This window comes from Bacillus rossius, chromosome 1, assembly GCF_032445375.1.
Source record: "Bacillus rossius redtenbacheri isolate Brsri chromosome 1, Brsri_v3, whole genome shotgun sequence".
Taxonomy (NCBI): Eukaryota; Metazoa; Arthropoda; class Insecta; order Phasmatodea; family Bacillidae; genus Bacillus; species Bacillus rossius.
In genome coordinates, this window is record NC_086330.1 from 88,830,727 (window position 1) to 88,902,815 (window position 72,089).

The 72,089-nt window shown below is 37.8% G+C and overlaps 2 protein-coding genes across 2 annotated transcripts; one reads left to right on the top strand and one right to left on the bottom strand.

The window, feature by feature from the left end:
• The first annotated feature begins 6,702 nt into the window (after positions 1-6,702).
• On the top strand, positions 6,703-15,006 carry LOC134531797 (eukaryotic translation initiation factor 3 subunit A-like). The gene is made up of 2 exons (XM_063367777.1): positions 6,703-6,774; positions 14,608-15,006. The coding sequence occupies exons 1-2, from the start codon at positions 6,703-6,705 to the stop codon at positions 15,004-15,006; spliced, it is 471 nt and encodes a 156-aa protein (XP_063223847.1).
• Positions 15,007-15,302: 296 nt separating this feature from the next.
• LOC134539452 (protein artichoke-like) lies at positions 15,303-36,654 on the bottom strand. Its single transcript, XM_063381505.1, has 2 exons — positions 36,434-36,654; positions 15,303-24,124 (listed from the first exon to the last, which is right to left on the bottom strand). The coding sequence occupies exon 2, from the start codon at positions 24,114-24,116 to the stop codon at positions 20,466-20,468; it is 3,651 nt and encodes a 1,216-aa protein (XP_063237575.1). The 5' UTR covers positions 24,117-24,124; positions 36,434-36,654; the 3' UTR covers positions 15,303-20,465.
• Between the last annotated feature and the right edge of the window lie 35,435 nt (positions 36,655-72,089).

Sequence of the window (72,089 nt, forward strand, 5' to 3'; positions counted from 1 at the left end):
TAGCCATTGAGCAGGTGTGATTTTCCCGAATCCATAGAGGTTCATGGAGTCCATCCTAGAGCTCATTGAAACCGCGAATTTTTCCAGTTCAAATTTATTACGCTTTTCCAGTGCGCTCTGATGACGTCATTGCCTTGACTTGCTGTAAGGAAGTGAGTTGTGCACTCGAGGGAAGGGAAGAGCCGCTATGTGGGGCACTGGGGCGGAGCCCCGGGAGGGTGTCGGGCGCTCGGCGCCGCGCCTGATTGGATGGGGAGTGACGCGCGCCGAGGTTTAGAGCGGACAGTTAAACCAGCGCGTGGCCCCTACAACCCTCCTCACCCCCCTCGGAGCTCGGCGCTAACCGTGAAGTGATTGCCCGAGGAGGCTGAGCATGCGGCCTCGTCCTGCGGGCAATCCCCCAGCCCTTGTCCGCCGCGAGGCGTCCCTTAATCCCCGACGAGGTCATCTCGGCGCGCCGTGCTCCAGACGAGGTCTGATCGGCCGAGTGGGCGGGCCCTCTGATTGGTTCTGCGCTCGCGACCACCAACCATATACACAGAGTGAGTCTGATTTCGACTTGTTAACCTTGGCCGCAGGTTCATCACGACAAAATAAACTGAAAACATCCTTACGCCTTAAGAGTGCTTCCCAAGTCTTACGTTGGAGCCTTGGGAACCACTTAGACCATATGTCGTACCGAGGTTTTCAACTTATTTTGTCGTAATAAACTTGCAACGGAAGCTGGTCGGTCGGATTCTGACTCAAGCTGTATACACTGCGTGGAAGATTTAAAGCTTGCGAGTTGATGTTTTGACAGGCTAGAATGCGAGATCCTTTATCTCCTGTCAAAAGTCTAACATTTTCTAACTGGAGGGTCTTGGGACAATATGTAACTCTCATGTATTAAAGTGTCACAAACACTACCGAAGATAAGCAGTCAACAAACACATGCATTTTACCCGAATATGGAATGTAACAGGGAATTTTCTGACAGAAATAAATACTACAATATACCCATTAGTGCTACAAATGGGTAGGTACAACTTGTTAACTTTATCAAGACTTCAATATCGTCTTGAATTTGCCTGTCCTCTACTTGATGAGCCATTGCAAATGGAAAATAAACAAAAATAATTACAGGCACTTAAAATTCATCTACATTTTGTTAACTTTTTTTTATGGTTCGTAAAATCGATGGAAAATCTTGACAGAATGTTCAGGTGAAAATTAAGTTTTGAAGTGTCTCTCTGAAATCAATCGTCTGCACGCGCTGATGCTCTTAATGGTTTACTAAATGTTTATAGTAATATTTCTGAAGCTTTGACATTTATTGCCAGAAAAACCGATCAACCAGGAGAAACAAGAAATGAGAATCAAAGCCTTGCCAAAAATGTGGAAAATTTGGAGACCATTCTCCTAACGGAGATATGGATGGACCTTTTGGGAATCAACAATAAAACAAGCATAATTTTACAGAATAATACCAATATAAGGGACGTTTAAAAAACAAGTTTTGCATCTCTTGCCAATTACATCAGTTACACATGCAGTAATTTCGTTCGAATCGGCTGCGAAAGAAAAAAAAACCAAATGCAGACTATAAAAATTATTCTCAAAGAAAAGAACTCACAGCACACGCATCGCATTTTTGGAAAGACCATCAGAGACAGTGCCGTTGAAATGCAAAGAAAATTTACCATAGAAACCTTTATTCCTATAATCGACACATTGGATGCTCATCTGAATCATACAAGGATGTTCACAAACGTTTTAGTTTTCTTTCTCAGTTAAAAACAATCGATTCTGGCCATGTGACAAATAAATGCAAATAATTTGCAGGGTTCTATCACGAAGACATTAACGCTAATGAGCTCAAATCAGAATGTTTTCATTTAAGACAGTTCGTGAAAAGAACCCTGCTAGGGTGACTCACAAATAAATAATTTCCCAATTTAATATAGCTTTTCTCACCATTGTGTGAATATATTTTTCAAATATCTGATCAACCCGTAAAAATTTTGGAAAAGGAAGAACTTGATTAATTGGAAGCTCCCGAATGACTTGAATTCTGAAACAATTTTTAAAAATAAAATACTTAATCCATAAAATATTACGCGAGTTTAAGTGTGTTGTGTAGTTATAAAGCCGCCACATACGAGAAGATCAGAAAACAGACTATTTTTATTATCTGTAATTTTAATTTCTCAAGCAATAATAACTGTAGCCTACTTAATTTAGATAAATCTTAGTTTTCTTTAAAGTAATTTGTTTGAATCTTTTTCAGACCCAAACAATCATTGATTACCAGGTCTTCAAACCTATAAATAGTGATAAGAAAATTATATTGCCCAAACTGCCTCGGCCATGAAAGACGGCTTTCAAATTTTAATATAGTGAGTTATTTTATTCCTCTTAAAACAGGGATTTTGTAAAGTCAATCATAATTGAGCCCCTTTCCTTACTATGCCATTGCATTTTCCAATAATGAATTAAAGTCTATATAATAGTTATAATATGTTATAGGCCTATATAGCCTACTGGATATGTTTATACAATTTTCCACAATTCTAATTCAATTAAAATTAATTTTAAAAAGGTGTTTTTCGTTTCCAGTGTAAAGAAAAAAGCAGCCCTGCAGCGTCGCTTCATCAACGCTTGCCCGAGAGTGAGGAGTGGGGCGCTCAATATTACCCCTCCATCTCACCCTTATCGAGTGACCCAATATCAATCCCTCTTTCCTTCTCCACCATCGAATTACCCATTCCTATGATGCGTCATTGCCTACACTTACTTTACCGGCTATATAGTTTCTGTATATCAGAACCGTCTCACCTACTTTCGTGTGTACTAAAGAGCAAGGAAATTTTAATCATGAAATACTGTTCTCCTTGCCGTATAAATGCATTCTTTACACATTTTATTTCGACTTGCTTGTTGCCTAGACAGAGAGAGAGAGAGAGAGAGAGAGAGAGAGAGAGAGAGAGAGAGAGAGAGAGAGAGATTATAGTAATTTCGCTGCTCACTGCAGAACAAGCAGTTGGATACGGTTTACGAAATATGGCTTTCAAATTTTTTCATTGAATAAATGTTTTTCAGATAGCCTCTGATATGTTTGAAAACCTGTCAAAAATCTTTAACTTATGTTTGCAAAAAAATCTACATTTAAACATATTTTAATTTGTAATGCATCACATTGAATTAGGTATTATATTACAATATGAAGTTATGTTCACATTATGTTAGTGTGCAGGTGGCACGTCGTGACTCGATCCCAACACCTCGGCCTGTCTCCAGCCTATCAGCACTGAGTTACAACCGACTACGTTACAAGAACTACAAGAACAATTACTAATTAGTCAAATACGTGCATAAAAGCAATATCCTTCTTAAATTATACTGTAAGGACATAGCAGAAGGTTTTGCACAACAAAAATACTGGAAGAAACCTTTATAAACAATGTAAGTCCAATTCTCTAAACAGTAATCAATTAACTTATATTTGATTTGTATAAAGTTAACCAAAATAACCAATAAAACTAATATAGTAAAAGTGCATATTGATGTTTTCGTTCATATTTTTTAACATTCTAAAAGGGCCCCAAATTCAGTCTGCCCAAGGGTATTAGACAACCCTGCTCTTAATTACCACCGATAATTTTTTTAAACAAAACCTGACATACATAGTTAGGCCTCAGATGAAAATAAACGATTTGGCATTCCAAAACCAATTAAGAAGCTAACAAAAAAATGTGAGCCAGTCTTTTACTACTCGCCAGTGATGTGTAAACATCTGACCTAGGTAACAAGTATACTCATCTGTTTTCATGACGTTCATGTTAGCAATAATACGAAAATCGGACACGAAATAGTAACGTAGAATTATTTAAAATAATGCTGAGAGTGATAAATAAACTGGTAAATAAAATAGTCGCTTTCAAATACTAACATTTCTGTATGCGAACCACACACATACTAGCTATCTGAGCCCGTGACTAGAATTCGCTGCCTGAAACTTAAACGTTGCTTGCCACCATCAAATGTAGATAACAAATAGCAGCACGAAACAACTGGAAATTTAAAACTATAAGAAACGGCTCCGATGAAACCCCGCCTTTGGACCTGATTTTCGACCAAGAATTTTGTTAAAATATTGCCCATCTTTCTAAAATTCAATAAACAGTTAATAAAAAAATTACGCACACGTTAGAAGTTATACTACTAAAATATTAACCTACAACCTTTTTAAAACACATATAATAACAATAAGTATATGTTTGTATATTTATTATGCTTAATCGTCTGAAATCAGTCTGTAAATACTTCCTACAAACAAACCTTAAACTTACGGAGCTGATTCAACATTATTATGATGTTGAAAAAAATTTCCAGTGACGAGATTAGAACCACTTCCACCAAGCACGTGCTCTATAGCTGTGCTACTGAGCCTATTGGGAGTTTAGAAGGAGAATATGTATTATAATATTTGTAATGCTACTTTTAAAATGTTATTTTAAAAAAATTGATTACTTTTTCTATGACTATTTTAGTTCACCAAATGTATTCCAAGGTAGTTTTATTTGGCACACCAATATTTTTGGTATGTCTCCTAATGTACGGGTTTATGTTGCTAGACGTGGGTTTGCTATCTTTGTATCATATAATTGTGTCTTAGTGTCAAGTCGATGGACTTTCTTTCCATTTTCACGAAATTACTCTCACCAAATACCTTATACCGAGAGCTAAGATGTTTACACATTAAAATTACAATTGCCTTTCACAAGGTTTCTAAAGAATTTTACCATTATCTGTACGGCTGAAATGTGAAATATTATTACTGCTTAAAAAATTGATTGTGAGTAATATTACTACTTACCTCGAACACTTAATAATAGTAACAAGATCATTAAGTCAGTTTCATCGTGCTCTAATTCTGATAGGTATATTGATGTTCTACTATGAGCAATAAAGACATACTCGAATACATCACTAATATAAAAAGCACATATTTTTCTACAGTGTTTGCATTGACGGCTGCATAATATCGCACGGAGTGCAAAGGAATGTAAAATATCGTATGCAGTGATAAGGATATCGCATGCAGTGACGAGGAATTTATAATATAGCAACGAGTGGCAAATATAATATAAATAAATAAATAAATAAATATAGCATGCAGCGGCAAGGACTGTATAATATCACATTTAGTGACAAGGACGGAGCGATTTCGCATACAGCGACAATAGCTCTATAATGTCGCATGCAGTGACGACTGTACAGTAGCGCATACACATTTAATGAGTAGAGACAACACACATCAGTCCAGAGAAGGGTGCAGTTATTCCCTCTGTTCCTACAGGTAAGACAAGGGTCAGGTGGACCTAACAGCCCGCCAGCTTGGACAAACTTGTTATCAGCTTAACCGCCCGAGGTTTGTTCGGGGAGAGGGGTTGGGGGAGCGGAGAGGCAAGATAACACAGGTGTTGTTTGGTAACGAGGCTCGGGTGCGCGCTTTTAAATACCCCATCCCTCCCCACCCCCAGTGCTCGAACTTCCACCCTCCAATCCTGTAACTTAATTATCTGATCGCTGAGTGTACGAGGGTCGAGCAGCCCTTCCACGCCAGCGGCCCCCCCTCCTACCCACCAGCTCCACTTGCTAAGTGTAGAGGGCAGCCACAACGAGGCCGTGCTGGTGTGACCACGACATTCCCGCACCTCGTAGAGCAGTAGAGGTAGAGCAGCATTCATTAGTCTTGTAGAGGTAGACGTCTACAATTAGTCAATGCAAGCTAAATACTTGCATACATTTTGTCAAGTAGAAGTAGACGTCTACAATTATTCAGTGCAAATAAAAATACCTAAATACCCCCATCCATTTAGTCTAGTATAGTAGACTTCTAGAATTAGTCAGTGTAAGCAAAATTACCTGTATACCTTTAGCCTAGTTGAGATAAACTTCTATAATTAGTCCGCGCAAGCGATAACACCTGCAGCCCTTTAGTCTAGTAGCGTTAATTAAAAAACTACAATTATTCAGTGCAAGAAAAAATACCGTCATGCCTTTAGTCTAGTAGTGGTAGATATTTGCAATAAGGCAGTTAAGCAAAAGTGAAAAGTACCTGGTATGTATCTCGATGGCCGTGAAGTCAAAGACGTAAGATGTTCGTACCTGACATGGTTAGAATTTTTTCGCTTACAACGTGTGTAAGTAAAAATACTGCATTCCTATTAGTAGTCTAGTAGAGATTATTTTCACACTGATGCAATAAATAAAACTTTTTTCCTTGGAAATAACTGTTTTACATCTAGGGTGACAATCTTTGCAGAGTTAATTTAGATGTGTGAAACTTAAATTTAATTGCCGTTGTTGAGGCAAAAAATAGCACGTAAGTTTTTAAAGTGATAAGGAAAAAAATATTAAATAATTAAAAAGTTGTGACGTTCAAACATTATAATGATTAAAAGGGAAAAAGACATGAAAAAAACACAAAACCCCGACTTTGTACCTGAATTTCAAAAATGAATTTTATTAAAATACTACAAATCTTGTTAAAATTCAGTAAACAGTTAATACTATAAAGTTGCCGTTGGGTGTTGTGAACTTTGGTTCGCGTCATCCGCCACAGATGGCAGCACGGTGGTTGTTACACATATCCGTTCCTTGACTTCCGTCGCATTCACGAAGTTACTCCCCAACAATTGCCGTACACGGAGAGCTAAGATGTTGCACATGAATAAACAACACGAGGAGAGCGCGGAGGGAGACCAGGTCTCCGGTGGCAAGCCGCTGCTCGTAGGGCGTCTCACATCAGACATGGCGGCTATCAGCTCGCAACAAGCTCGGCCCACAGATCTCTCACTCCGCCGCTTACACTCCGTTGTATTGCCAATTAAATAATTACAATTTCGCAACTGCAAATTGAGATTACTGTTCCTTTCGTGGCTAAGAGTAGAATAGACAAATAGCAATTCACAAAATGTAATGTTAATAGACATTTAAATTATTGTGCAAAATTATAGACAGAAATTTAACTATAAAAATATTACAAATTGAAAAGGGGCCCTCAGGTTACAAGTGCAAGATAACACTGTAATGTTAATTTTTGTAAATGTAACATAAATTATCACGTAAAGTTACAGATATTTGTAAATTATTTACATTTACTTGAAAACAACTGTATCACTACAAAATAGCGTTCGCAGTTATACTGGGTTTGGATTCTTACCCGGGCATTTATGCTTTATGTTGTCCCAGTAAGTCCAATAGTTAAAGATATGCTTAAAACGTCCCCTGAATAGCTTTCCAGTATTAACTCTGCACTTAATAAGCATGACACAAAAAATAAAGTTAAAATGTTGTATATTCGGTTATCTTTTCCATGGTTTAAAAAATGATGCCCGAATGAAACATCAATTAAAGTATAAAATTAAGCGCCAATTTTTCTACAAAAATACTTAGAATTATCTTGAAAAACGTATTGTATATATGAAAATGTACAATATCTTTCTTGGCAACTGATTTTTAAAGGAACTCTTTGTAAAAGTCCAGAATTTTTTTTCTGTGTGCCGTTTCTTTTCCGAAAGGGGGCATGCAAGATTGTGACTTCAAGTACGAACAACCCCACTCGAATGCTTCTGCGACTGGATGACAGTGTTTCGGTCCTAAGTTAGTTGGAGGACGCGATGGTAGGAAGCATACACTACAGACCCACGGGTTGACCCGGCGCCGAGCTGTACCTCCATTTAGACCACACGTCGCGTGACTTCAGCTGGAGAAACCTGGGAAGGGGGGGGGGGGGGGGAGACGGACTCGTGGCCACGGAAGAAGTGTGATTCACTCAATAACACTCACACCCTCAGCAACCAACGCACTGTTGCCACCAGCCAAGCTCACACAGACTACAATTATCGAACGAGTGAAGTTTTGCGATCTCTTCAATCAACGATGGACAAACCAAAATCAATGTCGCCAATGCACACTGCGGTATGTTACAATGCAAACGTGTTGCAGTTTTAATGAGCTCTAGGAGAAACATCGTCCTCTATAGGATTAAGCCGAAGTCATATTGTTCTTCGGTGATATACGAGTGGAGTCCACGCGCGACAGAAGTTAAACTTCTTGCTTATTATATTATTAGGTAAAATGTAAAGATACAACTCTATATGCCTACACGTTGTTCGATAAATCTATTTTGTTATTATTTATGATGTTTGACATGTTTATTCAAATCATAATAATGTACCTAAGCCATGTGTTCCTAAGAAAATTATAAAATGTATTTTCACAATTATCTATGAGGACTGTCACACTAAGTTTCAATGCACTCGGAATAGGATCCTTATTTTAAAGTAATATGAAAATTTTCCTCAAATAATTCAGATGCGAAATTAATAATTACGTATTATTAGTAGGTAATATTTCGTGAATCAAGTATTTTCCATTCAAAGGTTCAAAAGGGATTTCCAACAGAAAATACAACGTTTTAATTTGTAAATTAGTTACAGCTTATGTCAGAAATACTAATTATCCCAAGCGTTGCACGATTATGTCAGTACCAAAAATACAATCGCATATAGATCATTAAACACAGTATCAGGAAACTCTGTCGAGAAGAAAAAGACTATGTAGGCAAAGGATCTGGCTTGTCTTTGTCTTCAGTAAACCGATTGGAGATAAGAATTAATCAGTTAGAGCCAATGCAGAAATAAATGTTTAACTTTAACTTTAAAAAGTGTTTCTGCAGAAGTGTAGGATTTATGTAATAAATTGTACCATTTAACAATTTACCAATTAATTTTTTGCATCGATCAAGCATTGAACAAAGGACAGATATCGATCGAAGCAATCAGTACTTATATTAATCGTAGATTTTTTGATGAATTATGAAATTTTTCCTGAATTTTTAGCTAAATAATTACAGATTTATAAGATGGCGTCCAAATGTCAAAATGGCGAGCACCACAATAATAATAAATGATTACTGCACTCTAGTGGGTCAAAATTGAACTAATTTGGCGGTAGCGCACTCTAGCAGACGAAAACAAGATAGTGTATTCCAGCAGACGAAACCAGATGGCAGAGGTCAGTGTCAGCGGCTTCAGTGAAGGAAGGATCCGTCGTCGTTTTTTTATTTGCCCTCACCAGGTTCTAAACGAGGACATCAGTTCGTTTTTTAAATAATAATTTATTAAAATTGGATTAATTAAATTTTTTTTATAAATTTTCAAAGTTTTCCCGATTTTCTAGTTAAATAATAATTACAGATATTCAATCTGGCAGTAGTGACATCATAATCCAAGATGGCGGAGTGTTTTGATATAAATATTTATTATTTTTATGACTTTTAGATTTTTTCCGAATTTTTCTTATGATAATTACGAATATTCTAGATGGCAGTCGTAACGATAATTGCAGCGGTTAGGTCAAAATTGAAGATGGCGGGTGTGACGTAAAACATTTTTATCAAGAAATTTTCTAGTTTTCTCACCGGGAATCGAACTCAGGACCGAAATCGATTTTATAATTATACAATTGAAGTAAGGGTTTTTTTTTTTTTTTTAATTTTCGGAATTTTTTTGTTTCAAATTTAAAGAATTTGAATTTTAGGTCAAGGTTCTGTTTCTGATATCAGCGGCTTATGGCGGCTTGCTTTTAGGAGTCTTAAGTCTTTTGAGGTTTTTTGAATTCCGAATGTTCGAATTTTTGAAGAATAAAACGGGAAATGTTTCCTCAAAATGACAATTTTTCACTCGAAATAGGGATTTTTTTTTTTAGAAATTTTGGCAAATTTTGAGTCCAAGATGGCTGACGTGACTTCACAATCAACGATGGTGGTCGGCACCACAGGCATCACAGCCAGAAGCCAGTCCCAGCGGGAACATTCGTATACTACAATCGTCGAAATATACTTCTGAACTACAGGATTGGTTCTTATATACTGATTTAGTTCTGAAACCTTTCACGTTTATTTAACATTAAACAGCTACCAAAAAATTAGTTCCTTGCACAAACTGTTTCTTAACATTAAAAGATAAATATTTTTTTGCACCACTTCCTATTCAATCATAGATTTAGTAAAACATATATATTTAACTATCCAAAAACAAAACTTACAGCTTGAAAGTAAACAAACTTTTAACACAATTTTTCATACATCATAGAGAACACATGAATATATAGTAATTATTACGAGTACAATTGTCTTGGAAATACAACTGTTAAAATATTTAACAATAGGAAACATAATTCTCTTTGGCTGAAGTCGCAGATGAAAAAAATTTATATGCAAGTATGCGTGCGCTAATTTTGCTATAGCGCAAGTATTAATGAGTGCAAGTATGCAAGTATGTAAATTGTGCAAGTATGGAAGTGTACAAGTATGCAAGTAAGTATGTAATTGTGCAATTATGCAAGTATTCAAGTATGTAATTGTGCAAGTATGCAAGTGTACAAGTATTCAAGTATGTAATTGTGCAAGTATGCAAGTGTACAAGTATGCAAGTATGTAATAGTGCAATTATGCAATTGTGCAAGTATGGAAGTATTTAAGTGTCAAGTATGCAGGTGTGCATGCATGCAAATATGCAAGTGTGCAAGCATTCAGGTATGCAATTATGCTGTGTCATTTCTACCTCTCCCCTGCCGTCTTCTCCTCTACCTGTTCCCCCACCACGCACCTAACTATTACCATTGAATATATATATATATATATATATATATATATATATATATAATGTACATTATTATATATATTCAATGCTATTACACTCCTCTCCCGAATTCCCTACCAAGTACTATTCCCTTCGTGCGATCGGAATTTCCGTAACGCTCAAAAATTTTAGCCCTAACAACAAATAAATTTCGCTTCAATTATTTAATATGGGTTTCTTCTAAGTTCGCGTGTTTCAATGAAGCATATGTTCTTGCAAGATCATTCCGAATACTCTACGATCTAAGTGAATATAGAGTGACTGGAACGTGCTTGCCACAATGGGTTTGCGACTTTTCCACGCCAAAATAGGAGCAAACTCCTCGGAGTCGGCGACTCCCGGAGGCAGCGTGATGGCGACAAGAGGATCGTTGTTCGCCAACGTAATGAAGGCGGCGGCGACTCGAGTCTAACAAAGTTAATTTCATCGCGAGTGCTGCCTCGCGGCAGCGCACCCGCCGGAGTTCCAGCGCGAGCCAACTCCGCAACTCCAGGAGCACAGGCGCACTCATTTACAACCTGGCGCGATGCTTCTCGTCGCCTCCTTGCTGTGCACATAGTCCAATCAGCTCAGCTTGGGTAGCTGCAATTCGTGATGACAGCCATGCAGCGCTGATAAGAACGTCGAAGGATGTAGTAGATGCGTAACGGATCTATGATCTGAAATGTAGATCACCAGAGAGAAATTCTCTACAGCTCTCGTGTCACTTCGCCAGGAAGCAGAGGACAAAAAAAAAGCGAAGTTCTACTCTATTTACGGAATAACGCTAATTTTTCATGACCCTCATTCAAGTTCCATGAGTGGTTATCGGAAAACAAATTATTCAGAAAATATAGTCTGTGTCACGTAACTTTTCTCAAAAATGACAGTTCTGAAAAGTGGACTACTTATAATACTGCATTAGTGGTTCTGTCAACAGCATTTGTAATCAGCATCATGTGGTTGTCGGTCTTTGTAAAAAAAAACATAGTATGATGCCCTGCAAAAAAAAAAAAAAAAAAAAAAAAACTAAATTATTGGTGATACTAGTCCTTAAAATACATGAAAAATTTGATCACTCATGGCTAGAGAATTCCATTCCGGGATTTGGGATGGCAAATAAAAACACTCAAAAAGTATGTAAAAATCTGTTTTTTCATCGTACTAACAAAATAATTATTTGTCCTTACACAATATCCATTTATGAGTAATCAAACTTGAATTCACACAATCACAATAGCTTTCCACAAAAATCAACGAGATCCTCTTAAAATTAAAGAAACTAACAATATTATATATAATTAATAAATTAAACAAATTAAATACGAACAAAAATCAACAACTCTATACCACATAACAGCAACATAAAACATTTCATATATCAAAATAAGAATCAGTCAAACTAACATTTAGTATGGTCAAAAACTCAATATTTTAAATCTAGTATTTTTGGGAATTGTAAAAATACGATCGAAGAAATAACAAGCTGTCCAATATTTGGTTACCCAGTCTGCTTCTTAATCTATTGCACATATATGCTGCTGCTTAACCCTTTTTCACCCCTCAGGGGTGGATTTGCGCAATATATAAAATTTGTAGGTTGATTTTTTGAATGTTAAATATTGTACCAAAAATCTTTTCTTTAGTTTAATTAGTTTCAGAGATATAGTTAATTATACTAAACAATATTTACCCTTTTCCACCACCTTTTCTGTTGAATTCTGTAATTATATGTCTTAGCTTTTAAGTTAGGCAAAGACATTTTTAATAAAATAAAGTTCATCAAAATCCGAGAAGTAGTTTTCGATTGATGCTCTAACAGACAAACTACAATACAGGCAAAAGACAAAAAATTTAAAAATCTGCATTTTTGAGTTCTCAATAATGTAAATACCCATTTACAACAGTTTTTTTCCTCTATAGTTTCAAGAAATGTACAGACATTTTGCGTCGAACAGTCTTATTATTAGTATAGATATATAATAGAGAAAGTATTTTAAATATAACACTTAGAGTTTGCATGATTTTTAATTGAACGAATATACACAATCACTGAATTTTGTCACTGTATCATAGTAATTACATAGAAATAACGGGTTAGGGGGTAGGGCGTATTAATGCACCACATAAATTTATGGAAAATAAATATGATCCCCCAACTATTTCAATGAAATTATTTGCCTACTACAAAAAAAATTCGTGGTGGTTGTAGACCATCTAGACGCTCAGTGCTTCATCGTAAATATATATTTTTTTATTATTTACATTGAAATTATTGTTCCATAACCACTGATATTTTATTTTAATTTGATATTAGGAGATTGTGGTTGCATTGTGGCGCATAATCAGTGAATACCTCCTCTGCTCCTAATAGCCCGATACTATTAAATGATGTGGTTCGCTCAAAAAGTGGGTTCCAATATTATTGATAATAAACACCGAGAGCATGATGAATTAACTGTTAAACGGAACAATAAGTAAACTTTTTATTTTCTTTCAGTAATTACCAGTAAAAGAAGATGCACGCTTAGTTTGAATGTATAGAGTCATAATAAGAATACGTTATTTTGTCAGGGGACACAGGTACCAATGTTACACATAAAAAAAACAAGATAATCAGAAATCACAGGCGTTAAACCAAGCAAGGATTCGGATGGATGGTCTCGAAAACAGACTTAAAAAATGAGATGATACTAACTACTCGAAGGTACGAAGTACGAGACTCTTATTGCCTGCCGTCCTTGAGACACAGCGTGACAAGATACATTAGAGACTAATACTGGACAGCTCTATACTAACAAACATTACAGGTGATAGTGTGGAAAATAACCTAGAGGGAAAAGGCCTGACTAAAAATTTATTTTAAAGAATAAAGGATATTTTTTTTGTCTGGTACCAACATGACTAACTTATTATCAATAAATTTGTAACCCTGATGGTTTATTTTCTCCATAAATTTTTATAATGACTATACAATATTTTTTTACCACAAAATAATGTTATTTACGTTGTCAGTGTCGTTACCACATGTATTAAACAGATACATTGTTCATACTAGGCATATCGTTCGCCATCTATCGGACTGACTTGAGAGCAACGCCAGCTTTTCACACAAAAATCTTGGAGATGTCCGGTATTAGTGTGTCTAGTGTGTTTGGCCTACGTGGAACTCCAAGGGGCTGGCATAGCAGGAAACCATTTAATCTGAAAACACGCTACTCGCTTCGCGCCAACTGAAGGAAGAAGGCCGCAGGCATTGCTACTTAACACAAAAACCACTCACAAAATCTCTTGGTCGATGAAGAGGGGGGGGGGGGGGGGGGCGGATTGCAACTGTCTCTGGGCCAGCAAAGCTTCGTGTTCATAAGCTGAGTACTGGTTCGTAATTAACACGCGAGATTCAAACGTTTACTATTTATTTGTTTAAATATTTTTAAGGGGTTATATCCTTTTTTTATGGATACATTATTAGGATGTGTGAAATCAATATAATACTAGCGTAAGAATAAATTCACTTATTTAAAAGTTATTAATTATATTCCCATTTCATGAATATGAAAACAATAAATATTTATAAAAGTATATGTATTTTTTAAAAAACTGTTTTTTACCTAGAAAAAAACATAACTAGTTTCTTTGCCACAACAAATTTTAGGAACATTTTCAGGCCTGAATGTTTTGTTGTGCATTGAAACACAAGTCCCCAACACCACCTAGAAAAAAAACGTGTGCACAGCGTTATCGACATATCACCACATCAGGCTTTCTACGGTCTAAGGCTGAATTGAAACACAGACACTTTGCTGTTGCAAACTTTGATTCATGTACCAGCGACAGTATGCGACGCAGAAACAGACTCTAACACTCCACGAGCACAGCTTGTCGGCGACGCAGTGGCACGCGTTGTCGCGCATAGGCTAGAGGCTGGAGGCGGTAGGTTGGAGGCTGGAAGCGGGAGGCTGCAGGCGGGTGGCGGGAGGCGGGAGGCGGGAGGTTGGAGGCGGGAGGCTCGAGGTTGGAGGCGGGAGGCTGGACGCGGGAGGCTGTAGACTGGAGGCTGGAGGCTGGAGGCTGGAGGCTGCAGGCGGGAGGCTGGAGGCTGGATGCAGGAGACTGGAGGCTGCAGGCGGGAGGCTGGAGGCTGGATGCTGGAGGCGGGAATCTGGAGGCTGGAGGCTGGAGGCGGGAGGCTGGAGGCGGGAGGCTGGAGGCGGGAGGCTGTAGACTGGAGGCTGGATGCGGGAAGTTGGAGGTTGGAGGTTGGAGGCGGGAGGCTGGAGGCGGGAAGCTGGAGGCTGGAGGTTGGAGGCGGGAGGCTGGAGGCGGGAGGCTGTAGACTGGAGGTTGGAGGCTGGAGGCTGCAGGCGGGAAGCTGGAGGCTGGATGCTGGAGGCGGGAATCTGGAGGCTGGAGGTTGGAGGCGGGAGGCTGGAGGCGGGAGGCTGTAGACTGGAGGTTGGAAGTTGGAGGTTGGAGGCGGGAGGCTGGAGGCGGGAGGCTGTAGACAGGAGGCTGGAGGCGGGAAGTTGGAGGTTGGAGGCGGGAGGCTGGAGGCGGGAGGCTGCAGGCTGGAACTGGCACCTCACATGGTGAGGTGCAATGTTCTCGCAGCGGGCCATCAAAGGGGGTCGCCGCTCACGCCGGTAGCTGCGGTTCTCTACGACGAATCAGCCACAGCGAGACAACTTCCCGGTATGCGCGAGTGCTTTGAGAGGCTCCGCTGGCTTTATTCCTCGTCCATCCCGCCGGGCACATCAGAGAGAGAGAGAGACACTCGGAGTGATCCTCGTCCAACACTCTGAAACTCAATCTCGCGTATTGAAGTGTATCGAGCTGTTCGTTTGATCACTTCCCCTCTCTAACCACCGAGGGTTTTGCATGGACGAATATACCTGTATATATACACTTGCACAGTATATATATATATATATATATATATATATATATATATATATATATAATGTTAACATATTCCTGCGCAGTTGCGACATTCCTAAACGGATGTTCTCAGAAACCACTTTTCCAGTATTGATCCTCAAGTGCTCTCGCACCAGCAATACTCGACCTTCTAGCAGCTTCTTCTGCCTGGATGCGCCCGACAATCTTTAATGAAACACAGCAGAAACAGCGGCAGAGGGTTAATTGCGATACACCATGCCAGAAAACAATCACTTCTCCTAAGTCGTATGAACACAAGATGTACTCTTACGGCAAGGACATTGAAGTGGAAAAACGTACACTAAGTTCCTACACCTCGTAGACTATAAACGCGGATTCGAAACAAGTTATTGTAGAATCCAAGTTAAAACCGAATTCGAAATCATTATTCAATTTTTATCTCTTGAGTCTGATTTGATTTAACCCAGACACTCACTGCAAGCATCGACTCACTTAAAATACATACCTCCCCAGAGAGGGCCGATCTCTATGTTAAAATCTTTAAATGGACCTGATTTTAATAACCCATGTCTTGACCTTTATCTGTGTTTAGCAGAAACTCAGTGAAAGAACTAGATTATATATGTTATGTTTTTTATTTAGCTTTTGATTTTTAGTATGCTAACTTAGTTTTGAATTCTCTAATATTCTCTAAATATATTTTAACATTTGAATTTTAGGATCTATAATATTAATAAAATGAAATCATATTTATCAGATACAAAAAAAAAAACAACCAAGGTCCTAAATTTTTAACCAGCTATATGGCAGCACAAAACCTACACAAATTACTAGCACAAAAAATAAATAAAGTGCATCTTATGCACTAAACGATCATAGTGCGTATAGTAAACAAAAAATTCAAAAGGGATCACAAGTGGCCATTAGCACATAAACTATTAAAGCATACAGAGTACGATTTGACGTCCCCGTCACATGTATTAATTTACTTTATTGCAATTTGAGTATTATATGTTTACTGCCTTTTTGTTGCTTTTGTAAAATAGACAGTAACAAAGGACAGAGAAACGCTGAAAAGGAAGAGTGTAACTTGTGGTAAGGGAGTTTGGCTTGCAGCGTGCTGTGACGTTATGAACGTGTTTCCAAGTGGCGCCGCCGTGCAGCGCTGCAGGAGGCGGACAGAAGATCCAGCTGACCGGTGTGTGTTTGTGTGTATAATAATAATCAATATGATCTTAATTAATTTTCAGGTACAATGAAGTTATTAATTTTTTAATAAACAAAATATATATCTCAAAAACGTTTTCATCATTTTACTCTCACGGTGTTACTTTAAAACCAATGTTTTGAGGTGAGAGTGATAAGTTCTTGATCTCTGAAAAATAACACAATTTAATTTTTAACGTTACAGTAGTTCTGTATTTAAGTTATTTTTACTAATCTGAAACACACATGACCAACGTATGTAAATAGCATAGTAGGAGCAGAGAACACACACACAGAGAGAAAAACAGACTTGTGTTATGAGCACCATAAACTAATACGTAATTTAAACTTTACCAGGTGCATCACATACAAAAAAGTCAACAGACTAGTATTATGAGCGCTATAAACTAAAATTTACTTAAAACTTTACCAGGTGCATCATATACAAAAAAAGTAGAAGGAAAAAAAGGTGTCAGAAACATCAGTGAAAATTACAAGTATCATTGTATAATAGCAGACATTTAGACTTTGAAAAATTACTGGCCATTAAAGAAAATAAACACAAGACTCTTGCGCCCCCCTCCATATCTCTAATGTCATTTATTCATGGTGATGTCTTCTTGATGGTCCTTGCTGCTCCATACTGGACTACCTAAAACCCCGAGTATCTATACCCTAAATTCCTGCCCCCTTCCTACTATTGCGTCTCAACCTCTCTGGGACGAAACAGAAATTCTGGAACGGCTACAGAAAGTTCTAGAAGGTTCTTCACTGTAGTCCAAACAATCGATGCACAGGCGAGTCTTCCGGTTGTATTTTTCTTACTAAGATTTCGGTTGGTACCCCTGAGTTTAAAGCTGTTTTTGAAGGGAAGGAACCCTCTAAGGTTTTTCTTGAAGTTTACAGTCTTTAACAGCACACAGCAGTAGCACATCTATGTCTAGTGGTGTCACAAGAATTGATGATTCCACATGGCGAACAGATAAGGTTATATGTTTCTCTTGTGCTCTTAAATTAATGTTTTTGAAGTAGAATATTAAAAGAAACGTCTCTCGATCAAACGCACGGTCACAGAAGTAAAGTGAGGAGAGCGAGTGACCTCTCGGCGAGCGAACGTGGACGAAAAGCAACGGGTCTCGTATGAGGAGCCCGGTGCACCGGGAATGTGCTGTGTGCGACGGACGAGTGAGTAGTGCGAGGCTGTGTGTTGGGACAGAGGTGCGAGGTAAAAGAGCAGCAGTAGGAAGAGCCACTGTCGAGTCGAGAGCTACAGTGGGCGTAGTGAACTGTGGACTAAATGAAAGAGTGATTAAATTGTGATCAGACTTTTAAGTGTTGTAATTTTATTAATAGTGTAAGTAGGAGTAGTGAATAAAACGGTATTTGATTAATTGGGCTATTATTTTTGAACCGTATAACCCGTGCGGAACACGGTTTTTATTGCGGTTATCAGTGTTTATGTATAAATTTATATTACAATTATTATTTAAGTGAATAGTTTAAGATATCAGTATCCAACAAATAAATTATGCAACTTAACATTTTTAAAACATAATTAAATTTTTTAAATATAAATAGTATATTAATTAATAAAGAACAGACAAAAAGGCACCAGTTTGAACAACAGCAGGAAGAACATTTCGCTACCGATATTTTCGCCCAAGGTTACTCCCTGGCCCCAGCTTGCCCGTGCAGGTGTCACGGGCAGTGTGGTACAGAAGCCAGTCTCCGTGCAGTCTGAATCGCGCCGGCTTGTGGTGCGAGGAATTCTGGGTTCCAGACCCGTGTGAGGCTTTTTAAGTGTCCTAACAACTCGCACCCATACAGAGCACGTCGTGTCAACGAATTTTCTGCAGCATTGATGTGTGCCATGTTCGTCACAGAAAAATTGTAACTTTGAATGCTCGGTTTATGTACGCTGTGTCCGTTTTTGGCTTGTTTTTCATGTCAGCAGCAACGCCCAGGTTCAATTGTTGTGGCTTGTTTTGCATGTTAGCAGCAACGCCCAGGTTCAACTGTTGTAGATTGTTTTGCATGTTAGCAGCAACGCCTAGATTCAATTGTTGTGGCTTGTTTTGCATGTTAGCAGCAACGCCCAGGTTCAACTGTTGTGGCTTGTTTTGCAGGTTAGTAGCAACGCCCAGGTTCAATTGTTGTGGCTTGTTTTGCATGTTATTAGCAACGCCCAGGTTCAATTGAAGTGTTCTCTTTTCGTTTTGGAAGTGAAACTTCTTTGCTGAGGGGGATACAATTTTCAAGTGTTACGAAAATTCCGATCGCGTGAGGGTAATAGTTAGGTACGTGGTGGGGGAACCGGTAGAGGAGGAGAGTGCGTCAGCGGCGACGCCACTCCAACGCTTGCACTAGCGGTTGAAAGGGGGGGGCAAGGGGGTGGGATAGGTACGTAGCGTAGCGTGCTGTATGCTAGTTGTAACAGCTGTTTAGATTCTGGCTCCAAGCACCTTCACGCGTATATCTGGCACCAGAGCACACCGAATCAAGGACAGCGCTAACAGAAGATATCGTGCATTGTTAAGAGAGAACCAATGCCCTTTTAAATGCACACTACAAACTAAACATGAGACAAGCTATAAATGTTATCACGCAATAAACAAAAACACAATTTTTTGAAGCACTACTCTAGCGAATAATGTAGGTTATAATTAACCTAATTATTTGATTTATCTTCTAAGAAAATTCATCTGCCAAAGTTTGATTGTGTCATGTGTCAAAAATGTGACACCTTTAATTCAGCAGAGAGCAAAAGTTTTGATCTATCAATTCAAGGTATAAATATTCATAAATTAATGCTGCAATTTTTTCAAGAAACGTTATATTTTATGTATCTTAATTATAAATTACATACATTTTTACATACCCTACCATTTCGTGGCATATTTTACTATTCGGTAAGTATCTGTAATCCTACACTTTTTCAAGAAAATTTTAACTGTTTATTGGCTAGTGCATGTGTTACAAATGCAATAATGCTTTTTTTTACTCGATCCACATGGAATGCGCACTATACTTAAACATTTTTTGGCACACCTGAAAATCGATGGTCGTATTGCTCAATAAGAAGAAACACATAAATATTTAAGGCCAGCAAATGTAACACAAAATACGAGCTGAACATAAAAGACACGTATTACACTCAAGTCAGGTGAGTTATGTACAATTTTTCTGGCAATTCTGGGTGAATGAGTTATCACAGCCAAATAACCTTCAAAACATATTTCCATGGCTGCGTCGATCTTGGTGTTTGATGTGAGAAAAAAAGTAAATGATGTCTAACAAAAAATATTAATTGAATACTGTCTAGTAGAACCTACAATTTCCACAATTATTTTCTTGTACCAGTTGCTAATAAGTGTAGACACAACAGTTATCAAACATTAGATCTAATATAATTATAATAGATTATCTCTTTGAACTCGGGAATTCAACTGCAGAATGTGTAGGATTCTAGAACAACACCAGTGAAACAATTATGTAGGAAGTGGAAGTTGCCCTGATGTACATGAATGTTGAATATTTACCTGTATTCATACTTTTGGAAGATTGTTTGAATACTGCTAAAAAATAAGATTTTTTATTTTTATTAATTCCATAACTGAAAATATACTTACTTGCATGTAGTACTTTAACGGTGATAATCAATATATATGTAAAAGCTCTCTTCCATAAACATCACTGCCAAGGAATTATTTCCCAGTTTAAAAGCAAATGAGCGTCTGGACTAAGAACCATTTGCGGCAGTTCGGTTTCTTCTGAGCAAAAGACGATTTTCCATGTTTCAGACAAAAATATATTGTTTATCACTTGGTTCCAAGACAGGTCCTTGCATATGTCATGGCCCGCGAGGTTCAGGTACTGAAGATATGCATGTTCAAACCAAGAGTTTATCAGGGTGATGTTCTTCCAGCTCAGAACATTGTTTGTTCCTGGAGCACAGCCGTGCGTTCTTGGCTTGCTAATGTCCAGTACGAGAAGACGTCGCAAGTTGTAGAAGTGGTGACCCGAGAGCGAGTGGACACAGCTTCTTCTCAGTTTAAGATATAAAAGGCTTGTAGTGTTCCTGAATGCCTCTGTGCTGAACTTGTGTATATTTGTGTGATCTAGAACCAAAACAACGAGCGATGGAAAAGAAAAGAAATCGTCGACAATAACATTCTTCAGTGGATTATAATTTAAATATAGTTCTTTCAAACTCTTAAGTTGATAGGCATTTGAGTTGTTTATTATAATATAATTATTGCTCAGTGATATAGTTTTCAAAGATCTGGGTAAAGAAGTTGGGTCAAATGTTTTAAGTCTGTTATTTGAAAGCCAGAGAAACTCCAGTGCCTTTAGGTCTTGAAATGCACCGTGTTCTATAAATTCTATACGGTTTCTTTGCAGAGCTAAACTATTCAAGAGTGTTAAATTTTTAAATATACTCGCATTTATCACAACAAGTTCATTGTCGTTCAATTCTATTTTTTCAAGATATCCGGAATTTTTAAAAGTTCCATTGCTAATATGATGAATTGAATTATAAGAAGCTATGATTTGCTTTAAAAATCTATTATGTATAAACATGGTTTCATCCAAAAGTTCAAAGGTATTGTTTGAAATATTTATGAACACAATGCTTTGATTCCTCTGGGAAACAGACTCAATGTCCGTAATATTTAAATATAATTCTTGTCTGTTACCTAATATATCTACATGGATGCATGTTGTCTTTTTTTCATTTAGGAAATGTGTTTCACCTCCAACTGTAATATTATTATTGTTTAAAAGTACAAATTTTAAATTATAAAATTTTTTAAAAATGTTTGAATCAATGAATACAATTCTGTTGAAACTAATGTCAAGACCAAACAACATCGGTGAGTTTTGAAACATTGCCACATAAACACAAGATATTTTGTTATGAGATACATTTAAAAACTGTAGTTGTTGCATATCGGAAAACAAAGAGGCATGAAGAACCTCAATAGAGTTACAAGAAATATCAATATATTTGACCTTTGTCAAGTTTCTAAATGTGTGATGTCCCAGACTTTGAATGCCATTAGCTGGTACGTTAATTTTATTGATGTCACCAAGACTACTGAAGATGTCATCAGTAAGAACAGGTAAATAGTTACCTTTTAGTTCCAAGGTTTCCATATGTTTTGAACATAAAATTGAGCAATTAAAACTTTCACTTAAATTAAATCCAACTACACTCAGTGATTGGAGTGTACAAAGATATTTTAGAAATTCTGTAGTAACAATGTTCTTATGACCCGACTTCCTTGTGTTTTCACGCACCCTCAGAAACGAAAGATAAGACATGTTTTGGAAAGTCACGTCATGAAGATTGTCCAAGTTAGCAAAGTCAATTGTAATCACAACTAGATGCGGTGTTTCTACAAAGGCATGTGAATTGTAAGAAGATATACTATTACCATGGAGAGTTAGCATATTTAACTTACTCAAGTATTTGAAAAGATTTGGCGGTATACTAGTTAGATTATTATTATCAAGACTAAGAACCTCTAGACTGAATAAATTATTAAATACTTTATCCGGTAAATAATTTAAGTAATTGTAAGACAAATCTAATAGTTTTATCTCATGAAAACCATTAAAGTAATCCTGTTCAATTCTTTCGAAATTATTATGCGAAAGAAAAATGCAAGAAATATTCGATTTAATATCTGGTAGGGTGGTAAATGAATAATAAGAACAGTCTAGTGTGTAGGCACATGGATATTCGAAACTTGAAGGGTAGAATTTTTTCAGTGTCACGGTGCTATCCGCATAGCATTCACATTCAAAACTGCACAAACTACTTGCATTATAGGCATTACTGACTTCCAGACATTTTGTAATATCATCATCTGTGGAATTAATAATGCCTAATTCAATCGTGTCCTCAATTATGTACGATACACTTTTGTTTTTCAGCATGCCTAAGTTTGTTAATAAGTCTTCAGTTATAGGTCCATCATATATAACATTGACATGCATGTTAGGATTAAAAATAGACGACAGCACCTGTCTTGTATAGTATTCACAAATACCAGTTCCTACAACACTTAGAATTTTTAAATAAGGTAGATCTAATAATTCATTTATCAGCGTCAAGTTCTTCCAATTAAAGTTGGTTCCATCAAGATTAAGACGCGTGACAAACCTTTCTGTTTTGAAAAACGATGCTTTAATTTCAAGTTTTTTGTTGCTTGCAAGAGAAATGTTTGCAAACTCCAAGGAATGAGCAACTTTACTATTACTATATTTTAGGGTTTTTATATTATTATGAGAAAAGTCAATCCAATGAAAACAGTTTTCTTTTATATCATTTTCGTAGGTTAAAAAGCACGGATATTTTACTCCAATATGGTCCAGACATAAATCTGTATTCATATCGAGTTCTACTCTTTTATTACGACTTTTAAATGAAACAGGTAGATAGCTCAGGTACAACGACTCAATATGATTGAAAGAGAGATCAACTACTTTTTTTTTAATCAAGTCTAAAGATGTGTATTTTGATAGTTTTCGTATCAAGTTATGACTTAAGTCAACAATTTGCAGATTTATATTATTTGAAAATATCGCTGGACTTAAAAACGTTATTTGATTGTGAGATGCTCCAATTTCTCTTAAGTCTGGTAGTTGATCCATAGAGTCCTGTGAGATGCATTTCAAACGATTGTGGTTCACGTTAAATTGTCTTAAGTTTCCAAGATTCTTGAAGAGCTCGGGACTAAGTCTTGATATCGCGTTATTGTCCAGCCACAGATAGCGCAAGCTCAGGAGTCCATCAAAAGTCTCGGGGTGAAGGTCAACGATGCGATTATTGGATATGAGGAGCACCTGTAAAAACCACAAGTTTTTGAAAACTTCTGGGTGTATGAACTTGATATTGTTTCCTGAAACATCGACATAAAACAAAAACCTGTTACTTCTGAATATATGAGATGGAAGATTCTCAAGTATATTTTTCCCAATGTCAATCTTCTTCAGATGCTCCATGCCAAAGAGAGAATAATTTGAAATTATCTTAATGTCGCTGTTAGATAAATTTAGGTACTCTATGTTTGGAAACCGGCTACACCACAGATAGGCGGTGCGGTTTAGGTCACAGTCATTTGTTACAAGTTGGTCTGTTAAATTCGTGAGTTGATTGAAGCTGAAACTCAACACACTGATATTTCGGGGAAGGTTTGTTGGTACTTCCTGAAGAGATAAATTATCACACGTAGCGACGATGTAGTCATTCACTGTGCTCACATTACAGCCAGGCTGTATCTGAGCAAGAACTTGTGGCTGCAGAGATCCAAACAAAAATATGGCGAGTAGCATTTATAAGCCTGAAACAAAAGAAAAAAAAGACGAAAATATCATAACGCCATTTTCAGTGACGCCTATAAATATATATAACATAATAATTATTCAGAGTACACTAATTAAAGTACCCGAGATAAAAAAAATGCCAATCTAACAAATTTGAAAAAATATTAGAGATCAGCTATTGCATTATTATGGGGCCATTTTATGGTATTTTGGTTTTTGTTAGTGTTATTTTATTTTATTTGTTACTGCTAACTTTGTTTTTCTAACTTTTGTTTCAGTTTATTTTTAAGTTCCTTTTCTCATTTTTTTTCTTTTTTAACAGTCATTAGTAGGTAATGTATTTTTAAATACAAATTGTTTTAACTGTTTTTTTTTAAATTACATCTATATTTTCAGTTTTGTTAGTTGACGTTTTTAAACGACTGTTGCATGGGACTGCCACTTGGGGCGCGCAAGTCGACTGGGGACGTCCAGCCTGCAGCGAGAGGAGTCGCCGTCTGGCGGGGGAGAGAGACAGCTCGCTGGTGAGGAGTCCAGGGGAACGGCCACGGAGGTGACTTCTGGCGACTGCGGAGTCCACCCAGGGCACGGGGGGTGCCGTGCTGACGATTAATGACAGCACTGAGAGGCAAGGATAAGGCTACCACGAAACTCTTACGCCCTAGAGTATGGACGGGTTTGAGCGAGTGCCAGAGAATCCTTTATTGAAGACTAAAATTGCAAAATAACAGTTTATTTTGCCATACTGATGGTTTTGTGTGAATTTTATTAAAGACCTACTTTTAACGTAACTTTTGTACAACCTTTGTTGCACAAGCTATTTAATTTCTTGTTCATTACAGGGCTATAAACACTGAAGTTTGCCTTACGATTATGAAGTTTTTAACCCTCCGTAAAACTTTAATTGGCTGTGAAAAGCGTATGCAGTATTTTGTTAAGTTAGCCAGGCTGAGTTTATAAAAGTTTACGTAAGCTTTTACGTTTTGTCATCTTTACGTTGCTACGTTTGGTGGTTAACGCTGCGTACATGATGCATTTAAACTCTGGCCAGTTATACGTATATATAATGTTTCTTCGATTTGGCTTACATAATCACCAGATGAAACATGTATGAAGCTCATACGCAACTAAGCATCATCGGTAACGTCTTGAATGAAGAATTTCCCTCTCTTTCTAACATTTTGTGAGTACGATTATAAATAAAAACTTTAATATTTTCGAGGCCCCCAAAGAAATTTTGCATGAAATTAATTTAAATAGTTACGTAAATTATAGTTGGTTTTAAGAATCCTGCGCAGCATAAAAGTGTTTTAGGCCTTTTCTTTACAACAGCAAGCAAGGTATAAAGGGCTTACTGAAATAAAAGGATTAATAATATATTTTAATATTGCTGATCAATTTTTTGAGTATTGTCTTTTTAAGGACAGCTGTTGTTACTAATAAGATTTATGCAGTGATATTTAGAACCTTAGATTAAATATGCCCCATGCATTGACGTATTTAATATTTTTTTATTGCTCGAAGTCTGAAAAACGGGACAAGCAAGTGTTGTTTCCTGAACTCCCGGTAACAAATGGGCGCTCACGAAAGGAGTCTCGCCGAACAGTGGGCCCGAACAGCCACCCGTCTGCGTCGGTGTCGGTGCATAGCGCCCCACAGAGCACGGCTGCGGAGATGCCCGTTCTAGGGTATTTTATTCTAGTTGTGGGACTAACATGTAATTTTTTTAGATTTTCCATTTTTATTTGATACAATCTAGTACAGAATTGTGCTTGTGGTCAAGATCACCAAGACGAAAATATTTACAATACTTCTAAAATTGATTGTTCGTACTAACGGCGTGTTCCATTTAGGCCTATGTTCTTCAACCCCAGTTTTGTCCACCCCTTGCAATAATAGTCGGTCGTATCAACAATTTTTTTCACATAAAATATTTTATTTATAATTCTTTTAGAATGTTTAATAAAATTAGATTAATACAATATATTTGTTATATCACGAGGAGTTATAGTAATACTTCAGTTTTTTGAAAAGAATCCCCACCATAAATACTTGGTCCAATTTTGCCCATAAAAGAGACCTACAATATTTATTTATATTATATTTACCTATTAGTTTGGTAGTTATTTGAAAAAACCATTACGGCAGTTTTCGTGTTCGTGAAAAGTGAAATATGTATATAGATGTATTAAATTTTTTTTTGAGATGACTGTTAATTTATAGTCTATGGACCATGAAACGAAAAACTTTGTATGAGTTTTTTTCGGAAGTTGCACTATGGTAACGGCTGCAATAAGTAATCTTCCTCCAAATTCTTCCTAAAACAACACATTTGGCAATTTTTTGCCGCACACTGATGCAGATTTTTTTTCTTCAGGATTATACATTTCCATGCAACCATCGTGAACAAATATTAGGTACACTGAAACCAGTCTGCTTTCAATGTGTTTTTTCTTGGATACCTCTAAGCATTCGCGACACTCATTTTCATCCAAAACTTTCTATTGAGCTCTGTGAGCCACAGTAAATGAACTGTCATCCGATGAAAAAAAAAAACATTATACCAAAGTAATTCGAGGTTTCTTTCAGCATCTACAAGCCTCACTAAGCCTCCGAGCTCATGACCTTGGCAATTAGGATGCCATGGCCGCTATATTGTATTAAGACGTAACTGTTGCAATTTTCGTTACGGCCACCATCTTGAAAATCCGTGTTTTTATGTTAGAAAATCCGAAAAAAAATTAAAATCACTGTTGCACGTTTCGTTACGGTCGCCATATTGGATTCTAGAAACGTCGCACATTTAGTTACGCCCGCCATCTCGAAAACAGCTTCTGCCAGCTTTTGAACTTCTCCGTTGTTGAGCGAGGGTAAAGTTCTAGAACAAGCGAGAATTTTTTATAATTTTTCATTTTTTTTGTTTGTATTTTTGAATTTTTGAATTTTAATTATTTTTTATTATTTTTTTAAATTTATTTATCTGTGATTTTCTGATATTAAGTAAAACGTGCTTTAGTTTTCTCCGTGTGCTCCTGGTTACTCCTGACAATATTTTGATGGTTTCTGCTACCAAATTACCTAACTAAAAATATTTTTTATTAGTTGGAATTAAAAAAAGAATCATCCATTGCTCAGTCAAATGAGACAGCTGAGAAGCGCTAAAATGCAAGACCAACTAGCTTCTCCTTGATGTCTAGCGGAGCCTTCCTTCTTTTGCGATCGTTAGTGAGCATACCGCAACCCACATAAAAAAATAAATAATATTTACCTACATGCAAAACGATGCGTCATCTGTTGGAAAGAATCGGGACTACTTACAAAAAGTTCCTTTGCATGAGATAAAATAACTCTCGCAGTTGAATGGAGTCCAATACAGTTAGAGCCGAGTAGTCTCGTAGCCACTTAGACTGTAGACTTGTAGCCTAGTAGCCTTGTAGTCCTGTAGTGTCGTAGCTTCGTAGCCTTCTAGTCTTGTAGCAAAATAGTAGCTAGGCCTACGACTTTTTGGAGCCAAAAATACTTTTGGAGCCAAAAGATTGTTGGTGTCAAAGACTGTTGGAGCCAATGACTGTTGGAGCCAAAAAACTGCTGGAGAAAATGACTGATGGAGCCAATAACTGTTGGAGACAATGACTGATGGAGCCAATGACTGTTGGAGTCATTGACTGATGGAGACAATGACTGTTGGAGGCATTATATCCTATCGTAAATTGACGATCACATCCTACTGATTTGAATGTTTTCACATGTACGTCCTTTTATTTAGATGTACTTCATTTCACTCGAATTTACGTTAAAAACGGCTTTCTTTTCGTTAACTGTGCTTCCTTTTTGTAGAATTTTCGTCCAAATTTTCGTCCTTTTCGTTAAAAGCATGTCCTGTGTATACATTGCGTTTTCCGTGTGTGCATTGCGTGTTTGGTGTGTACATTACGTGTCCAGTGCATACATTGCATGTTTGGTGTGTACATTGCGTGGTCATTGCGTGCATATTGCGTGTCTAGTGCGTACATTGCGTGGTCATTGCGTATTCATTGCGTAAATTGCGTGGTCATTGCGTGAACATTGCGTGAACATTACGTGTTCAGTGCGTACATTGTGTGGTCATTGCGTGTACATTGCGTGGGAATTGCGTGTACATTGCGTGTACAGTGCATACATTGCGTGTATTGTGTGCCCATTTAATGCGTCAAATTCGCTTCCAAATGCGCTTCTTTTTTAAATTTTGTTTTGACTAGCGTATTATTGTAAATGAACCATGTTTTGACTAAAATATTCCTAGACCAGTTGCGTGTATATAAGAAAGTCCCAGACGAAAGGACTTTCAGTTTGTTACTAGCTGCGGCGATGGAAGGATCACCTAGTTTACTACATCTGATGCATAGGTCGCGTTATTACCTGTTCTTCTGCACTCAATGTTATATACCTTCTTTAAAGTCGAACTCGATGGAAGTACTACTGTCGTCTACATGAAACCTGACGTCAGCGACGACGATGGTGACGCAGAATCCGTACGCAACTTTGTCGACAACACTAGAGGAGACTTCAACTGGCGTGCTTCCATTAGCAGAAGATACTTTAATGCTTGCAGTGCTACATGCAGAGGAAACCACGATGAACGAATTTTCGCCCTCGATGGAGACTTCAATGGCTGATGATTCGTCAACAACTATCGTGCATCGATGTCATTGCTGTGACAAGATTTTCTCAAACAACAGAAATGCTCAGCGACACGAGAAGAGAGAATGTGCTAAGAATCTATCGCGCAAAATGTTAAGGTGCAAAAAGTGTCGCAAGAAATTTGCAAGAAATGATACGTTGTAAAGACACTTGATATGCAAAGGTCCTGCTATGCGTCAGAAAATAAAGGTTTCTCTGAAACAACGATTGATTGATTCACTTAAGAGTAATCCGATAGTTGGTACAACTACAACAACATCAATATACGGTTCGGGTCTGAAAGGTTCGTCTTCGTCAACTAGGTACCCTTGCGGCTACTGTGATATGTCGTTTGCATTTGTCCACGTTGCACGAAGATATGAGTGGAGTAGATACATGATGAATCTTTCTCGTATGAAGTTTCGCTGCAATGAGTGTCATGTTTTATTCATACTTATTGACAATTTAAGATGGCATGCAAAAAAAATGTAAAGATGAAGACCGTGTGCCTACTGATGAACTACCTGCAGACATTTCGACTCCACGCTTTAGATTAGTGACTCGTATGCGCACAAGCACGAATCCAAGCCTCAGACTGAGCTCGGAGCATTACAGGTAAATGAGAACGGATTCCACTTGGCGAAATCTGCATTTCGTGGAATGTTGAAAGACTACTATTATCTAAATACGTTTAGTGAGTCGATTGACATTTGTACTTTTCTTGACGATATCAGGCAGAATATGCTCAATCAGCTCACTGATGAAGTAGCTACATACGGACCTTTAAAATAAAACTTTTGGTTGGACTGTGTATATGGAAAAAAATATCCGTTCGAGGACAAGAGAGAATAAGTGTGCATTCAAGACAGTGAATACTCCCATTTACAATTCCGCCGATGTGAAGCAGTCTGATAAACACAGTATAGAGAAACTCTGTCGGGAATACAAATACTATTTAAGCAAAGAATCTGGCTGGTCTCTGTCCTCAGTGAACCGATTGGAACTAAGAATTAGTCAGTTCAAGCCAATTCAGAACAAAATGTTTATAAGATTGCTAACTTTCGCAAGTTTTCCTGTATTATTGGATCTACATAATGAAATTAATGTTTGTGAAAGAACTTGCGGTGTTTTATTTATCGAACCTGTCACTTTTGTAGTATTTTAAATGAAATTGCTTTTTTTGCAGTGGCCAAGGATCTAACCAACTACCGCAAACGATCTAAGCAATCATTATTTTAATAAAGGGTCTTTTGATGAATTTTCGATTTTTTTCCTGAATTTCTATGTTAATTATTACAAATATTCAAGATGGCGGTCATTTCGGCTTACTAGAGGCCAGTATATGAGGAACCTAAGCTGCTTTTAAGTTTTTAAAAATGATTTAATGAAAATATTATTTTTTAGATAAATTAAATTTTTTTGCATCGATCAATAATCGAAACAAGTACAGGAACCAATCAAATCAATCAGTATATTAATTGCAGATTTTTTAAAAATGAATTTTGGAATTTTTACCGAATTTCTAGATAAATAAATACAAATTCCAAGATTGCGCTCAAATGTCAGGATGGCGGGCGCCACAGTAATAATAAATGATTACTGCACTCTAGCGGGTAAAAATTAAACTAATATGGCCGTAGTGCACTCTTAGCATAAGAAAACAAGCTGGCAGCCTCCAGTAGACGAATAAAAGATTGCGGACATGACGTCATATTAGCTGGCGATATATATACCTTGACATTAGTGGTGGGAGGTCAGTCTGCTAGTGGTTTCCGTGGAGAAAGGATCGGTCGCCATTTATTTTATTTTGCCCTCACCGGGTTCGAACCGAAAACTCCATGATGTAAGTGTTTTTTTAAATAATATTTTATTAAATAATTTTTTTAAGAATTTAAATTTTTCCCATTAAAATCTGATAGTAATTACGAATTTTGAAGATGGTGGGGCAAAACGAAAAGTGCAAAGATATAGAATCGAAGTTAATGGTGTCCGTAACGAAACGCGCAACGATTATGTAATACACGACCAAGATGGTGGGCGTAACGAAATGTGCAACGTTTCTATAATCAAAGATGGCGACCGCAACGAAATGTGAAATGGTGTTATTAAAATTTTATGAAAATTTAATTAATTATTTTTTATGAATATTAAAAAAAAAATCCGATTTTCTAGCATAAAAAATACGGATTTTCAATATGGTGGCCGTAGCGAAAATTGCAACAGTTACATCTTAATACAAGATGGTAGCCATGGCATCTTAACATCCAATGTCATGACCTCGGAGGCTTAGGGAGGCTTATAGATGCGGAATTTAACCCTGATTACTAGAAACCTGCAAAATTCGCGGTTCGATGGCCTTCAGGATAGACTGAACATACCCCTGTACACTCGGGCAAATAACGCAAGTTCATTGGCTGGCGACTTGTAAATCGTCTCATATGGTTTGTCTATGATTCGATCCTTCTTTGGTTGAGGGCTTATAACTGGTTGAGATTCGTCCAGATGAACAGTAAGCCAATATCAAAATTATCTAAGAGGTATATGTGTTTGAATTCTAGCCTATCACCGAATGAATCCGCGAATTTTGCAGGTCTCTACTCATTACGGACTTTTCTTGCCGTTGGCATTTTTGAGGACTAAAACAGGGAATTTTTCCTCAAAACGGGAATTTTTCCCTAGAAATAGAGATTTTTTTTAAGGGTTTTTGAGTCATTTTGAGTCAATATGAGTCATGTTGAATCATTTATGATTCCAAAATGGCCGCCATGACGTCAGAGCAATGGGTCATTGACCCCATCCTCAATCCTCAGCCTGAAGCCTGTCCCCGGAGCGGCTATCGTACACTACTTAAATCTCTTCTAAAATTTTCATATTCAACTTTTTCTTCTAATGATCTGTAATGCCTTAAAGAAATGCGAAAAAAAATCCCTGTAAATATTTAGCCACCGCGTTTTTTGATTCGTATTGACAATTGCTGAAAATGATAAATGTGTTTTGTGGACATCTTCTTTTAAATTATTTGATAGAGACTTCAGGTGACGATAAGCTGGAAAAGAGAAACATTAAAAGTGAAGTGAGAGGGGAATCTCGTGTTCAGATACCTACGTTTGTCCCGGTTGACACCTGTGGGTCGAGCATGGTTCTTTTCCTCGCTACCGTCATAGCGACGACGCGTCGCCGGTATGACGGCGGAGTTATGACGGCCGCGTGAAAATGCGAGCACGGATCCCATCGTCATTTCTCTCCCGTCATCGCTAAGGCGCCTTACCTACGACGGCTTGGCAATCGATAATATGCAGAGGTTGGCAGTGAATTTACAGAAAGGATGTGTTTTATTTGGCAGTTGGTGTATCTGCTAGCAATTTACAGCCAATAGAAAACTACCTACACGAAAACAAGTTAGTGGACATTCATAAAACTTAGGCATGATGCGTCTATCGAATTATATATTTTCCACAACTATATTCAATATTTATATCATTTTTTCATTGTACGCCTGTTGGTTTTCCGTAAATATAAGTTTTACAGACTTATTTTTTTCTCAGTAAAACACCCGTCACGTCTCAGTCTCAAAATATAATAAAATCATTTTACATAGCAAAGTCGTTTATGATTATTAAAAAGTATATAAGAAGGTTAAGGAGTGCATTATAAACTGTGAAAGTTTGTAGTTTTTAGTATGAAATTATTATTTAGCGATCTTGTGAAACGTGTTGCCCGTTATTATTAATATTGTTTTCAATTGTCAGTTGTTATTACTTTAAATCATATGATGAAAAAATTTAAAAACACTTTTGTGACTCGACGTAAAACATTACAATACTAGACCTGATTTAATCATTATTTGGTAATTTTCGTCACCGTTCAAGTAAATTTGCCGATTTGAAGGTACCGAAACAACTCGAAGTGCTATACGTCCCACTCTTCAAAAAATACTACTGTTATATTTAATTATATTATCCTTAGACTTGTTTATAGCATATTTTCTAGTGCACTGCAAGTTTTATTCACACTATTTTGTACCGTAGCATATGTATTGGGTGAATACGCTGATAATATTATTTATTTAGCATCGTGCAAGCTTGAAACAATATAACACGAAGTCGGTGTTGTTAATTAAATGCCTGAATATAATTTATTAAGTAAACTGTAGTTGACAGTATTGTTTCTGCATTTTAAAACTACCAGAAGAGTAGAGGAACTAAACATACCCTTTAATGGAATTACTTACTTTCTTTTCACATAAGCCGCTCCTCTTACAAATTACAATTTTCGTATGAACTATAAACACGAAACCTCTCAACTCTACGTGAAACACTATTATTCCTACATTGTTACAATTTTATCATACTGAAAGTATTTGAGCGAATCTTAGGTGAATAAAATACGTTTCAATATGCGATACAGCAGGAGCAAACCTAGCCACCAACGAGGGTGGGGAGTAGGCCTAACCTAAAAGTCACTAAATGTTGGGAGGAAATGCTTTGTGTTTAAAATGCAATAAAACGAAGGTTTTAAATAACCATCAGACTACTATGTATTTATCAGCGGCATTCTTGTGTATTTTCAACCTTATCAATACATGTATTTTATTTTTACAAGTGATTTTTTTTATTACACGTATGGAAGCTGAAGGGGAAACGAGTTGTTTTTAGAAGTTTAATAAGCCACACGCTTATAGGTGTTTTACACTTAACTTTTATAAAGAATAATTAACTAATGTGATGTTATCTTCTATCTAGTTGAAATATTACGTTATTTTGTCCTGACCTTTATTTTTTTATTAAGTGATATGACAAAAGTAGGCAGATTGGCAGTTTTTTTTAGTATGATATATTTTGGTAAACTGAGTATTGTGCAGTTAAAATAACTAGAAAAAAGAATAGTGTCTTATTCACACTAAACATATACACTATTAATTTATGCGGCGTGATTATTATTGGAAACAAGTTGTTTCGAAGTTTGTTCAGAGAAAAACATAACCTTTTTTTTTAGATACATCGTATATCTCACATACGTAATTTCTGAGTAAATAGAATTGAGGCAAAACCTTAAATATCACGAAAATATATTATTTAACTCATTTGAAATAATTATTTCCCAGTATTAAAGTATTAAATAAAAGTTACACACGTAGTCGGCTGTATGACGGGGTTATGACGGCTATGACGGGTCTACGACTGACCAGCCATTGCGCCTTACGTATGACGGGCATGTCGTAACTAAGGCGTCTTCCAGAAGGCGGAAAAAGATCCATGCTCCCTTTTAGAGGCGAAGCGTCATACCGATGACGTGTCATCCCTATGACGGGCGAAAAAGAGAACCATGCTCGCCCGGCTGAAAACGCCCTTCTATTCAATAAAAAAATTTCAGTCAAGCCTCCATGCCACTGCTAACTTGTTCCAGCGGGTCGAGCATGGTTCTTTTCCTCGCCACCGTCATAGCGACGACGCGTCGCCGGTATGAAGGCGGAGTTATGACGGCCGCGTGAAAATGCGAGCACGGATCCCATCGTCATATCTCTCCCGTCATCGCTAAGGCGCCTTACCTACGACGGCTTGGCAATCGATAATATGCAGAGGTTGGCAGTGAATTTACAGAAAGGATGTGTTTTATTTGGCAGTTGGTGTATCTGCTAACAATTTACAGCCAATAGAAAACTACCTACACGAAAACAAGATTGTGGACATTCATAAACTTAGGCATGTGTCTATCGAATTATATGTTTTCCACAACTATATTCAATATTTATATCATTTTTCATTGTACGCCTGTTGGTTTTCCGTAAATATAAGTTTTACAGACTATTTTTTGCCCAGTAAAACACCCGTCACGTCTCAGTCTCAGAATATAATAAAATAATTTTACATAGCAAAGTCGTTTATGATTATTAAATAGTATATAAAAAGGTTGAGTGTATTAGAAACTGTGAAGGTTTGTAGTTTTTAATAGGACAATATTATTTAGCGATCTTATAAAACGTGTTGCCCGTTATTATTAATTTTGTTTTCAATGGTCAGTTGTTACTACTTAAGATCATTATGATGAAAAAAAATATTTAAAAACACTCTTGTGACTCGACGTGAAACATTACAATACTAGACCTGATTTAATCATTATTTGGTAATTTTCGTCACCGTTCAAGTTAATTTGCCGATTTGAAGGTACCGAAACAACTCGGTGTGCTATACGTCCCTTAAAGACTGTTAAAAAAATACTACTGTTATATATTTAATTACATTATCCTTAGACTTGTTTATAGCATATTTTCTAGTACACTGCAAGTTTTATTCACACTATTTTGTACCGTAGCATATGTACTGGATGAATACGCTGATAATATTATTTATTTAGCATCTTTCAAGCTTGAAACAATATAACACGAAGTCGGTGTTGTTAATTAAATGCCTGAATATAATTTATTAAGTAAATTGTAGTTGACAGTATTGTGTGTGCAGTTTATAACAACCAGAAGAGTAGAGGAACTAAAAATACCCTTTAACGGAATTATTTACTTTTCACACAAGCCGCTCCTCTCACAAATTACGATTTTCGTATTAACTATAAACACGAAACCCCTCAATTCTACATGAGACACTATTATTCCTACATTGTTACCATTTTATCATACTGACAGTACTTGAGCGAATCTTATGTGAATAAAATACGTTTCAATATGCGATACAGCAGGAGCAAACCTAGCCACCAACGAGGGTGGGGAGTAGGCCTAACCTAAAAGTCACTAAATCATGTGAGGAAATGCTTTCTGTTTAAAATGCGATAAAACGAAGGTTTAAAATAACCATCAGACTACTATGTATTAATCAGCGGCATTCTTGTGTATTTTCAACCTTATCAATGCATGTATTTTATTTTTACAAGTGATTTTTTTTATTACACATAAGGAAGCTGAAGGGAAAATTAGTTGTTTTTAGAAGTTTAATAAACCACACGCTTATAGGTTTTTTACACTTAACTTTTATTCAGAATAATTAACTAATGTGATGTTTTCTTCTATCTTGTTGAAATATTACGTTATTTTGTCTTGACCTTTATTTTTTTTACTATGTGATAAATGACAAAAGTAGGCAGATTGGCAGTTTTTTTAGTATGATATATTTTGGTAAACTGAGTATTGTGCAGTTAAAAATATCGAGAAAAAAATAATTAATGTGTCTCATTCACACGAAACATAGAAACTATTTATTTATGCGGCGTGATTATTATCGGAAACAAGTTGTTTCGAAGTTTGTTCAGAGAAAAACATAACCTTTTTTGAGATACGTCGTATATCTCACATAGGCCTACGTAATTCATGAGTAAATAGAATTGAGACAAAACCTTAAGTTTCACGAAAATATATTATTTAACTCATTTGAAAGAATTATTTCCCAGTATTAAATGAAAGTTACGCACGTAGTCGGCATTATGACGGGGTTATGACGGCTATGACGGCCTTACGACGGGCAAACCATCCCGCCTTACCTATGACAGGCATGTCGTAGCTAAGGCGTCTTACAGAAGGCGAAAAAAGATCCATGCTCGCTTTTAGAAGCGAAGCGTCATACCGATGACGCGTCATCCCTATGACGGGCGAAAAAGAGAACCATGCTCGACCGGCTGGAGCAGGTTGGACTCAAACCCGCACAGTGGGAGCCCTTGATTACCTCGAGCACCGCCTCTGATGATGACCGAGATGACAAAATGTGTTCTCTGGTCTGTCGCCTGCACAGCGACCTGCACTCACTTCACTGCACCAAGCTGGGCCGACGCCAACAAACCAACTGACGATCACCAGGCTGCCGCTGGGGAGGGGTACCATCTTATCTTAGAGGCGTCTCTTCCTCCAAGAGCCTCCGCCACAAAGGAAACGGCTTCCCGCCTGACCGCTGCTTCCTGGAGACTGTCGTGATCTAGGTCGCCGCTAGCTGCGTTACAGGTGGTTTCCAACTGGCCTGAGCCTCGGCGCTGTCGGTACACCGAGAAGACTTTACTCAGGACTTGGTTAGCCTTGTGGTTCGGAGACGACTGGTCTATACGCCTGACATTGAACATGACCTGTTCAAAATGTTCGTCAAACATCGTAGAAAAATATGGTTTATTAATTTTATATTTTAAATAAGTTTAAAATTTAACAATAATAAAATATTACTTATAAGATATTTATCAGTAACAGGATTGTAATTAATTACAATAATTATTAGATTATAATATGGATTTAAATTTAATAAACTAATAAACTTCAAAGTTATAAACAAAGTTAATCTTTAAGACTTACTAAGTTCAATTACACCATTAAACTTGCAATTTAATATCATAAATTGATATAAGACCATAATAAAGAATTTTATTCTCATCATAAATAAATTTAAAATTTATGGCCTAAATTCAGACATTTTACTAATGAAATTATAACTATTCTCTACCAATCACAAAGCTATTGGAACTTTATATTTCCTATTAGGAATATGATCAGGTATAATTGGACTATCGATAGGTATATTAATTCGTTTAGAATTAGTAAGACCAGGATCTATTATTGGAAATGATCAAATTCATAATATAAGGGAACGCGACTCGTCTTGCCAGCAAGACGACTTCCCCTCGCTTCTCCCAGCGCTGCTGGGTTAACCGAGCAGGAAACGTGGCGGACGTTGCTCGGGGTACTCATCGCTGCTCCGATGACTCCACTGCACTTTAAAGGAATGGCATATTGACATGTCGTTCACAAGTCTCCCGCTGAAGCAGTTTAATTTAGGCCTTGACTTAGTCAAATACATACAGCATTTATTAAACTGTGGTACTGTTTGTCCTATGACTTCTGGTTTAGTAAGATGATGTTTTGGATCGTTTGGTACCTACAGTTTGTAAGCAAACTTATAAAATTCTGAAAGATAAAACAAACAACATTCACAAAATATCAAAACATGTAATCATATTAAATAGAAAAATCTATTATCACTTTAAAAAATTTATAAAATTAAATTTAAGTAAATAAAATTAAAATTACATCCGAGTGTTCCACATGCCTACATTCTTAATTACAAATTTAGAACCGTCAAGAAAAAGCCACCTTATCCTGAATCCGGTCTATGTGGCGAATGACAGTCCATTGAATGTATTGTGTGTTATTTTATTTTTTTGAATGTTTGTCGTTTCGTTAAATGTGCATAGTAAAATCTGAAGTCAGCTCTGAATTTTTTGTGGTTTCAAACCTACGGGTCTTAATAAAAAATTATTTCAAGGATTCTTGGTTCTTTAGTAAGTGTAAAACTGTTTTGTTGGTTTGATTTCTTGTAATGATTTTATCGATACTTTAGGTCTGACAGTTTGGAGACATTGTCTTGACTGCTTGAAATATATTTTTTTATCGACGAAGGAAGCCTTGTGGTTCTGAGACGTCTGGTCTATACGCCTGACATTGTACATGACCTGTCATGATGGTTCGATGACACTTGGACTATACGCCTAACATTGTTCATGACCTGGTTGGAAGGTATTCCAGGTATCGAAAAATTATACCTTCATGCTAGGGACAGCTACAATGTATTTGTTTCGCCGGACAGGTATATTGTATAGCGTCGTTTTTCGTAGAGAGAATGATTAGTAAACTCCACAAAAGGTAATAAGAAAAATAATTTAAAATTTATTTTAAGCTTCAGTTATTCTTATCACTGACCTATAATTGAACCATGGACGAGAATCGATCGAGTGAATCATTATTTTTATGAGTAATTTCTTTGATGATATTTGTGATTCTCCCAGAATTTCTAGGTTAATTATTTCGTATTTCCAAGATGGTGGCCAGTATGTCATCATTGGCTTACTGAAGGTCCATAGATGATAAATTTAAGCCTCTTTTAAGATTTTTCACCATATTTATTGATTTTTTTTTGAATAAATATTTTTTTAATTAAAATTTCTTTTTTTAGATCTATCAAGGATCGAAACAAGCACTCTAATCGATCAAATCAATCAATAAATTAATTGCTGTTATTTTGATGAAATTTGTAGTTTTTCCCGATGTTATAGTTTAATAAATACACATTTACAAAATGACAGCCAATAGGGCCCACAAGATGGCGGGTGCTCTGGCAATAAATAATTACTGCACTCTAACAAGTGAAAATTAAACTAACATGGTGGAAGCGCCCTACAGCATACGAAGCAATATGTCGGATACAAGATGGCAGCCTCCCGCAGAAAAAAAAATGGTGGACATGACGTCGTACTATCTTACGATATATTGGATATATAGTGGTGGTGGTGGCTTCCTTGAAAAAAGTGTCCATCACCAGTTTTTTTGCCCTCACCATGTTTTACCCAAAGACTTCGTGATGTAAGTGCGTTTTTAAAATAAAGTTTTATTTAAATTGTAATTACATTTTTTTTATAAATTTTAAAGTTTTTCCTTAATTTTTTTAGGATAATAATTACGGAATTTCAAGATGGCAGACAATTTTAAAAATGGAGGAAGTTATTTTCATTAAGATTTTATATTTTTAAATTTTTATTGTTAAAATTGTATAATAATTACGGATTTTCAAGATGGCGACCGTAAAGAATATTGTAAAGGTGACGCCTTTACTTTAAAAATTACATCCTAATTGTCAAGGTCATGATGTCGGTGGCTTAGGGCGGCTTGCTTTTAAGGAATCTTAAGCCGCTTTTAGGACATATTGTTTTTCTCTAAGGCAAAAATATTTTGAAATTTTTAAATTCCAAATTTTTGAATTTTTTGCGGGAATTTTTTGCTTGAAATAAGGAAAGTTTAATTTTCCAATTTTTGAAATTTTTTGGCGGAATTTGTTTAAAAAAAATTGAAAAATTTGGCTAAACTTTGGCAATTATTGACTAATTTTTAAGGTCAAGTTTAAGGTTAAAGGTCAAGGAACTTCAATATGGCAGCCATAATGTCAAAATCCAATATGGCAGATCCCATCCACAAACTACACTCCTACTCCAGGGCTCGGATGTTCTTTTATGTACCTACTACTCAAAGAGCTGATGATTATTTGAATGATGTTTAAGATCTGTTGAGTGAATCTGTGCTCAAGTTTGTGAAATCAGATCAATGATGTATTTTATTTGTTGGCTGTAAATAAATAAATTTAAACAGTAGCTCAGTTTACTCACTGTTACTGACTTAAACTATAAAAATAATTGTGTCAAACAAAAATTAAATCCCCTATTTCATTTTCTCGAAAACAAAATGCTTTAAGGCAATTAGGTTTATTAGTTAAAAGAATAACGTCTTGTTTCTTGCGTGCATCATACGTGAAAAACAGCTCAATAGGTGTACCTAGTGTTCTTTAGTTTCATTCCCTTACCTTGCAGAATAATGCGAAGTAGTTAGATATTTTCCATTATCATCTTCGCAATCTTGATATGGCCGTGTACATGAATTGTTATGGTTAGAACAATAGTGACTTGTGTAATAGTGTGGTGTAGAGTTGTGCCCGACACAGGCAGTGTTCAAGACGGGAGAGTTGTTCTATGCCCCTGTTGTTTTCCTCGACGGGTCGGGCGCGTGTGAGAGGAGTGACTCAATTTTTTTCAAGGCTAAGCAAGCTATAAACTCCTTGAAAAAACAGTTTTTTCACACAAACAGCAAAATATTAACGCGATTACAAACTTTTTATAAACACCAATAAACATAATTTTTGTGTTTTTTTTTTTTTGGAATGATAGATAACTTGCAATTACAAACTACTATGGTACACATTCTATGGTATACATTCTTATAGATAGGATATTGTATTGGTATTGTCAACATGAAGGTGCGTTTTAAAATAACGAGCCTGAATGCTGAAATAAGGCGTTTTTTCCCTTCAGTTTTACCTCTTGAATGACTTTTACAATAGTTTTAATTTTTTAAATATGTGTAATTAGTGTCTGAAAATTTTCTACTAATCGCGTTTATTCAATTGTCCGTCAATTTTGTGTAAATTCATTAAACCTATCGCAGTTAAAGGTTCTGCTAATGTATTATCTATCCTTCCACCAAATATGTATTTTTTCCCCAATGGGCATTTAAAATTTTATACTTTATGCTAATTGTAGAGTCTATATTTCCCCTAACTCTTAACTTCTGAGTATAACAAGAGCCATATGAATTTATCTACCTACTCAGTGTGAAATTAAGGGCTATTACGCCCTTCATTACCTTAAAATGAGTGTGTAAATCCATGACTATTACCACAGATTCTTCAATACTTGATTACAGCTCTTCAACCAACCATTTTTCAAATTTCTCCCTGGTCACTGTGTGGTTTCCGTGAGGTGAAAAAGGTCCTATCCTGCCATGTCTTTGAGAAGACACGTCATAAAAAAGATATATTAGTAGTGTAGGATAGCCGGTCCGAGATCAGGATTCAGGATGTGGATTGTGATTGTCGGTCCGCCATCTTAGATTTGTGACGTCATGGCGTCAAAAATTCCTCAAAATTCCTCAAAAATGACTCAAAATGACTCAAAAATTCCCGTTTCGAGGGAAAATTTCCCGTTTTATTCCGTAAAAATCCCAGCGGCTAGAAAAGTCCTGATAGAGGCTTAAGCATCCTTAACTCAAGCCTCAGTTAAGCCTCTATCAGGACTTGACCTTGACCCCGACGGTCATTTTGGATTCGCCATCTTGGATCCACCATTTTGGATGACGTCATTATGTTTTCTCGAACATTCCGGAGTTTTGTTTTCCGACATTTTGAATTATGACGTCACAGATGCAATTTCCGTTACGGCCGTCATCTTTAAATTTATTATCCGATTTTAATGAAAAAAAATTTAAAAACTATAAAAAAAATTAAATTAATAAAAATTCAATAAATTATTTATAAAAAAAAACATACATTTACCACACGGAGCTCGGAGTCCTCGGTTCGAACCCGGTGAGGGCAAAAAAAATAAATCGGCAACCGATTCTTCCCCCGCGGTGGCTGCAGGCATACTGACTACCACCACTTTTTTTTTCAAAGCATATATATCGTCAGGTAGTATGACGTCATGTCCGCCATCTTGTCTTCGATGCTGGAAGCCATCATCATTGTATCGTCGGCGAGAATGCGCTGACGCCATGTTAGTTTAATTCTTATCCGCTAGAGTGCAGTAATCATTTATTATTGCTGTGAAACCCGCCATCTTGTCATTTGGCCGCCATCGTGAAAATCCGTAATTATTTAGCTAGAAATTCGGGAAAAGTTCCAAAATTCATTAAATAAATCACTCATTAATTTACATATTGATTCGATCCGCTCCCGTCCTCGATTCGATACCCGATCGATGCAATAATGTTTAATTTTATGTAAAAAAAAAAATTTCAATAAACCATGTTAAACATTCGTAAAGAGACTTTAAATACTCTACTACCATCATCCTATCAGACATCAAGACCACCATATTGGAAATTCGTAATTGTAATGCTAGAAATTCGGGAAAAGTTCCAAAATTTATTAAATAAATTTGTAATCTATATACTGATTGATTAGGTCGACTAAGGTCCTTGGTTCGATCCCTAGCCAATACAAAAAAAATTAAATATAACATCAATTTAACATAATAGTAACAGGTTCGAAGAATTAAACACCGCAAGTTCTTTTACAAACATAATATTTATTACATAATCTCTATTCTACTACAGGAACACTTGTGAAAGACAGCAATCTTACAATCATTTAGTTCCGCATCGGTGTGAAATGACTAATTCTTAGCTCCAATCGGTTTATACTAGACAGAGACCAAACAGAACCTTTACTGACATAGTCCTCCTCTTCTTGACAGAGTTTATTGATACCATGTTTAACAGTTTGCTTCACAACGTCAGAACTGTAAATTACTGCAGCCGAAGTCTTGAAAGCACACTTCTTCACTTTGTCATCTAACGGATATGGCTTTCCATATATACAGTCCAACCACAAGTTATATTTTAATGAATCGTTTGTTGCAACGTGATCAGTAAGCTGATTGATTATGTCCTCTCTGATATCATAAAGAAAATCACAAATGTCTTTCGACTCACCTAACGTATTTAAATAATAGTAGTCCTTCAATGTTCCACGAAATGCAGACTGCGCCAAGTAGAAGCCACTATCGTTCACTTGTAATGCTCCGAACACAGTCTTAGGTTTATTTTCCTGTTCAGACGTCATACCAATCGGTTGCTGCACATCGGTTTTCTTGCTTGTACGCTCACGAGCCTTCAACCTAAACCGAGGAGTCGAAATTTCTGCAGGTAGTTCAGCAGTAGGCACACAGACTTCACCTTTACAGTTTTTCGCATGTCGTCGCAAATTATCAATTCGAGTAAACCATTCATGACACTCATCACAGCGAAACTTCATGCGAGATGGATTCTTCTTGCATTTGCTCCTCTCATGTCTTCGTGCATCATGAGCAAATGCGAACGTCATATCACAGTAGCTGCAAGGATACCGGGGTGATGAAGACGAACCTTTCAGACCCGATCCAGATACTGACGTTGCCGCAGCTGCACCATCTCCAGGCATACTCTTATGAACATCAATGCATCGTTGTTGTATAGAAACATTTACTTTCTGCCGAACAGCAGGACCTTTGCATCTCTTCATGTGCGTTTTCATATTATCTTGTCTTGCAAATTGCCTGTGACTTTTCTTACAGCCAATCATTTTGCGATAAACGTTCTTGGCACATTCTCTATTCTCATGTCTTCGAGCATTGCTGTTGTTTGAGAAAATCTTGTCGCAGTAACAGCACCGATGTTCGTTAGTTGTTGTCGATTCGGCATCCATTAAAGTCTCCATTGATGGCGAATATGCGTTCGCCGAGTTTCCCTGTGAAGCCAGCACTAGCGGCATTAAAGTCTCTTCTGCTGGCGGTACCACGTCTGTTGAAGTCTCCTCCAGTGTTGACATCGACGTTGCCAACGGGATCTGCTCCACCATCGTCGACGCTGACGTCATGGTTACCGCAGTCGATGGTACAACCTCCATCAAATTCATCGTTAAAGTCGGTAAAGATGCCATCGAGTTCGCAAGAACAGGTAATTACGTGATAAATGCACCAGAAGAAACAAACTAGGTGATCGTTACACCGACGACGTCAGTAACAAACTGAGCGTCCTGTTGTCTAGGACTCGCTTATATACATGCACCGTATGGAATAATACGCTAGTCAAATCAATAACAATTTACTAAAATACTAGAGTCAAAACAACATTAAAAATAGAATTACCATCAACGAAAAGGCAGCACATTTGGAAGCACCGACAACGAAAAGGCAGCACATTTGGAAGCACCGCCAACGAAAAGGCAAAACATTTGGAAGCACCGACAACGAAAAGACAGCACATTTGGAAGCACCGTCAACGAAAAGGCAGCACATTTGGAAGCACCGACAACGAAAAGGCAGCACATTTAGAAGCACCGACAACAAAAAAGCAGCACATTTGGAAGCACCGACAACGAAAAGGCAGCACATTTGGAAGCACCGACAAGGAAAAGGCAGCACATTTGGAAGCACCGACAACGAAAAGGCAGCACATTTGGAAGCACTATCGTAGCTATCCTTCTTATGCGATCGATAGTGAGCATCCCGCATCCTGCATAAAAGAAATAAATATTATTTACCTGCAAGCAATACATGACGTCATCTGATGTTGAAAAGTGGAACTAGTTGGAGCAAGTACCTTTGCATAAGATAAATTAACTCTCACTGACGAAATATTTAAAAAATTCTATTTAAGTAATGGTTATTAATTTAAAACTCTTAGTTTGCATCTGGCATTAGTCTCGGTAACTAATATGAATTCCGATTTAGGATCTGACGCTGTATCGAAAGAACATAGGTGTGAGTTTTGCAGCAAAGAGTTTATCTTGAGAAAGATTAAAAGACAACACGAGAAGAATGACTGTGTTAAAAATCCACTACGCAATATGATAAGATGTGTTCGATGTAGCAAGTCGTTTACGCGGAGAGAAAGCTTTAAAAGACATGGCAGAACTTGTAACGCCAAGCCTGCGTACAAGCTAGAGGACAACGATGAATCTACTAGACTAATGAAGAGTTATCTACATTACGACAATAATTTTCCTGGCTCTTCCGATCTCGACAAAGAACTTAAATTGAAGGAGGTTGATGATTTATGGAAGAATGAAGACAGTGGAAGAATCCTTAATGTGAAAAGTGAGAATATATTCCAGCCGAATTCAAGTAGATCTTTCCTACTTTGTAGAAATGATGGACTCCTAAAAATGAAGCATGAAGACGATGAAGACACTTCAACATCATCAACATCGAATTCTTACGGTAAATTGGGTGAAGACGATTCCTTCTACGGTGATTGTTACAGTGACTCTGAGGCTGTTGACAAAGACATAGACTATGATGAAGCACCTAAAGCTGAAAAGTGTGGTGGTGTCCTGAGACCGAAACGATGGAAACGACGTGATATATTAAATAAATCTGATCAAGCTTGTGATGATCACCGTCTCAAAAATGAAAGTTACCCTGAGGTTGGTGGTAAAACGGAAGACACTAGAGATCATAATATTTATTATAAACGTGCAAGGAAGATGGTGGTAGAAGAGAATGATTACGCATCATGGAAAGATCCAAACATATTGGTTGACCGGCTAAGACTTCTACATGGTTCGCTTTGTGCAGGAAACTATTCGTGCATCAAAGAAATATCCTTCATACTCAAGGAACTGAGGAAAGCTAGCTACATACAATAAAGGCTTGTTTTACTTGCTTTTGTATAATGTAAAGAAATAAATAATTTAAATTATAAAAATGTAATGTTTTTATTTCTTGTATTCTGATTTCTAATTAAGACTTAGATCTCACAACTTGTGCTTCCTTTTTGCCTTTTTTGTTGATGGATCTTCCAAATGTGCTTCCTTATTCGATGGTGCTTCCAAAATGTGCTGACTTTATGATGATTCATCCAAAATGTGCTGCCTTTTTCGTTGGCGGTGCTTCCAAATCTGCTGCCTTTTCGTTGCCGGTGCTTCCAAATGTGCTGCCTTTTTTTAGTTGCGGTGCTTCCAAATGTGCTGTCTTTTTGTTGTCAGTGCTTCCAAATGTGCTGCGTTTTCGTTGTCGGTGCTTCCAAATGTGCTGCCTTTTCGTTGACGGTGCTTCCAAATGTGCTGTCTTTTCGTTGTCGGTGCTTCCAAATGTTTTGCCTTTTCGTTGGCGGTGCTTCCAAATGTGCTGCCTTTTCGTTGTCGGTGCTTCCAAATGTGCTGCCTTTTCGTTGATGGTCCTTCTATTTTTAATGTTGTTTTGACTCTAGTATTTTAGTAAATTGTTATTGATTTGACTAGCGTATTATTCCATACGGTGCATGTATATAAGTGAGTCCTAGACAACAGGACGCTCAGTTTTTTACTGACGTCGTCGGTGTAACGATCACCTAGTTTGTTTCTTCTGGTGCATTAATCACGTAATTACCTGTTCTTGCGAACTCGATGGCATCTTTACCGACTTTAACGATGAATTTGATGGAGATTGTACCATCGACTGCGGGAACCATGACGTCAGCGTCGACGATGGTGGAGCAGATCCCGTTGGCAACGTCGATGTCAACACTGGAGGAGACTTCAACAGACGTGGTACCGCCAGCAGAAGAGACTTTAATGCCGCTAATGCTGGCTGCACAGGGAAACTCGGTGAACGCTGGTTCGCCATCAATGGAGACTTCAATGGATACCGAATCGACAACAACTAACGATAATCGGTGCTGTTACTGCGACAAGATTTTCTCAAACAACAGCAATGCTCGACGACATGAGAATAGAGAATGTGCCAAGATACTTTATCGCAAAATGATTGGCTGTAAGAAATGTCACAGGCAATTTGCAAGACAAGATAATATGAAAACGCACATGAAGAGATGCAAAGGTCCTGCTGTTCGGTAGAAAGTAAAGGTTTCTATACAACAACGATGCATTGATGTTCATAAGAGTATGCCTGGAGATGGTGCAACTGCGGCAACGTCAGTATCTGGATCGGGTCTGAAAGGTTCGTCTTCATCACCCAGGTATCCTTGCAGCTACTGTGATATGACGTTCGCATTTGCTTATGATGCACGAAGACATGAGAGGAGCAAATGCAAGAAGAATCCATCTCGCATGAAGTTTCGCTGTGATGAGTGTCATGAATGGTTTACTCGAATTGATAATTTGCGACGACATGCGAAAAACTGTAAAGGTGAAGTCTGTGTGCCTACTGCTGAACTACCTGCAGAAATTTCGACTCCTCGGTTTAGGTTGAAGGCTCGTGAGCGTACAAGCAAGAAAACCGATGTGCAGCAACCGATTGGTATGACGTCTGAACAGGAAAATAAACCTAAGACTGTGTTCGGAGCATTACAAGTGAACGATAGTGGCTTCTACTTGGCGCAGTCTGCATTTCGTGGAACATTGAAGGACTACTATTATTTAAATACGTTAGGTGAGTCGAAAGACATTTGTGATTTTCTTTATGATATCAGAGAGGACATAATCAATCAGCTTACTGATGATGTTGCAACAAACGGTTCATTAAAATATAACTTTTGGTTGGACTGTATATATGGAAAGCCATATCTGTTAGATGACAAAGTGAAGAAGTGTGCTTTCAAGACTTCGGCTGCAGTAATTTACAGTTCTGACGATGTGAAGCAAACTGTTAAACATGGTATCAATAAACTCTGTCAAGAAGAGGAGGACTATGTCAGTAAAGGTTCTGTTTAGTCTCTGTCTAGTATAAACCGATTGGAGCTAAGAATTAGTCATTTCACACCGATGCGGAACTAAATGATTGTAAGATTGCTGGCTTTCACAAGTGTTCCTGTAGTAGAATAGAGATTATGTAATAAATATTATGTTTGTAAAAGAACTTGCGGTGTTTAATTCCTCGAACCTGTTACTATTATGTTAAATTGATGTTATATTTAAATTTTTTTGTATTGGCTAGGGATCGAACCAAGGACCTTAGTCGACCTAATCAATCAGTATATAGATTACAAATTTATTTAATAAATTTTGGAACTTTTCCCGAATTTCTAGCATTACAATTACGAATTTCCAATATGGTGGTCTTGATGTCTGATAGGATGATGGTAGTAGAGTATTTAAAGTCTCTTTACGAATGTTTAACATGGTTTATTGAAATTATTTTTTTTACATAAAATTAAACATTATTGCATCGATCGGGTATCGAATCGAGGACTGGAGCGGATCGAATCAATATGTAAATTAATGAGTGAGATATTTAATGAATTTTGGAACTTTTCCCGAATTTCTAGCTAAATAGTTATGGATTTTCAAGATGGCGGCCAAATGACAAGATAGTGGATGTCACAGCAATAATAAATGATTACTGCACTCTACCGGATAAGAATTAAACTAACATGGCGTCAGCGCACTCTCGCCGACGATACAATGATGATGGCTTCCAGCATCGAAGACAAGATGGCGGACATGACGTCATACTACCTGACGATATATATGCTTTGGAAAAAAAAGTGGTGGGAGTCAGTATGCCTGCAGCCACCGCGGGGGAAGGATCGGTCGCAGTTTTTATTTTTTTTGCCCTCACCGGGTTCGAACCGAGGACTCCGAGCTCCGTGTCATAAATGTACGTTTTTTTTTATAAAAAATGTATTGAATATTTATTAATTGAATTTTTTTTATAATTTTTAAAAATTTTTTCATTAAAATCGGATAATAAATTTAAAGATGGCGGCCATAACGGAAATTGCAACGGTGACGTTATAATTCAAAATGTCGGAAAACACAACTCCGGAATGTTTCAGAAAACATAATGACGTCATCCAAAATGGTGGATCCAAGATAGCGGATCCAAAATGGCCGTCGGGGTCAAGTTCAAGTCCTGATAGAGGCTTAACTGAGGCTTGAGTTAAAAATGCTTAAGCCTCTATCAGGACTTTTCTAGCCGCTGGGATTTTTACGGAATAAAACGGGAAATTTTCCTTCCTAACGGAAATTTTACCCTCGAAAACTGGAAATTTTTTCTTAAAACGGGAATTTTTTAGTCATTTTGAGTCATTTTTGAGGAATTTTTGAGGAATTTTTGCCGCCGTGACGTCACAAAAATCCAAGATGGCGGACCGTCAATCACAATATACATCCTAAATCCTGATCTCGGACCAGCTATCCTACACTACTTATATTTTACTTGAAAAAAGTCCAAACATCTTAAAATATGAAGTCTATCTGGGCCTAGACTAGCTTCTGGTAAGTTTCAATTGCGCTTTGACAGAACAAAATTGTGTGGGCTGATAGTATCCGCAGAAGAAGCTGCAAGAGGTGTTTGAAAGTTTTGAAGTGTAGCAAGATATGCGTGTACTTCAAATTACTTACAAACCCAAACTATATATGTGAATACAGTTTTGATATTTTATTATATATTTTCGAAACAGAAAATTGACACGTGCTCTCAAAGGGATAACAGATTATTGCTTTAAGTTCGCATGACTTTAGATAGAGCGGCAAAATATGAATGTCCAGACAAAAACAAATAAGGAAATATTTCTTAATTACATAATATGCATTTAATCTCTACAAACATGGATCAACATACTTCAAAACTATTTGTAGTCCAGTCAAATTAGGCGTAAAGGTGGACATTTAAAATAACAAACCAGGACCACTGGGAAAATGTCAAGGACACCTTCCTTTGCGTCCATACAAAAATCCCAAAAAATCCGGTTGCGGGTTTTCCGCCATTTTGAAAAATACTGTCGCCATTTTGAATTTTCACATATATTTACTAAAAAATCGTAGTAACTAAACGGTTCCACTTTTCGGGATGTTTTTTTCCTACATACTTCCTATAAATTTATCTTTCCATAAATGTTACTATACACATAATTTCTTTACCTGTATTTGCGTTTCGTTGTTTAAAGTATTGCCTTTAATCGTTGTTTTTACTTTAGGCTGAAAAACTTAAGAATATACACCAAAACGGTAGATCGCATTCAAAAACGTTTCAAACAAAAGTTGTAGAGCATAAAAAAACCTATCGAAAACAATTTTAACATAAAACATACGCAAATAATTAGCCTTGTAGGAAGTGTTTCTCTGCGCGGTGGCGTTAGCTTACAAGGTAAGTAAATACACAACATATTGCAGCAGAATTTTTATCCTAAATTTGAAACATTAAAGCATTTTTCTTTATAAAATGTTATCGTAATCCCCATCAACTATTATTATGAAACTTGTTTGTGGCACTGCATGTAATTTTTTAACCCGAACTATTTGTTTTGCCTTATACCTGGATAGAGATAGATCTGGCATTCAGTCATTCATAAATTGGCTTCATGAACACAATCCCTTTCAATGACTCTCAGATGACCTAACTTCTCTTTCCAGTGGGCTGATTGGAGACAAATCTTTAAACTGTGACAAAGCTTGGGAAGTTGGCCAATCAAATATTAGGAACACTGTAGGCAAATGTTTTCTTAAGTTCACTACCGACGCACAGACAAGGTGAAGTGTTTAGACAATGCAAGTAAAGCTGTAAGAGTACACAATGAAGAAATTGTAATCAACCCAAACCAACTTTTCCACAGAAAGCTGTGCCTTGTAAGAAGTGATGAAGAGCTGGCATCCTTCTTAGGATACGAACTGGCTGCTCATCCACCATCGCTGTTTGATGATGTATCTATTCGTAAGGGCACGAAGTCGTCTCTTGTACATGTCCTTGATGAATTGTCGTCAAATCAGTTGTCTCTTCCAGATAATGCAGTATATACAATTGATGGTGGCCATTTACTGCACAAAGTTGTTTGGCTTCGTCCAGCAACATTCAAGCAGATATGTCAGCAGTATGTTAAATATGTTGAGGACCATTATGTTCACCTTTACATCGTATTCGACGGATATCAAGCAGGGCCCAGCACAAAAGATGTTGAGCATCTACGCAAACAAAAAAAATAGAAATTCAGTAAAAGTAAGTGTCGAAGACAATATTCATGTGCAGTGTTCACAACAAGACTTTCTGTCAAACAAGACTAACAAAGATGGATTCATTAAACTTATGAAAAAACATCTCCAAAAAGCTGGGTGCAATGTTTACGAAGCAGATGGAGATGCAGATACGGCTATTGTTACCAAAGCCACAGAGTTAGCATTGTCAGGTCCATCTGTGCTTGTTGGAGAAGATACTGATCTGCTAGTCTTGTTGATCACGCATGCAACAGCTGACACACATATGTTGATACCTGGTACGAAAAAAAAACCAGATCGCATATATAGCAGTCAGAAGCTGCAAGCCAGTTTAGGGAACATGAAGAAATACATGTTGTTCCTTCATGCATTTACAGGGTGCGATACCACTTCTGCTCCTTTCAACAAAGGGAAAAAGAATGCATACAAACTGCTTTTTGATAATGATTTGCTTCAAAGTCAAATTGAAGTCTTTAATAGTTCATCATCATCCAAAGATTCAGTTGCAAATGCCGGAGAGAAATTTTTTCTAGCAATGTATGGCGCTAAGGGACATTCTGATCTCGACACAGCAAGACATAACCTTTACCTTAAGACTGTGGGCAAGCAAGAAGTCAGTGGTAGCTTTAACTTAGCAAAACTCCCGCCCACAACGGCAGCAGCACGCCAGCATTCCCTACGCGTTTATTTACAAGTGCAGCAGTGGAAACATGTGGATCTGTGGCCCACAGAATGGGGCTGGATGCTTAACAACAATAGGCTCCTTCCAGTTCCAACACTACAAAAACCTGCTCCAGACAACCTCATGAAACTTGTAATGTGCAACTGCAAAATTTCATGTGGAAAAAACTGTGAGTGCAAACGAAGTGGACTTGAATGTTCTGGTATGTGTGATTAATGTTCTGGATATGGCTGTAGCAATAGTCCTTTTATAAGCACCAACAGTGAATTTGGTGAAGAAGAAGAAGAAGTTGCTGACATTGATGTGCAAAGTGCATTAAATTAATAATTTCCTTTCTGTTGATTCGAATTTGATAGGACAAAATTGAGTGTCTGAATTTTCTTTGTTCTCATATGTTTAATTTCAAGTTCTTCGATTCTGTTAATAAGGAATCATGTTTACCATTCAGTATATAATTGTTTGTTAATTCCTTAATATTTATATTAAATTTAATTCCGACGAAACACTTGCAAAAACATTTATATAAACCACAAAATATGTCAGTCTTGAAGGATGCAATGACTTTTAAACAATTGTGACAATTTCAATATGTTGTACAAAGTGACTTCCATAAAATTGTTTGGTGACCATTTGCATTAACACATAATTAACATGTCAACGGCATTCATTAACATTTTGTTTTAATGCTTAATAGTATTTACTATTTATTAATAAGACTTGCAGTGTATTTATGTAAATAACAGAAAACATGCTGACCAGTAAAATATATGTTTTACAGATGGAACTGGACAAATTATATTGACATTAAAACTGTACTTTCTGTGGTACAGTGGAAATAAATAAAAATAATAGATTTTGAAATAAATTTTAAAAAAAAAATCAGTTCGAGTTTTATATCTCGTAACATAAAAATGTATTTCCGATAATATTATTGGTTATTAAAAAAGAGAGGGCAGAGTTCGACAATAGTAATTTTATACTACTTTATTGACGAGACTTAGGATAACATTGCATGAAGAAATACACGTTAATGTTTCAAATTTAGGATAACAATTCTGCTGCAATATGTTGTGTATTTACTTACCTTGTAAGCTAACGCCACCGCGCAGAGAAACACTTCCTACAAGGCTAATTATTTGCGTATGTTATATGTTAAAATTGTTTTCGATAGGTTTTTTTATGCTCTACAATTTTGTTTGAAACGTTTTTGAATGCGATCTACCGTTTTGGTGTATATTATTAAGTTTTTCAGCCTAAAGTAAAAAAAAAGATTAACGGCAATACTTTAAACAACGAAACGCAAACATCAGGTAAAGAAATTATGTGTATAGTAACATTTATGGAAAGATAAATTTATAGGAAGTATGTAGGGGAAAAAACATACCGGAAAGTGAAACCGTTTAGTTGCTACGATTTTTTTAGTAAATATATGTAAAAATTCAAAATGGCGACAGTATTTTTCAAAATGACGGAAAACCCGCAACCGGATTTTTTTGGGATTTTTGTATGGACGCAGCGGAAAGTGTTCTCGACATTTTCCCAGTAGTCCCGGTTTGTTATTTTTAATGTCCGAGTTTGCCTTCATTTTTGCCTAATTTGATTGGACTATTGGTCAATGTTACACTCAAACTGAAAAAAACGTAACTGCTAAATTCACGCCGTGAAAGCATTGAAAATTTAGGGAGTAATATCAGCATTCTATATTTCAAAATTTAACATTATAATTTATGTCGGACCTTATGTCAAACGTTACGTTAATGAAGACCACTATTATCTCAATGTACGCGAAACACGTGGGACCTCTCATAAGAAAGAAACAGACAAGAAAATATATTATAAATACAAATAACACTTCATAAACACGATTAAATATGATTCCTATGAAGCAATCCAATAATGCATTAATAAACACGATTAAATGCTAAGCTATGAAGCAATCCAGATAATTTATTAATAAAATTTACGTTACTGCGAAATACAAGCTTACGCAAATTATACAAGACAAGCAAGAAATTCATGCCGGTCAAACGGTACGACAATCAGTTAAACTTGCTTCCCAATGCTAGAAAAAAAATTACGTATCTCTGGCTCAAATCAAAGGACGAATAGTTTCAGCCGTGAAACACGAAATAGCAGAATCATTAGTACAAAATGATAACAAATAAAGAAAACGACATAACAAATACTCACGCGGCCTCATCGCGGTGATATCACGCGAACACCAGACGAAAATAATTTCAAGTCCAAACTAAAGTTTCCAAGTGGCGAGCCGAAAGCTAGGAGTTGACAGGCACGGCCACGAAGAACCAACACGAAACAAGTCGCCTGCGCCCCGAACACGTGTGCCGCGGGACTCCCAGTCTTTCGCCTGCGACGACTACACTCCAAGCAAATAGATAGTTATGCCCAGTAACCTCAGTCAAGAGCTAGCGATTAGTGTTTAATTTTTTTTCCTAACCTAACTAAAACTAAGTGTATTTGGGAGGGGTCCGGGTTAGGGGAGGGACCTAGGTGCGTCTCAGGCCGAAGCCTATACGCCTAGTCATGCTGGGATTAACCATGCAGGGAGAGGGTCGCATGCATCGTGTGCTATGAGGGGATTGACCAGCCATGGCAGCGATTGATGCCATGACTAACTCCCCTAACTCATAAATCTAGACTATAACTAGAGAAAGGTTGGGACCAGGTAAAAACTGCAAAGACACAGGGAAAACCCTGGGCACAGTCATGCGGGGTGGAAATGTGCATGCATTAAGTGCAGGAGAATACAGGAGACAGAGGATGGTCTGGATGAAGAGTTGAACAGAGTAGAAAAGAGTCTACCATGCGGGGGGTTTGGCACTTGGACTCGTGATCCGCTTTGCTTTTCGTCCAGTGCTGGATTTTATGACCAGGGACGCAAGCGCCCCTGGTGGTGAGTGGCTACACTGACCACTCACTCTGCTGCCAGTCAGCACCTAAAACTAGAGAGGTAAAAGTCAATAACACAAGAAATATGTTAAAATAAAATAAACATACCGCCGCGCAGGGCGGAAGCAAATGACTTATCATATTCTATTAATAATACTTAATTATATTATTTTTATTTAGTTTGTATCCATTATTATTTTAATTATTTATTGTTTTTATATATTTGTTTTTCTTAATGCTATATATAATGCTTACCCAGATTAGTGTAAGTGTTTAAGGCAAGCAGTTGCGTACATGCTCTCCGGAGGCGACATGGTGTCTGTGCAGCGCACCAGAGAGCAGGAAACACCCAGGGGGAGGGGAAGAGGAGGACGGGGGTCGCACGCATGACGTCACCAAGCGGACAACGCCTCTACATACATAATTTTTATTGGTAGGTAGCCTTTTTTTTCATCCTGTGAAAATTTCGTTGCAAGATGGACGCACATAAAAAAAATTCACTCATAATTTTTTTTTCATAACGTACCCAAAGACGTATAACTTCAAAAACATATGCAGGATTATGATTAAATTTTTAACATGCAGAAAAATAAATGCCAGTTTATCAGACCAAGAAAAATAATATGTGCAGTTCGTTCCAAAATTAGCAGTAACGCCCATGTTCGCGCAAGCTTCAGCAAACATTAAATCAGAAGTAATAATAATGAATGTTAGATAAGGATTTAAATGCCAGTTAACTTTTATGCACGCAGGTTGTTTTGAATGTATAAAACACACTCTTTCCACAGTATTTAGATTATTTCCTACTGGCTGGTCGTGAAACCATTGACTTTGTAACTGAATCACTCAGGATTTATTCACTAGAAAATCTAGTGCCACGAATCTCTTGCCGACTTGAAGACACCGGCCAGGTCTTCAGTCGAGTTAAGTCTATTTGCAAGCTTTCCAAACACCCTCAGACACGAACTCCTATAATCGAGTGCCAGGAATCACATTCGTGGTATATTATTCATCCGCGTGAAGTGTTTTAGAAAATATGAAACAGAGAGAGAGAGAGAGAGAGAGAGAGAGAGAGAGAAATTACAAATAAGCAATAATATAAATAAGTGGAGAAAATGGTTGCAGTTAAGAAAAAAATATGAGCTCGTATTTCAGTAGTTACTCGTCAGTGATGTGTAACATCTAAACTCGGTAACCGGCAAATTCATATGTTCTCATGTTGCAATTACACTTATGATACGTAAATCGGACACGAAATTTAATGATGAATTCTTTAAAATAATGCCGAGCGTGATACTTAAATTGTGTTTTCAACTAAATTTCTTGACGCGAATCACTCGCTGTTTCCGCACCCACCGCTAGAATTCGCTGCCGGAGCAGCTGCGTTGACTGTAGAACCATTCGATTAGCAGACCGGTATTTTAAACGATATAATGAAAGGGATCCAATAATAGTGAAATAGACTCGAAAAAATACTAAACCCCGGAATTTTACCTGAATTTTGACAAGGATTTTTTTTTAAAAATACTGTCTGTCCTTGTTAAAATTTATTAAAAGGTTAATACTATAAAATTTCCCTTTGGCTTTGTGAATTTTGGTTCGCACCATTCACCACAGAAGACAGCACCGTTCCACATGGCTCCCGTTGTATTCACGTAATTACTATAACCAAGCAGCCGAGACCTAGGATGTTACACAATAATATGAGTTAAAAGGAACAGCTGTAATAGTGGCAAGCTGCACCTCTGTTGCGTGGGGCACAGCTCGCTGCAGCAACTACTTATGCTTCTTGCCGCCTGGTACTCTTGCTAGGCGGAGCTGTCCATAGAGGCAGCTGCTGCCTCCCCTGTGTTCTCGCTGTCTCGGTCACACGGAGCGTCGAGCGCAGCTCATAAGAGACGCTCCCAGCCGCCGACTGTCTCTGTCGGACACAACTTCATCAAGTACCGTCACCTTTTCCCCTCCCGCGGACCGCGGGTGGCGCGGCGAGCGAATTGCGGGCACGTCATCCCCCTTTGATGCCCGACGCCGATGATTGGAAGGACCAGGGAATTTTCGCCAACATTACGGGCGCTCGCTGTGTTTCAGTATTCCTTGCACATAACAACATTTTTCACAATACTTTATTTGACTGGACCGTTTAGACCACATTTACTCCAACTTGCTGTAGTTCTGGACACAATTACTTCGACATGCTGTCGCTCTGGATAATATACAAACCATTCACTTACGCTGCAAAAATTAATTTTATTTATCAACTAGTGTTTAAATTATTACGAGTAAATAAATGATGGAAAATATACAATCTTACGAAATTCAAATCATAGGAAAAGTGATGGCGAATGAAGTTAGAGATTACCAAAGATGTCAGCAACAAAGAAATACTAAATATTCTAACATGCACGTGTCCCAAAAAAACCCAACCAAGTTCAAGGTTTTGACATCAGAGTAATAAGTAAAATATAGGTTTTTGAAACGTTGCCACGATATTAGTAATATTTATGTAAATTAACGCATTTATATAGGAATTAAAAATTTAATAATTGTTCGTTAAATTTAATCCAAAATATAAATTATTTTTAAATAAAAAAACTTGAGCTAATCTTTAAATTCCTTCCATTGATGTGTAACTTCTAACCTCGGTAAAGAGCAAATTCCCGGTTGCGTTAAGTACAGATAGAAGGAATACATATTTGGCACTATTTTCCAGTTTGCAATTTTTCCTCACGTTTAATCTGCCTTTATTCTCGCATGTACTCAGCTCTTGATTTATCTACTCCTGTAATTTAAATTTTTTTTTTAAAGATTAAAGTAATTATTATTATGTAATAGTAGTGTAGGATAGCAGGTCCGAGCCCAGGGTTCAGGGTGTGGAGCTTGAGCCGAACCACATCTCTGATTCTGACATCACGGCGGCCATCTTGGATTATTGTAACGGGACACAGCATAACGGGACACAACAAAACGGGACAAGTAGATCACGGCAGCCATCTTGGATGACCATGACCTTGACCTTTGAACTTGCCCTTCACCCCGGCAGACATATTGGATCCGACATATTGGATCCGCCATCTTGGATACCATAGACATTGTTTCTGCTGTTTGTTCCTAGAGAGCGCCAGCTCTGCTCTTGATTTTTTTCTGTTCCACTGGAGGCAGCCATCTTGGATATCATCGTCTTTGTTTCTGCTGTTTGTTCCTAGATAGCGCCAGCGTCGCTCTTGATATTTTTCTGTTCTGCTGGAGGCCGCCATCTTGGATACCTTCGACTTTGTTTCTGTAGTTTGTTCCAAGAGAGCGCCAGCGTCGCTCCGTCACATCACATAAGGTCGATATTCCATTACCTTCCATAGCTATTATTGTCCTTATCAACATATTAAATTTAATTTTTTATGCAAAATACATTGGAAGCGCTGTGATTCGAACCATCGCAGCTCTGATCTTTAGGTTGGAAAACATACGCCTTTAACCGCACGGCCATCGAGACATTTACCAGACTGAGAATTAAATAAGGTATATATAAAAATAACATGCATATTCGGACTTGTATTTTTTTTTAATTTTAAGTAATTATAGCACTGCCTGTTCGAGACAGAACCACTATCTTGTATTAAGACGTAACTGTTACAATTATCGTTACGGTCGCCATCTTGAAAATCTGTAATTTTTATGTTAGAAAATCATAACGTTAGTTATTTAATCGAATTAAATTATAAAAATCTTGAAAACCACTGTTGCACTTATCGTTATGGTCGCCATATTGGATTATATAAATGTTGCATGTTTCGTTACGCCCGCCATTTGGTAGAGTATGATTTCATCGTTACACTTTATGTTAAGACCATCATATTGGATCCTATTAATGTTGCATGTTTCGTTACGGCCGCCATATTGAAAAATCTATATTTATCATCCGATTTTAATGAAAAAAAGTTCAAAATTCATCAAAAAATTAACTTATATGAATTCAGATTGATTATAATGATCCCAGTCCTTGGTTAGAAACCGGTAAGAACAAAAAAATAAAAAAAAGACATCCTTCCTCCACAGAAGCGACCTACAGACTGACCTACCATCAATACCAAGGTATATATAATGTCAACTGGTATGACGTCATGCCCGACATCTTGTCTTCGTCCGCTGGAGGCCACCGTCTAGTTTACGCCTGTGAGAGTGTGCTGATGTCATGTTAGTATAATTTTCTGTTCACCATACCTGTAACATCGACTGTTGGCATTGTACTTTGCCCTTGACCTTGAACTTTGACCTTGACCTTGACATTTGACCTTGACCTTGAAATTTGACCTTGATCTTGATATTTGAATTTTACCTTGACGTCCATCATGGATCCGACATTTTATGTTCAGTACATGCTACCAGGAGCTACCACCTGCTAGTGGTCATTGCCACTATCATGTTTTCGTCTGCTGGAGGACACCACCTTGTGTGTACTCGTCTTACCATCATGCTAGTTTTATTCTAACCTGCTACAGTGCAGTAATCATTTATTATTACTGAGGTGGCCGCCATCTTGAAATTTGGGCTCTATCTTGAAATCATGTAATTATTTAGCTAGAAATGCGGGAAAAATTCCAAAAGTCTCCGAAAAAATCAATTATTAATTTACAAATTGAATCGATGGATTCCTGTTCACGGTTCTATTCTTGACCAGTGACAGTTCTAACTGATTATTAAATAAATTTTAGATTCTGTTTTCCATTACTTTTCGCGGAGTTTATTAATCATTCACTCTACGAAAAACAACTGAAGTCAATATAACTGTCCAACGAATTAATACAGTGCCGATTAGCATATTACGAAAGTCTAATTTTTCAATAATTGAATAAACTATAAGCCGTTCATGTACAAAGCCACACATATAGAACAATTGTCTTCAGTCCATGAAATCGAGTCATGTCATTATCCAACGTATAGGCTAGTCATTTCAGGACCGCATGACCTTCGTCGTTAGCTAATTATATTCAATTAATCCATCGTGACATTTTTATACATACTAAAGGACCAAGTAACACTAAGAGGTTTTAAACTAGTAAATATTAAATAACTATATTTAGTACTACGCGCAATCAACAAAAAGGAAGCAACGCCAACGAAAAGGCAGCACCGCCAACGAAAAGGCAGCACATTTGGAGGCACATACATCGAAAAGGCAGCACATTTTGAAGTACCGACAACGAAAAGGCAGAACCGCCATCGAAAATGCAGCACATTTGGAAGCACCGACAACGAAAAGGTAGCACCTCCAACGAAAAGGCAGCACATTTGGAAGCACCGCCAACGAAAAGGCGGCACATTTGGTAGCACCGACAACGAAAAGGCAGCACCATCAACGAAAAGGCAGAACATTGGTCATTGGCTCCAATATTCATTGCTTCCAATATTCATTGGCTACAATATTCACTGGCTCCAATATTCATGGCCTCCAATATCAATTGGCTCCAATTGCTCCAAATGCTCCAACAGGCTCCAAAAGGCTATATCAGTCTTTTGGCTCTAACAGACTTTTGGCTTCTATAGTCATTGGCTCCAATAGTCATTGGCTCCAATAGTCATTGGCTCCAAATAGTCATTGGCTCCAATATTCATTAACACCAACATTCTTTTGGTTCCAAAAGTCTTTTGGCTCCAAATATATTTTTCTAGATTTCTTAGAGTCTAAGAGACTATGAGGCCACATGGCTACGAGTCTAAAATGATCCAGATGGTTACGAGTTATACATGGCTTGCGAGGCTACAGAGCTACGAAGCTTCTAGTACACAAGTTTACGTAACTGCGAGGAAACAGGACTACAAGTCTGCATGAGTACTTGCCTACGAAGCTACTCAGTAGTATATGAATGGGGCTCCGACGGCTTTAAGGCTGTGGAGCTGTGTGTCCTATCCGCCATCTTGGATTGTGTCGTCATGGCGGCCATCTTGGATGAGCGTAACGGGACACAGCGTAACGGGACCCATCGTAACGGGACATAACGTAACGGGACAAGTATATCACGATCGCCATTTTTAAAATCCGCCATCTTTAAATCGAGCGCCCCACTCATGATGAAATTTTCGTCTCTGTCGTCATATTGATTTTTTCTGTTCCACTGGAGGCAGCCATCTTGGATACCGTCGACTTTGTTTTTGTTGTTTGTTCCTAGATAGCGCCAGCAGCGCTCTTGATTTTTTTCTGTTCCACTGGAGGACGCCATCTTGGATACCGTCGACTTTGTTTATGTTGTTTGTTCCTAGATAGCGCCAGCGTCGCTCTGTCTCAACACATATGGTCGATGTTCCATTACATACCAGAGCTATTATGGTTCTTATCGACATATCAAATTTATTTTTTTATGCAAAATACATTGGAAGCGCTGTGATTCGAACCAGCGCAGCTCTGATTTCTAGGTTGGAAAACATACGCCTTTAACCGCTCGGCTATCGAGACATTTACCAGATTGAGAATAAAATAAGGTATATAAAAAAATAACATGCATATCGGGACTTGATTTTTTTTTAATTATAAGTAATAATAGCACTACATGTTCGAGACAGAACCGCCATCTTGTATTAAGTCGTAACTATTGCAATTATCGTTACGCCCGCAATCATTAAAATCCGCAATTTTTATGTTAGAAAATCGGGAAATTTTTTTGAAATTCATAAAAAAAATCTCTCATTAACTTACATATTGATTATATCGATTCCCGTCCTTGGTTCGTAACCGGTGAAGGCAAAAAAAAAAACTATCAGATCCTTCCTCCACAGAAGCCACCTACAGACTGACCTACCACCAATAACAAGGTATTTACCATCAGCTGGTATGACGTCATGTCAGTCATCTTGTTTTTGTCCGCTGGAGGCCGCCATCTAGTTTTCGTCTTCTAGAGTGTGCTGACGACATGTTAGTATAATGTTCTGTTCACCATAAGTTTGATCTCTTATATTGACATTGAACTTTGTCATTGACCTTGACCTTGAAATTTGACCTTGACCTTGAACTTTGACCTTGACCTTGACCTTTGACCTTGACCTTGAAATTTAGCCTTGATCTTTGACCTTGATCTTGATATTTGAATTTTACCTTGACGTCCATCAAGGATCCGACATTTTATGTTCAGTACATGCTACCAGGAGCTACCACATGCTAGTGGTCATTGCCAACATCTTGTTTTCGTCTGCTGGAGGTCACCATATTGTGTGTACTCGTCTTACCATCATGATAGTTTTATTCTTACCTGTTACAGTGCAGTAATCATTTATTATTACCGAGGTGCCCACCATCTTGAAATTTGGCTGCCATCTTGAAATCATGTAATTATTTAGCTAGAAACGCGGGAAAAATTCCAAAATTCATCAAAAAAATCACTCATTAATTTACATATTGAATCGATGGATCCCTGTCCACGGTTCGATTCTTGACCAGTGACAGTTGTAACTAAATATTAAAAAAATTTTAGATTCTGTTTTCCATTAGCTTTCACAGAGTTTATTAATCATTCGTTCTACGAAAATCAACTCATGTCAATATTCCTCACCAACGAATTAATACAGTACCGCTAAGCATTACATGAAAGTCTAATTTTTCAATAATCGGAATAACCTATATGCCGTTCATGTACAAAGCCACACATATAGATCAATTGTCTTCAGTCCATGAGACCGAGTCATGTCATTATCAGACGTACAGGCTAGAAATTTCAGGACCGCATGACCTTCGTCGTTATCTAATTATATACAATTAATCCATCGTGACATTTTTTATACATACTAAAGGACTAAGTGACCTTGAAAAATATTTTAGTAACACCAAGAGGTTTTAAACTAGTAAATATTCAATCACTACATTTTGTACTACGCGCAATCAACAAAAGGGAAGCACCGACAACGTAAAGGCAGCACAAACATCGAAAAGGCAGCACCGCCAACGAAAAGGCAGCTCATTTGGAAGCACCGACAAGTAAAAGGCAGCACCGCCATCGAAAAGGCAACTCAATTTGAAACACCGACAACGAAATGGCAGCACCGCCAACGAAAAGGCAGCTCATTTGGAAGCACCGACAAGTAAAAGGCAGCACCGCCATCGAAAAGGCAACTCAATTGGAAGCACCGACAACGAAAAGGTAGCACCGCCAACGAAAAGGCAGCTCATTTATCATTGGCTCCAATAGTCATTGGCTCCAATATTCATTGGCTCCAATATTCATTGGCTCCAATATTCATTGGCTCCAATATTCATTGGCTCCAATATTCATTGGCTCCAATATTCATTGGCTCCAATATTCATTGGCTCCAATATTCATTGGCTCCAATATTCATTGGCTCCAATATTCATTGGCTCCAATATTCATTGGCTCCAATATTCATTGGCTCCAATATTCATGGGCTCCAATATCAATTGGCTTCAATTGCTCCAAATGCTCCAACAGGCTCCAAAAGGCTCCATCAGTCTTTTGGCTCCTATAGTCATTGGCTTCAATATTCATTGGCTCAAAAATTTATTGGCTCCAATTGCTCCAAATGCTTCACTATTCATTGGCTCCATTAATTTGCTCGCTCCAATATTCATTGGCTCCAAAAGACTCCACCAGTCTTTTGACTCCAACAGTCTTTTTGCTCCTATATTCATTGGCTCCATTATTAATTGACTCCAATATTCGTTGGCTCCAATATTCATTGGATACAATATTCATTGTCTCCATCAGTCATTGACACCAACAGTCTTTTGGTTCCAAAAGTCTTTTGACTCCAAATATATTTGACTAGAATTCTTCGAGTCTAAGAGACTATGAGGCCACATGGCTACGAGTCTAAAAATGATCTAGCTGGTTACAAGTTATACATGGCTCGTGAGGCTACAGAGCTACGAAGCCTCTAGAAAACGAGTTTACTTGACTGCGTGGATACAGGAATACAAGTCTACATGACTACTTGACTACTAAGCTACGAATCTACTCGTCTACAAGGCTCCAATTGTCACATCTGTCTTCGACGGAATTTTTTCTTTTGCTCCAACTGCACCATCAGCATTATTTTATAAGATTATAAGGCTACTTGCTTACGTAGCTTCAAGTCTACGAGGCTCCAATGCATCATGACTACGAGACTACGACTCATGAGGTTACGAAACTATGCGATTGCAAGTCTTCAAGGTTACGTGATCACGAGGCTATAGGACTACGAAGCTTCCAGAACGCATGGTTACGAGACTGCATGTCTAATTGGCCGCGCGGCTACGAAACTTCATGTCTCTAACTGTCTACAATAGCACTATTCAGTGGTGAGAGTTAATTTATCTCATGCAAAATATCCTGTTTAAAGTAGTGTCGATTATTGTCATCAGATGACATCACGTGTTGCTTGAAGGTAAATAATATTTATTCCTTTTATGCGGGATGCGGGATGCTCACTATCGATTGCAATAGAACGATGGCTTCGCTAGGTTCTATGGAAAAGGAATTTTGTTCTTCCAGTAAGTGTTTCACAGATTTCTCAAAGCATATTATTAATTTGACTGAGTAATGATATTTTTTTTTTAATTCCACCTGATAAAAATATTGCAAGTTTTGATTAAGTAGCAGAAAGTAACGAATAATGTAACTCTAAATAAAATGACATGTCTCATTAGACAAAAAAAATATCCATGCAGAGAGCGGTTTCTCAGAATAGTCAGAAGCACTTGAAGAAACCACAGGAATGGTCGCAAAAACACGGGAAAAATTATCAAAATAATGACAAGAATAATCAGGAGCACACAGAGAAAACCATCATAATATTGGCAAGAAATATCAGGACCTCACGGAGATAACCACCATAATATTAACCAGATTAATCAGAAGCACTCAGAGAAAACCGCCACACGTTATCTTTGTTATCATAAAATAAAAAAATAAAAAATTTAAAAATAAAATAAATTAAAAATTTAAAACAAAAAAAATTACAAAATATACATAAATAGATTCTGCTAGCTTGTAAACTTATCATTGTTGAGCAAAGATAGAGTTCTAGTACAAGCCAGAATTTTATGTATTTTTTGTAATTTTTTTTGTTTTAAATTTTTAATTTATTTTATTTTTAAATTTTTTATTTTTTTATTTTATGATAACAAAGAAAACGTGTGGCGGTTTTCTCTGAGTGCTTCTGATTAATCTGGTTAATATTATGGTGGTTATCTCCGTGAGGTCCTGATATTTCTTGCCAATATTATGATGGTTTTCTCTGTGTGCTCCTGATTATTCTTGTCAATATTTTGATAATTTTTCCCGTGTTTTTGCGACCATTCCTGTGTTTTCTTCAAGTGATTCTGACTATTCTGAGAAACCGCTCTCTGCATGGATTTTTTTTTTGTCTAATGAGACATGTCATTTTATTTAGAGTTACATTTAATTCGTTACTTTCTGCTACTAAATCAAAACTTGCAATATTTTTATCAGGTGTAATTTAAAAAAATATCATTACTCAGTCAAATTAATAATATGCTTTGAGAAATCTGTGAAACACTTACTGGAAGAACAAAATTCCTTTTCCATAGAGCCTAGCGAAGCCATCGTTCTATTGTGATCGATAGTGAGCATCCCGCATCCCGCATGAAAGGAATAAATATTATTTACCTGCAAGCAACACGTGATGTCATCTGATGACAATAATCGACACTACTTTAAACAGGATATTTTGCATGAGATAAATTAACTCTCACCACTGAATAGTGCTATTGTAGACAGTTAGAGACATGAAGTTTCGTAGCCGCGCGGCCAATTAGACATGCAGTCTCGTAACCATGCGTTCTGGAAGCTTCGTAGTCCTATAGCCTCGTGATCACGTAACCTTGAAGACTTGCAATCGCATAGTCTCGTAACCTCATGAGTCGTAGTCTCGTAGTCATGATGCATTGGAGCCTCGTAGACTTGAAGCTACGTAAGCAAGTAGCCTTATAATCTTATAAAATAATGCTGATGGTGCAGTTGGAGCAAAAGAGAAAATTCCGTCGAAGACAGATGTGACAATTGGAGCCTTGTAGACGAGTAGATTCGTAGCTTAGTAGTCAAGTAGTCATGTAGACTTGTATTCCTGTATCCACGCAGTCAAGTAAACTCGTTTTCTAGAGGCTTCGTAGCTCTGTAGCCTCACGAGCCATGTATAACTTGTAACAGCTAGATCATTTTTAAGTCGTAGCCATGTGGCCTCATAGTCTCTTAGACTCGAAGAATTCTAACCAAATATATTTGGAGTCAAAAGACTTTTGGAACCAAAAGACTGTTGGTGTCAATGACTGATGGAGACAATGAATATTGTATCCAATGAATATTGTAACCAACGAATATTGGAGTCAATTAATAATGGAGCCAATGAATATAGGAGCAAAAAGACTGTTGGAGTCAAAAGACTGGTGGAGCCTTTTGGAGCCAATGAATATTGGAGTGAGCAAATTAATGGACCCAATGAATATTGAAGCATTTGGAGCAATTGGAGCCAATGAATATTGGAGCCAATGAATATTGAAGCCAATGACTATAGGAGCCAAAAGACTGATGGAGCCTTTTGGAGCCTGTTGGAGCATTTGGAGCAATTGGAGCCAATTGATATTTTAGCCAATGAATATTGGAGCCAATGAATATTGGAACCAATGAATATTGGAGCCAATGTATATTGGAGTCAATGAATATTGAAGCCAATGAATATTGGAGCCAATGAATAATGGAGCCGATGAACATTGTCGTCAATGAATATTGGAGCGAATGAATATTGGAGCTAATGAATATTGGAGTCAATGAATGTTGGAGTCAATGAATATTGGAGCCAATTGGTGCCAAAGAATATTGGAGCCAATGAATATTGGAGCCAATGAATTTTGGAGCCAATAAATATTGGAGCCAAAGAATATTGGACCCAATAAAATTTGGAGCCAATAAATATTGGAGCCAATGAATATTGGAGCCAATGGCTATAGGAACCAATGAATAATGGAGCCGATCAATATTGGAACAATGAATATTGGAGCGAATGAATATTGGAGCCAATGAATATTGGAGTCAATGAATATTGGAGCCAAATGGTGCCAAAGAATATTGGAGCCAATGAATATTGGAGCCAATGAATTTTGGAGCCAATGAATTTTGGAGCCAATGAGTTTTGGAGCCAAAGAATATTGGAGCCAATGAATTTTGGAGCCAATGAATTTTGGAGTCAATAAATAATGGAGCCAATGAATATTGGAGCCAATGGCTATAGGAACCAAAAGACTGTTGGTGACTTTTGAGCCTGTTGGAGCATTTGGAGCAATTGTAGCCAATTGATATTGGAGCCCATGAATATTGGAGGCAATGAATATTGGAGCGAATGAATATTGGAGCCAATGAATATTGGAGCCAATGAATATTGGAGCCAATGAATATTGGAGCCAATGAATATTGGAGCCAATGAATATTGGAGCCAATGAATATTGGAGCCAATGAATATTGGAGCCAATGACTATTGGAGCCAATGATAAATGAGCTGCCTTTTCGTTGGCGGTGCTACCTTTTCGTTGTCGGTGCTTCCAATTGAGTTGCCTTTTCGATGGCGGTGCTGCCTTTTACTTGTCGGTGCTTCCAAATGAGCTGCCTTTTCGTTGGCGGTGCTGCCATTTCGTTGTCGGTGTTTCAAATTGAGTTGCCTTTTCGATGGCGGTGCTGCCTTTTACTTGTCGGTGCTTCCAAATGAGCTGCCTTTTCGTTGGCGGTGCTGCCTTTTCGATGTTTGTGCTGCCTTTACGTTGTCGGTGCTTCCCTTTTGTTGATTGCGCGTAGTACAAAATGTAGTGATTGAATATTTACTAGTTTAAAACCTCTTGGTGTTACTAAAATTTTTTTCTAGGTCACTTAGTCCTTTAGTATGTATAAAAAATGTCACGATGGATTAATTGTATATAATTAGATAACGACGAAGGTCATGCGGTCCTGAAATTTCTAGCCTATACGTCTGATAATTACATGACTCGGTCTCATGGACTGAAGACAATTGATCTATATGTGTGGCTTTGTACATGAACGGCTTATAGGTTATTCCGATTATTGAAAAATTAGACTTTCATGTAATGCTTAGCGGTACTGTATTAATTCGTTGGTGAGGAATATTGACATGAGTTGATTTTTGTAGAGCGAATGATTAATAAACTCTGTGAAAGGTAATGGAAAACAGAATCTAATTTTTTTTTAATATTTAGTTACAACTGTCACTGGTCAAGAATCGAACCGTGGACAGGGATCCATCGATTCAATATGTAAATTAATGAGTGATTTTTTTGATGAATTTTGGAATTTTTCCCGCGTTTCTAGCTAAATAATTACATGATTTCAAGATGGCAGCCAAATTTCAAGATGGTGGGCACCTCGGTAATAATAAATGATTACTGCACTGTAACAGGTAAGAATAAAACTATCATGATGGTAAGACGAGTACACACAATATGGTGACCTCCAGCAGACGAAAACAAGATGTTGGCAATGACCACTAGCATGTGGTAGCTCCTGGTAGCATGTACTGAACATAAAATGACGAATCCATGATGGGCGTCAAGGTCAAAGTCAAAGATCAAGGTCAAGGTCAAATATCAAGGCTAATTCAAGGTCAAGGACAAAGATCAAGGCTAAATTTCAAGGTCAAGGTCAAAGTTCAATGTCAAGGTCAAAGTTCAAGGTCAAGGTTAAATTTCAAGGTCAAAGTCAAAGTTCAAGGTCAATGACAAAGTTCAATGTCAATATAAGAGATCAAACTTATGGTGAACAGAACATTATACTAACATGTCGTCAGCACACTCTAGCAGACGAAAACTAGATGGCGGCCTCCAGCGGACAAAGACAAGATGACTGACATGACGTCATACCAGCTGATGGTAAATACCTTGTTATTGGTGGTAGGTCAGTCTGTAGGTGGCTTCTGTGGAGGAAGGATCTGATGTTTTTTTTTTTGCCTTCACCGGTTACGAACCAAGGACGGGAATCGATATAATCAATATGTAAGTTAATGAGAGATTTTTTTTATGAATTTCAAAAAAATTTCCCGATTTTCTAACATAAAAATTGCGGATTTTAATGATTGCGGGCGTAACGATAATTGCAATAGTTACGACTTAATACAAGATGGTGGTTCTGTCTCGAACATGTTGTGCTATTATTACTTATAATTAAAAAAAAAAATCAAGTCCCAATATGCATGTTATTTTTTTATATACCTTATTTTATTCTCAATCTGGTAAATGTCTCGATAGCCGAGCGGTTAAATGCGTATGTTTTCCAACCTAGAAATCAGAGCTGCGCTGGTTCGAATCACAGCGCTTCCAATGTATTTTGCATAAAAAAATTAATTTGATATGTCGATAAGGACCATAATAGCTCTGGTAGGTAATGGAACATCGACCTTATGTGTTGAGACAGAGCGACGCTGGCGCTATCTAGGAACAAACAACATAAACAAAGTCGACGGTATCCAAGATGGCGTCCTCCAGTGGAACAGAAAAAAATCAAGAGCGCTGCTGGCGCTATCTAGGAACAAACAACAGAAACAAAGTCGACGGTATCCAAGATGGCTGCCTCCAGTGGAACAGAAAAAATCAATATGACGACAGAGACGAAAATTTCATCATGAGTGGGGCGCTCGATTTAAAGATGGCGGATTTTAAAGATGGCGATCGTGATATACTTGTCCCATTACGTTATGTCCCGTTACGATGGGTCACGTTACGCTGTTTCCCGTTACGCTATGTCCCATTACGCTGTGTCCCGTTACGCTCATCCAATATGGCCGCCATGACGTCACAATCCAAGATGGCGGATAGGACACACAGCTCCACAGCCTGAAAGCCTGCCGTCGGAGCCCCATTCATATACTACTCTACTTGTCTACAAGGCTCCAATTGCCACATCATTCTACGACGTAATTTTTTTTTTATTCAACTGTTCCATCAGCATTATGTTTTAAGATTACACGGCTGCTTGCTTACGTAGCTTCAAGTCTACGAGGTCCAATGCATCATGACTGCGAGACTACGAGCCATGAGGATACGAGTCTATGCGATTGCGAGTCTTCTAGGTTACGTGATCGCGAGGCTATAGGACTACGAAGCTTCCAGAACGCATGGTTACGAGACTGCGAGGCTACAATTCTACGAGGTCCCAAGGCATCATGTCTACGCGACTACGAGCCATGAGGTTACGAGACTACATGACTACGAATCTTCAAGTTTACGAGACAGCGAGGCTACAGAGCTACGAAGCTTCTAGAACACAAGTTTACGTGACTGCGTGGATACAGGAATACAAGTCTGCATGAGTTCTAGACTACGAAGCTACTCGTCTACAAGGCTCCAATTGCCACATCTGTCTTCGACGGAATTTTCTCTTTTGCTACATCTGCATCATCAGTATTATGTTATAAGATAACATGGCTACTTGCTTACGTAGCTTCAAGTCTACGAGGCTCCAATGCATCATGATTACGAGACTACGAGCCATGAGATTACGAGACTATGCGATTGCAAGTCTTCAAGGTTACGTGATCGCGAGGCTATAGGACTACGAAGCTTCCAGAAAGCATGGTTACGAGACTGCATGATTAATTGGCCGCGTGGCTACGAAACTTCATGTCTATAACTGACTACAATAGCACTATTCATTGGTGAGAGTTAATTTATCTCATGCAAAGGTACTTGCTGCAAGTAGTTCCGCTTTTCAACATCAGATGACTTTACGTGTTGCTTGCAGGTAAATAATATTTATTTCTTTTATTCGGGATGCGGGATGCTCACTATCATCGCATAAGAAGGATGGCTTCGATAGTTTCCAAGGAGAAGGAAGTTCATCCTTCCTGCTAGTGCTTCTCAGATTTGTCACAGTCCGCCATCTTGGATTGCGACGTCACGGCGGCCATCTTGGATGGGTGTGACCTTGACCTTTGACCGAAACCGCAGGAATGATCGCAAGCACACGGAGAAAACCATCATAATGTTGCCAAGAATAATCAGGAGCACACGGATTAACCACCATAATATTGATAAGAATAATCAGGAGCACACGGAGAAAACCACCATAATATTGACAAGAATAATCAGAAGTACACGGAGAAAAACGACAAACGATTTCTTTGATATCATAAAATAATAGGAAAAAAAATTTAAAAATAAAAAAAATTAATAAAAAAATTATAATAAAATAAAAAATACATAAAATTCTGGCTTGTACTAGAACTCTATCTTTGCTCAACGATGATAATTTCACAAGCTAGCAGAAAGTGTTTATGTATTTTTTATTTTATTTTTAAATTTTTTATTAATTAATTTTTATTTTTAAATATTTTTTTCCCTTTAATTTTATGATATCAAAGAAATCGTTCATCGTTTTTCTCCGTGTGCTTCTGATTATTCTTGTCAATATTATGGTGGTTAATCCGTGTGCTCCTGATTATTCTTGGCAACATTATGATGGTTTTCTCCGTGTGCTTGCGATCATTCCTGCGGTTTCGGTCAAAGGTCAAGGTCACACCCATCCAAGATGGCCGCCGTGACGTCACAATCCAAGATGGCGGACTGTGACAAATCTGAGAAGCACTAGCAGGAAGGATGAACTTCCTTCTCCTTGGAAACTATCGAAGCCATCCTTCTTATGCGATGATAGTGAGCATCCCGCATCCCGAATAAAAGAAATAAATATTATTTACCTGCAAGAAACACGTAAAGTCATCTGATGTTGAAAAGCGGAACTACTTGCAGCAAGTACCTTTGCATGAGATAAATTAACTCTCACCAATGAATAGTGCTATTGTAGTCAGTTATAGACATGAAGTTTCGTAGCCACGCGGCCAATTAATCATGCAGTCTCGTAACCATGCGTTCTGGAAGCTTCGTAGTCCTATAGCCTCGCGATCACGTAACCTTGAAGACTTGCAATCGCATAGTCTCGTAATCTCATGGCTCGTAGTCTCGTAATCATGATGCATTGGAGCCTCGTAGACTTGAAGCTACGTAAGCAAGTAGCCATGTTATCTTATAACATAATACTGTTGATGCAGATGTAGCTGCCGTCGTCCCGGTAACGGAGGCTGCGTTAGCGGGTGAGCCTAGTAGGGAAGTCGGCTGGTATACTGTTCGGTCCGGATGGGCGCCAGGCTAGCTTGCAGCTAGGCCACGATGGGTGTGGGTCGTCAGCCCCTGTGCAGCTCACTAGGCTCGTCGGCGGTGTGGAGTTCGCGTCCGGAAAACACTCACATATCTCACTATTCGCGTCTCACGTCTCGCGGTCTCACGTCTCGCGGAGTCTCACAGAGTTACACTTCCGTCCTTGGTCGCGCGCGGGTGAAGACTGACTAGTGATGGTGACTGCGCGGAGGAGGGGTGTGAGGGTGCATTTCGCCAGCGGGGGCTGGTGTTGGCGGGGTGGGGACCGGGCTTTACTGCCCACGGAGGTACGATGTCAAATGCCCCCCCCCTGGAGAAGACCGGTCTTACCCCGCGCTCTGGCCCCCGCGGCGTGTTTGCACCCTCACTGCTGGCAGCAGGTCCAGGTGGGAGGCACCTGTGAGAGCTGCCGCTGGTAGGGTCTGCGCTCTGCTTCCCCGTGTCCCTCGTGGTGTACCTGGGGGCGGCGTCTCCAGACGAGGGCCCTTGGGATGTTTCCCATGTGGTATGCCTCCAGGTACCTGGGTGGCCGTCGTACTCGGCGGGGGTGGTCAGGTCGACCGTCTCCTGCCCGACTCCCCAGAGGTTTTGGGCTGTCATTGGTCTTTACGGTGGTTACCCCATATTCGGGTTGCCCCCGCGTTTGTTGCAGATGG

What these genes read in the sequence shown, in the direction of transcription:
- LOC134539452 (XM_063381505.1), bottom strand. Translation starts at nt 24,116, where the DNA reads ATGCTACTCGCCATATTTTTGTTTGGATCTCTGCAGCCACAAGTTCTT.
- LOC134531797 (XM_063367777.1), top strand. Translation starts at nt 6,703, where the DNA reads ATGTTGCACATGAATAAACAACACGAGGAGAGCGCGGAGGGAGACCAG. An exon ending in CCGGTGGCAAGCCGCTGCTC is followed by an intron (nt 6,775 to 14,607) that starts GTAGGGCGTCTC and finishes TGGAGGCGGTAG; the next exon opens with GTTGGAGGCTGGAAGCGGGA.